The 71,305-nt window shown below is 47.3% G+C and overlaps 3 long non-coding RNA genes across 3 annotated transcripts; all 3 read left to right on the plus strand.

The window, feature by feature from the left end:
* The first annotated feature begins 12,136 nt into the window (after window positions 1–12,136).
* Window positions 12,137–24,403, plus strand: LOC146435820 (uncharacterized). Its single transcript, XR_014852853.1, has 4 exons — window positions 12,137–12,808; window positions 13,017–13,052; window positions 13,147–14,098; window positions 23,903–24,403. It is a non-coding gene; the product is annotated as an uncharacterized LOC146435820 (long non-coding RNA).
* Window positions 24,404–35,472: 11,069 nt separating this feature from the next.
* LOC146435821 (uncharacterized) lies at window positions 35,473–39,121 on the plus strand. Its single transcript, XR_014852393.1, has 2 exons — window positions 35,473–35,632; window positions 38,663–39,121. It is a non-coding gene; the product is annotated as an uncharacterized LOC146435821 (long non-coding RNA).
* Window positions 39,122–45,649: 6,528 nt separating this feature from the next.
* LOC146435822 (uncharacterized) lies at window positions 45,650–50,903 on the plus strand. Its single transcript, XR_014852854.1, has 3 exons — window positions 45,650–46,595; window positions 48,220–48,336; window positions 50,140–50,903. It is a non-coding gene; the product is annotated as an uncharacterized LOC146435822 (long non-coding RNA).
* Window positions 50,904–71,305: the final 20,402 nt, after the last annotated feature.

Here is a 71,305-nt window from a genome sequence, read left to right on the forward strand (position 1 = left end):
AGATCCCAGATGAGTGTCTCATTTGCATGTCTAACAAAGCCTTGGGTAATCACCAGGAGGACGCTGGACTCAGTTGAAAGGCTTGGACGATAGCAGCAGGTATTTGGAAAGAGGCATCTGTGCAGGGTGATTCCTTGATCTGCCTCAGATCTGAGCTGGTGCGCTTGCCTTGCAAAAGGATGTTGCAGCAGTGTCACAACGCATCTGGAAATTCCAGATTTTTGCGGAAGGCATGGGATTGGGAGCTGGGAGGTCTGGGACACCCTACAGCTTGTTTTCTCAAGCAGTCTTCTGTAGCAAAAGCAGTGTCAGGAGTGCAGGGTCTCCCCCGGGGAGCTGCAGAGAAGAGGAATAACCAGGGGCTGCTCACACAGAGGAGATCACCAAGGGGGATCCCCAGTCTGGGTCTGGCTGGTTGCTGTAACTTGCCTATGACACTAAGCAAAGTCCTTTGAAGATTTCCTCTCAGCAGAGCCTGCCACGTCCTCACAGAGGTAAAGTAGGGAATGATCTAAATCTGCTTAGGGACTGTAAAGCAGTCACAACACTGGCTGCAGGATTACCCTGTGGGTGTAGCAGCAGAGGACTTGAACAGGCTGACTCTGACCTTGAGATGCAAATGAAAATCAGCAAAGAAAATGGGTTAAGGCTTCTGAAATATGAGGAGATGAGCAGAGTGCAGCCCTCATACAGAAAGACCCCTTTTTCTGAAGCTCCACAAACACCATAATTTCTATTTCCTCCCAACCTTTTTTTTTTTTTTTTTTTTTTTTAGTCTCACAAGTCACAGGTATGGTTTTGCCTTTACCTGCCAATGTGTATCACTGGTAACTCATTACTTTGTCCCAAGGTGACTGCTCACATCTGGGTCAGGTCATTCTCCGAGTGTGGAGGTGACAGTGGTGTGGCCAGGAAACTCTCTGGACTTAATTTCCTGCCATTTCCCCTCACTTGGAAGTGTTACATCCTCCAGGCTGATCAGTGGACCCCAGCACAGATGTCCTTAGCTTCACAGACACATTTTTCACACCTCAGACCATCTAATTCCCAACCATATGCTGCTTGTGCTTACTTTTCCTGATAAAATATCTCCCCAATTTCTCTGCCTGTATTTCCCTCTCTTGGGTATTGAACTCTGAGGAAAGTGAAAGGGTGAAATCCCATGGGTTCCTGAAAATATTTCTTCACTCTCCTTTTTAATTTTGATTTCCACCTCTGCAGGACAGGCGACATTCCTTAAAAAACAGCAACATGCCTTCTGCAACATCCCAGCCCTTTTAAAATAAAACCGAAAGACTGCAAAAATCTGGGCAACTCTTCATTTGTAAACACTGCCATTTCCTTACACTAAAATATGAACATTTTTTGTAATTGGACCTTCCTTTGCAAGATTTTCAGGCAATGTCATGATGTGCTGGGAGTGAGTATGGAATCACAAAATCACAGAATGTTTTGGGTCAGAAGGGTCATCTAGTTCCAACCCCCCTGATCCTTGTATTGCTGTTTGTGCTGAACTATTCCTCTCCTTGCAGACTAAAAAGTCTTCCATGGAGCAGAGAGATGATGACTGTGCTGGGAATCCCCACCTTTCCTCAGAAATACTCCTGCTCTTTCATCACCTCGCAGGCTGATTTCAGGAGGGATTACTCTAACTTGAGCTATGCCCTCCTGACAGTGGGAATCCTCTATTTCCACTATGAGCAAAAATGAACATTTCTAGGGGAACTGATTTGAAGCAGGCATTGAATCCTCCTCCTTCCTGAGCCAGCTTTAATAAATAACAGGGTAAGAGCACAAATTGCTGAGTGCTTGTTGAAGGACAGCTGAAGAATTGCCTTTAAAAACACCAAGCCTCCACCACGGGTTTCGCTGGTGGTCCCATGGTGTGGGACTGTGAGTTAAGCTGAGAGCAAGTGTGGTTTCATTACGAGGTAGTTTGCCTGGGAGACACTTCAGAATCCTCCAAGCTGACAATTTCCCCAGCTGACTGTGCTCACTGAGCTGCTGCCCTGTGTGTGCTCAGTGTCACCAGACCAAGGGAACGGCAGCTGTAGAGCACAGCACAGGCTCCTCTCTCTCTCCAGCTCTCCCCAAACAGGAGAGAAGTTCATTTTTTGTGATACAGTCCATATTTTCTCTCTTCCTAAAGCACCTCGCTCAGCGGGAAGTTGCCATAGCCCTGGAAACTCAGGACCATTATAATCATCGTCGCGCGACTGCGTGACATAATGCTCTTTTACTAATCAAACCTTAGGCTGCTTTGGGTACTGCAGCCTGAGAATAATCACAGGTCGGTTTTTAAGTGGCATGAGCTTGGTTCTGGGCTGGTGCCTCATCCTGAGTTATTGCTGATTCCGTGGATTTGCTGCACAGGCTCTGCAGGGTGTAATCGCCGGCGCTTTGTGACAGGCTGGCAGCGCTCTGCTGTGCCAGGTGCCTGTTTCTAACAAGAGTGGGGGTTTTTCTTGCTTTTTTTTTCCCCCTCTTTTTTTCTTTTTTTTCAGAATGTCTAAATAACCTGTAATCAGTATTAATTCCTTTGAATGCTCCAGAGCGAGTTATTGCTGATTGCTGTTGTCTGACCGTAGTTAAGTCCATTTCTAGAAAACGCTTTGTGTGACTCTGTGTGTACAGCTGAAAGGAATGCAGCTTTCCCCTAATTACATACTGGTAATGCAAGAGGAGACATTTCTAGTTCTGCTTCTGAAAGTATTTCCTTTAAGCACTGATGAGCCAGTGATAGCAGTAGCCTCTGAAACCGTTTTGAAAAGGAGAGACAAGGCAGGAATTAATAGAGTTTCATCACTCGAAGCCTTTGCATAGATTGTAGCAGCAATTGAGCCATCAGTAAGCCACTGGGGATAATATCTTTAAAATGCTCTGTATTTTAATAAGATTAAATTGATTCAGGTCTTTGCCAGCCTTTTCAAAGCCAGTGCTGCATGTTGGTCAGTATTTCAGGCAGCTCTGCATTGGGAAGCAAAGAACTGAAGATTTATGTGTTTAAACTGAAGAATATCAACCCTCCTTTTTTATGTGCAGTATACTGCCTTAGATATATACAAAAATCCCCCCTAAAAGCAAGTCACATTTCCTTATCAGCTATGCCTTTCTGATTTTTCTACAGCCTTTGTTCTTAGCTCTTTAATTTTATTTAGATCTCCTGTCAGAAGCGTGAAGGCATTTCTTACTGTGGGTGCTGCAAATACAATGGGTTTCTTACAGAAGTGAGTTTAATTGTCAATACCATTTGTTACAGTATTAGTTAAGGAGCTGTGCATAAATCAAAAGGATTAACATGATCTCTTGGGTAGAATAGAGGAATAGAACATTATATTGCTCATGTATCATTGATGAAGAATATTTTCCCGACCTTTTCTTTATAGAAATGAAAATGTATTTCCCTAAAGTGAGTTCTTTTCTGTGTTTTCAAACCAGTAACACAATTTTTACCATTTAATCATTAAAAATTGTGTTTAAATCAGCACTGTGTTTTCTTATGGGTAAATATTACTTTATTTAAATGTACATGGGATGCTGTCTCAATGCATTTAACACTTCTCAAGTTGGGCATTTCATTCATGAATTATTCTCCCCAAAGCAATTAGACGAAAGGAAAAGAATACAAATGAGTTTATCTCCGTTCCTGAGCTGTGTTACAGAGATAATCCTGTGTTAGCTCTGGGCGAAGGGCATTTGTGTGGACACTTCCTGAACCTCAGCTGACCTGTGGTAACTGCTACTCATTACCGAGCAGAAACATCCTTGCATGTCCCAACCTACAGTGCAGCCAGGTGTGAATATATGATTATGGAGAAACCCCCTGGTTCAGCTGATCCAAGAGGTTAGGACACGACTTGATGGTGATCTCAGACTACCTGTGTATGGAAGAAATTCCTAATGGGAGGTGATGCTTCATGTTAGCAGGAAAGGTTATAATGGGAATGAGAGTCAGCTCAATTAGAGCTGGAGGACTTGGAGCAAGGCAGGCAGCTAACCTTGGTGCAGCAATTCAAGGACAAGTCGGATTTTCCATCTTCTAAGTCTTTTTGTTGAGTGTGCATATTTCCCTGGGGATGGGTCATAGCTCAGTCAGGATTCATGGACTTGAGGCAGGAGCTGTGATACATCTTGTGCAGAAGGTCAGGCAAGTTGTTAAGATCTTCCTGGGCCCTTGGAGTCTATAGATTTCAGTGAGAATTACTGCAGGTTCACCACAGCTGGGCTTGAACTTGTTGCAAACATTAATTGCCAAATACTGCTTGTCTAAAATACCTTATAAATGGAAAAGTACACAGTAGAGTTGCCCTACAGCTCATTTATAACATGACATTTGATGCTGAGGTCTTACTCTCTGGTTTATACAAGGTTATAGGATGGTTTTGGGGTAAAGCCATGGTGGGACTCACAAGATCCTGGTCCTGTCAGGGTTTCTGTTTGATCTGGGCTAAGCTTTTCACTTTGGCTTCACCTGGGTATTTATTTTCCCAGTATCCAGTGTGAAGGACTATTGCACTTCCAACAGATAACCAACAGCATACAGACCATGGCTCAAGTAATTTCCAACTTTTACATCTCCAGACCTTCTGCAAGGCAGTAAAAATTCCCAGAAATGTATTTTCAGTCCTTCTGATTTTGAGCTGCGCAAAAACTGGGCACTTTTTCACCGAATCTGCCTTTAATTTGCATAATCCCTATGGTACAATTCAGTGATATTTCAGACCCTAAAAGTGACATGAATGGCATGCAAAATGTGCCTATATTTTAAAAGCGCCATTTAAAAATAACTCATCATTAGGACTGTGTCCAAAAAACACAGGATTTAAAAATAACTCTCTGTTAATGAGAGCAGATTGGCAGTAGCAGTGTTATAGGTTAGATTTATGCCTGCATGTCTCTTTGTGTTGCCCTCCACGATAACCAGCCTTGGCTTTCTGTGACAACAGCAGGGACATGGTGCCCTCAGTCCTGTGGTGTTTTTATCTCTGCCTTGGAAACCCAAAGGTCTCTGGAGACACCTTTGAAAGTTGCCTCAATAACAGCCTTGAAAACCTGCACCACAGCAAGGTCCCCCAAGCAGGGGTTCTACCCACCACATGTCACATCCATGGAGAAGTTTCCTCTCTTGCTGAATGGGTCCTGCTGTGCGTGGAAATATGAAAGATGCCCTCAAAAATCAACCTTTCAGGTTACAGTACAGATGGAGCGAGGATGGAAATTAATTTCAGCTTTCAAGTGACTTCATTCAGTCTCCTTGATTGACTTGCTGGTTTTAATATTGTAAATTGGGGGATTGCGTGTAATGCATTCATGCCGTCCTTGTCTGGAATGAAGCAGGAACATAATTTATGGGGATATTCTCATCTCAGGCTTTGAGGAATTAGCTTCAATTAACTCTGTTGGGAATTGCATGTGTCGGGTGTCAGAAAGCCATCAAGTTTTCTTTAGAAATGCCGGCTGCTGAACGCTCCTCATTCTTCGGCTGTCTGAGCGGCTTTAGCAATGGATAAGGATTCAAAGCTTGGGAAATGCAGATCTGGGTGACCAAGTTTCAGAGGGTTAATGCCATGCACAGATGATGGACAGGGCTGTAGCTGAATGTATTGCAGGCTGTTATAATTTATAGCCCTCCAGCAGGGGTGAGAGAGGGTTTGGGGAGGATGCAGCAGCTTCTGAACCCAGAGCGACGAAAGAGCAAACACACCAGAAGTCATAGGCTGTAAAATAAGATCCCTCTGGATAAATCTTTCTGACATCCATGAGAATTAGAAAGGACATTGATTTCAGGCTGAGTGTGGCCTGTGCTTCTGGAACTGAGGTCTTTAGGCTGTGGTCTGTGTGTCTGTGTCTACACTGCTGCCAAATTTGAGGCAAGCCCTAGAGAAAGTGGGGTGATAAATATGTGGGAGAGGAGTCCCAGCAGTTCCTGGTGCTTGGGTGCTGTGGTAGAGTCCATTGTGGTGTTGTGTCACTCCTGAGTCCTGCTCAGCCTCAGGAGGCTTTGCCATTTTGTGATGGACAGCCAGAGGGAGGTGACTAACTTAGACATTATTAGGGGAAAGATTTTAAGGGGAAAAAGAATGGCTTTGGAGAAAGAAGCTTTCTGGAAGAATTCCTGACTTTCTTGCTGTTTGCAAGAGAAGAGTGTGATGGAGAGCAATGCTCCTTCTCAGACGCTGGAGATTCAGAGGGGGAGAAGCTCACCTTTGGATTAAACCTGACCCTGGTGTCACCCTGTCAGCCTCACCAGGTTGGGAAGGATACACATCCTGCCAGGCTTCACCAGGCAGCTGTGTCAAAATACAGCACTGGAGATCCACGAGGCTCAAACAGTGCCCAAGAAATGCCCCCTGTGCCTCCCTTGCCAGCCATGACTCCGTAATTCCCCTATCAGGTGTCATTTCAAATCTGAGATGAGTGGAGGGTGCTTATTTTCACTCTTAGCACACATTCCTCAGCACTCTTCTAATTTCCGTGCTAGTGGAGACAGAATCAGGCAAAGATGTCTGGTGCTTCTTGAAAGCCAAAAATCCCCCTCTGCCCCCACACCTCAGGTTATCACTTTATTATCAAGCAGCACTTGCCAGATCTGACTCTGAAGTCATTTTGCGACGGGTGCTGGCAAAAGACTTCCCAGCGATGCATTTATATCTAAATGGCTAATTCTCTATCCACGGCTTATCCCAAAGATTAAAAGCCCAACCAGGCTAGATCTGAGCAAATCCAAAGCAGGAATCCTAATCAGTTCTGTCGCTAGAAGTGCATTAGCACGGCACAAGAGAGAGCGTGGCTTTCTTCCAGAAGATACAACAATCACGGCTCATTTGGGCGGGGAATTTTCTACCGCTGTGTATTGACACAAAGGAGCACTTAGCTTGATAATGCCTCCTGGCTGCTGCCACGATCTGAATATTAAGAACAAATTAAGGTGTGAGATTGAACTCAGGAAGTTGCTACCTGCTCACAGCGAGGAAGCAGTTGCATCTTCAGCTTTTCCACACCACGATGTCGGCTGTCAGCATTTGAGAGTTTAAAAATGAAAATTAAGCTCCTGCCTTATGCAGGAAACAATTAGGGTCTCGAGTCTCCTGTAATACTTCTGCTGTGGAATTTTTAATCTGCAATTAAATCTGTCATGGACCGCAGTCCCCATGAACTCTGGCTTGTCAGGGTGGTTTACTCATGAAGGAGGTTCAAAGTGGCACAAATACAGCAGTTTCCATAAACTGAAAGCCAGCTCAAAGCTTGTTGCAGCCAAAAAATCCCCACAGGGTGAGATGTAGGAGACCCAAAAGTCTCCACGCTGTGCAGAGACTGAGTTAGTAGTGAGTAAACTCTGTTTGCCTACTCATACAATTAACATCAGCAATGACAACCACAGTGACAGGGGGACGTGTGGCTAGGATGCAGGAGGTGTCTCTTGGGTCACAAATGGTAAATCTGGAAAAAAGTGGCACCTCCATACTTGGTCTCAGTGCTAAATGCAGTGTGGTCAGAGCTGCAGTCACAGTGGAACTGGGAGGAACCAGGAGAAAGGAGAAGCAGAGAACATCAAGGCTTGCTTTGGAAATATATAAGCTAAACACATGGCTAAAAATAACCTTTTTATCGATGAGATGGTTGGAAAAAGTGCACAGAAATTTGGGTGGAAGACCACCTATCAAGGATGAACAGCAAGGACAGAGCTGCAGGGCGATGGGGCTGGGCTGTGTGTGCCAGGCTGCAAGTGCCTCTCTGCTGAGCCCGTCTGATCCCAGCCAGCAGGTCCCTGTCCCCTCCCTGGCACTGGGACAGGGTGACGAGCGTCAGGAATTCAGAGAGCAGCACCGGCAGCGGCTGGGGAGGCTGATCGAGGCGGCGATGCTGACACGGAGCTCTGCGCATAGCTTAGCTAAGCACCCTGAGTCTCGACATCGGATGAGGAGTAGGGGAAGGATTAGGCAACAGCCCGCAGTCATTTGAAAGCCCGACGTGCTGGTGAGGAGGAAGGGATGTTTTAGTTGGTGAGAGACATAGCGAATAAAACAATGGTGTGGTTAAAAAAAATAAATAATGCGATGAGGGCACCTATTAAGGCATTAATTAGCTTTCTAAGGGGAAGGGGTGGAGTCGGGATAAGTAGTGAAATCGGGATAATACAGTACAACTGTACTGTTGGAATTGTCCCTTGATGAGGGTGGAAAGAAATTAGGGCACTTCTTTCCCCCTGCCTTGAAGGAGTGCCTTGCACCATCCTATCCTACCCAGCAGTGCCAGAGGACTGCTTGTTCTTAGCAGGTCTCTGATAACTCCAAGTGAAAAATTTTCCTCCCAAAAATGCTGAGGTGACTTGGAAAGACCTTTTATTTTGATGAGCAACACATGGATAATTCTTCAGTTATGCGTTTCCAGCCTGAGCTGGAGCACTTCTGAATTCACCCTCCTCAGGGACAGTGTATTTAGATGTAATGAACTTTCTTCCCAAATTCCTCTTGGGAACTTGAACATTTTGCTCAATCATGGACATGAATCGCTACAAATGTGACCAGCTACAGTTAGCTCAGCGTTTCTCCCAGCGATACAGACTTGCTGAGGCTACTGGAAATGTGCAGCTGGATTGGGAAATGCAGGAAGTAGTGTGTGGCTAGGCAGCAGCTTAGCAAATCTTGCCAAAATCTCTCTGGCTGCCTGGGCTTTTCCTCTGTATTTTCTTTCCTTTCATCTTCATTAACCTTTTATAACTCTGTCTGATCACTGCAGCATTCCCACCATTTCCTACCGAAATGCCACTCTAATAGCTTTGTTATGGGCAGCCAATATCGACGCTGGCCATCGCAGGGTTGTTAACTTCTAAGAGAGTGATTGAGATGGGATGGAGCTGTCTGGAGCGATGCTGACTGTCAAACCACCGCCGGGATCGTGAGGAATGCATGTTGGAGGGCAATGGGAGGAAGAATGCATGTTGGAGGGGAGTGGGAGGAGGAATGCATGTCAGAGGGGAGCGGAGCACGTTAGCAGCAATCTCTGTATGAAATTCACCTCCGTGGGTCTCCCAAGATCGCTGATAACGCCGTGAGAAATTCAACAGCCTCTGGAACTCATCGAACCAACTGCGCAAGTTTGAGGCTTTGTTCTTTTGCAGCTGATATTTGGGGCCAAGTTTAAAACAACAACAAAACTGAAAGAGCTCTCTCTCAAAAAAAAAAAAAAAAAGTTCCTGCTGAAGAGTTTGGAGAAGATGCTTGTCAGCTGCTGGAGTCTTTGTGAGCCTGGGTGTGGCTTTTTTTTGGGTATAACTCAGAAATTTCCATTGTCTAACAGCAGCTAGCTAGGGCATTAAATTGTCATGGATCACATCTTTTTCATCACACATGCATAAACCTGGAAGATTAATTATACTCCCCTTTGTAAAACTCAGTATCCCAAGTGATTAGGGAAGAAATGAATCAAGAATATGAATTTAAGTACCTAAAAGCGACACAGCCATAGCTTGACTTGAAAGAAAACAGCTGCCAAGAAAAACAGTAAAGCAAAAATGTGGAGCAGCGTCTCCAAGGCTGGGGGAGGGAAGAGGATTCAGGATGCTCCCAGAAGAGTGTTCAGACTGACCTGAGCCCCTCACACTTTCAGATGGGATTTAATCATCTGCCTTTTACTGAGTTGGGAGAAGCTCAGGGGGAATTTCTGTAAGGACCAGGCTGGCTAACCTGTGCAGGAGGTGGTGTTTTCCCTCTCAGAACTCAAAAATTTCTTGCCTGTTGGTGATTGTGGTTTTACAGCTAGGGCTCAGTGGGTCTTTGCTAGTGTTAAAAGGAAAAGAGAGCATCCATGTCCAGGAATTTATCAGCACATTTTATCTTCTGTTATCCCTGCCACACAACATCTTGCAAGGTTTTGTTCTGTTGTGCCTGCTAAGGGCTCTCTGAGGGGAGATGCACTGAGGAGATGTGAGAGGAGCAGGAATTCTCCCGTCAAGGCTCCCATGGAAGGTGTTGGTGCAAACTGCCTGCAGAGCACAGTGGGTGCTGCATCAGAGGGATGGACATGTGTCCTGTCCCCAGCCACGGCAGGGAACTTCAGAGGAGGAGCTGCAGCTGTGTGGGTGGAAAATGTGCTGTCCTGGGTGGAGGTGATTCATGCTGCAAGGTGCTGCTGTATGCAGAGGCTACACTCCATGCTGGAGGGGGAACACTGAGGGAGGACTGTGGCTAGCACAGTTTTTCCCATGAGAAGTTTTCTTGTGTTTTGTAAATAAAGATAAAGTTTGGATGTTATTGGAACAGTGTCCCAGAACTTGGGCAGTGCAGGCCTGGCCAATCAGGCCTGGGGGAAGGCTTCTGACTGACCAATCTGGGTGACTTTTGAGAACTCTATAAATGTGATGAAATCAAAACAATAAAGGTCATTTCTTCTTGCCACTGAGAACCGATGCATTCATTACTGTGCTAGCTGCTCACAGCGACAGGAGGACCACAATAAATGATGAGATAAGGACACATCCAGAGCATCATGGGGTCATGGAATCATGGAATGGTTTGAGATGGAAGAGACCTTCACCACCAGCTTGTTCCAGCTCCCTGTCATGGTAGGGACGGTTTCCACCATCCCAGGTTGCTCCCAGCCCTGTCTGGCCTGGAAAACTTCCAGAGACAGAGCAGGCACAGCTTCTCTGGACAACCTCTGCCAGGGCCTCACCACCCTCATAGGCAAGAATTTCTTCCACATATCATATCTAACCCTGCCCTCTGTCACACTGATGCTGGAGCAGGCAGGTTTGGTCCAGTCTGTGCTCATTCTGGTTTTATAACTATTTGAAAACTATGTGTCACTTTCTGACTTCTTGCAAGGAGAACCTTTAGAAGAGCATTAAAAATGGATAAAATGCTGCAAAACACAGCCTTGCATGTGTTTGCCAGGCCAGAGGTGGGACATAGGATGCTGGCACAAGTTGTGCAAAACATCTCTGAGGTCTCATAGTTCCTGGCACTGCTGGGACCAGTTTTTATGCTACCACAGCTCACCAAAAAATGAGCCACATCACCCTCTCCTTCCAGCACTGTCACCAGCTCTGCTTTGTGCATTATGAGCAACCACTGACTCTTTGTTTCCTCCTGAACAAAATGCCACTGCTTGTCTAGAGGAGAGATGCAAATGTAGTGGGAGATGTAACCAACTCCAGATGTGTGCTGTGAGCAGGATGGGAATGAACCACTCCCTGGGTCTGCCAGGGACAGGAAAGTGTCTGGGCTTAAACTGCAGTGAGGAACATCCAATTCCAGAAAAAGCTTTGAAGGGTGAAAAGGAGAGAGGCAAGGGAAGCAATTGCTCAGGAAGACTGGAATTTCAGCCAATGGATATTTTTAGCACTGGGTTGGGCAATAAACTGTAATTTCACCCTGCCTTTGGGGGATGAACTGGGAGACCACTCGAGGTCCCTCATGGCCCCATTTGATGTATTGTGTTGTATTTATCTGTGTTTATGTAGCATTTAAAGGCTCTCTTTTGGGGACTTGTGGGTATCTGTGCCTGTGCACATGGACTTGAGCAAGGGGCAGGGAGTTCACAGTGTGACCGGACACATATATCAGAGTGCTTATCAGCAACGAGATGCAGATAAGGGAGTTCTGAAGCTCTCATTTTAGAGAAGAGAAAGGTTTTGAATGTGTTTCCACGAAAAGCAACAAGTGGGGAGAAGGACTGGCGGAAGTCCCACACTCCCTTCCCTCCCCTCTCCCACCCTCATGTTCCCAGGGCTTATCTCTCCTCGGCTCCAGGGCTGGTGGGATCCCTCCAAGAGCTGATATAACACACAGAGACAGGAGAACACTGACCCAACATGGGCTGAGGTGGCTTGGGAGAGTCTGGTGAGCATCAAACCGGGTGAAGGGAGGAGTGTGGTGAGCAGCTGGAAACTGGGGGAGATGTGGGAGGTTTGCTAAAGCTTTCCTTGGCAAAACTCTATGGGAAAGATGATTTGTCCAAGACCACAGAGACCTGTGATGTGACAGAGACTTTACCTATGCAATTTCCTCTCCGAGCTGCATTTTAGGAGGAAGTAATGTCAGCAAACAGTGTTTTCTGTCATCTTGGGTTGTTTCTACAGCAGAAGGTCTCTGCTGTGCAGTTATTTGGACAGGTTTTGTGAGCGGCTGGGGTGGGCTGTGCTCCTCTGGGAAGCTGCACAGCTCATCCCAGCAGTGCCTGCTGCCAGCTCCACACAGAGGTGCCAGCCGAGCTCTTGCGAAGCACTTTGGGATGGAAATCACAATCTATATTTGTAGCACATCAGCCTCCCTAAACACAAAGAACAAAAAAAAGAAAAGAGAAGAAAGAAACCTTTTTTCTTCCTCCTGGGAGGAGCTCTTATCTGATTCCCGAAGATCGTTTTAGTGTCTGCGCTATTTTTGTAGCTGGAAGTGCAGTCTGCTAAAGAGCAGGCAGTGCTGAGAACCTCCCAGAAATTCATTATGAGAGTAGGAGGCCAAAAGCTGAGCAGGGATGTGGAAAGCAAACAACCGCCTGCTTCGCTGTCTCCGAATTTGATCTCCCTCTCTGAGGTCCCACCAGCCGTATGGCTCCGCAGCTCGGAGACAGCTGGGCTGGAGCAAACAGCCTCCACACAGAGGTCTGGCAAGATAAAGTTACTTGAGCATCTTCACCCCATCGCTGTCTAATGTGTCACATTTGGTGTCTGCTATCGACTTTCAGGGCTTGGGATCCTTATGACCGTCAACCTACGGATCTGAATTAACTCCTGACCTTTTGGGAAGCGATGGTGTTGAGCTGCAGGGTTCAAACTTTTCACCAATTCGCTGCTCCTGCTCTCCAGGTTGGCCATCTGTATGCAGCTGCCCTCCTCTCCCACGAAATGGTTATTTCCAGAGGGAAATAACTCAGGGAAGTGGATCCATCTTTGCATTTCCAAAAGGGTGAGGGGTGCTGAGATAAATGTGGGATACCAGGCTGCTTTGCTCCTGTTCACTCGTGAATAAAAGGGAAGAGCTGACAATATTTTTATTTTTCATTTTTCCACATAGCCTCTGAGGACCACGTGATTAAAAATCCTACAGAAGGTGGGATTTTTTTCCCATTTTCTTTCTTTTTATTTTTTTGTGTGGTTAATTCACAATCCAAAGCACTGATCTCCTGACATATGGCTGCTGACAGGTGCCCATCTGCTCCCCGTGGAAGCCCATCTTTCCTGCCTCTCCTGCTCCCGTGCGTGTGAGATGGGGTGAAGCAGCAGCGTCAGGCTGGCGCGTGTGCTCCTGGCACAGCAGAGCCGGATGGGCGGCGGGATGCAGGATTGCATCTCCCCACAGATGGTCCTCACGCAAACCGGCTCTGCTCGTCCTCCCCGGTGTCAGAAACATTGCTGTCTGCGTCGCCTGAGCGCACAGGGAAGGGGGAGAAGAGAAATCACACTGCTGCGAAGGGCTCTGCGTGTTCAGCACGCATGGGAATCTGTTGGGAATGGGAGATCTGCGAGCTGCTGGCAGGGAAGTGGTTAAAATTTTGATAGCGTTTCTATTAAGCCAGGAAAAGTTTGACCTCTGCCTGTTCTTTACTTCTGACTGAATTCGGGAGATTATGACAACGGCTGTGTAGGCGTGTTCCCAGTGTTTAGTTTCCAAAAGATGGAAATATCATCTTCCTCAGCCTTTAGTGGGTTTAGCAGAAGAGCTGGAGTGCTGCATCCTTGGAGCAGGGAGCACAGTGCAGCCTGGAAGCCCCCAGCTCCTGTACCCCAAATTATTCTCTGCAACCCCCTTACTCCACTCCTGATGGCAGGGCATGGTTTGCCAAATTATTGGCACTGTGGAAGATGGGGCAGGAGGCAAAACTTGCTGCACCGTGCTCTCCGTCTGAAAGTGATTTATGGCGTTTTGGGGGTCATGGAGAAGCCAAAGGGTGTGCATGCACTTTCCCGCCCTCTTTCTCTCTGTGTATGTATAAATATCTGTGAGTGCTGCTACTGCTGGTTTCTGAACGTATTAATATTTGTTTAGCCCAGGATTCCTCCCACCCTAAATTTGCCTGAGGTGCCTGACAGGAGCACAGACATCCTCGGGCTCCCTCTGTTGTCGATGGAGCGAAGCACCTGCAGAAGGTGACCCAGGTGAGAGTTCAGTTAATTTATTTCTGGCTTATTCTGCACCAGCAAGGCACCTGCAGGCAGCTGGGAAGGATCTGGACCCACACATCATCCTGTGCATGGGACACCCTCAGCCAGGCTCTGTTGAACCTGGTGCTACACGGACGTGGGGCAGGAGGCTGACTCTGCCCAGGGGGGTTGTGATCTGGTGCTACATCTGCCTAGAGAGGTGCAAACTCGGGAGCATCAGGCACAGAATCTCAGAATGGTTTGGAAGGGACCTTCAAGCCCATCTCATTCCAACCTCCTGCCAAAGACAGGGACACCTTCCAGTACCCCAGGTTGCTCCAAGTCCCATCCAACCTGGCCTGGAACACTTCCAGGGATGGAGCAGCCACAGCTTCTCTGGGAAACCTGTGCCAGGGCCTCACCACCTTCACAGAGAATTTCTTCCCTATATCTAATCTAAACCTGTCTTTTGTAGGTCTGAAACCATTCCCCTTTGTCCAATGGCTACATGCCCTCACAAAAAGTCACTCTCCAGCTCCAGCTCTCTAGTAGACCCTTTAGGTACTGGAAGGTTCTAGAAGGTCCCCTCAGAGTCTTCTCTTCCTGAGACTGAACACCCCCAGCTCTCTCAGCTTGTCTTCACAGCCAGAGCATCTCCTCTGAACTTGCTCCAACAGTTTCACATCTTTTTTATGTCGGAGTTCCCAGAGCTGAGTTCAGCACTGCAGGTGAGCTCTCAGCAGAGCAGAGCACAGGGGGACAATTCACCTCCCTCGCCCTGCTGTCCATGCTGTGGGGATGCAGCCCAGGACACAGGTGACTTTCTGGGCTCCCAGCACACCTTGCCACATCATGTCCATCCTCTCATCCACCAACATCTCCAAATCCTTCTCCTCAGGGCTGCTCTCAGTCCATTCTCATCCCCTGTTTTACCTGTCCTTGGGCTCACCCTGACTGAAGTGCAGGATCTTGCACTTGACCTTGCTGAGCATCATGAGGGCCAAGCCTGTCAAGGTCCCTCTGGATGGCCAGCTTAGGGTAGAAGAAGATGAACTCATGCTTGTCTGGACCAGCTGGTCAAGACTAAGGTCCTGAAAGCAGCTGCCCCACAATCCCAACCCTTTGACTCCTCCCTGTCATAACTTAGGGAAGTTGGAAGGAGGGCAGTGAGGTGACATTGCAGGACTCTCTGGGTGACACCTCTGCAGTGGAAGCTGTCAGCCCCAGGAACTGCTGGTGAGCCCATCCTGCAGCTGGGCAGGGAGGGGAGCTGGCATCTCCAGAGTGAGGAGGAATGAAACAGCCAGGAGAGATGAGAGATAGGGCAGGGCACACCTTGAGATGAAAGACATGTGGTTTGTGTTTGAGGAGTGGTGACGTTCAGTGGAGAGGAGTATTTATTTCTTCATTAACTCAGTGCCTGAACAAGTTTATCTTGAAGCACTGAACAAGTGTCATTAATGTTTCCTTTGAGCAAACAAGGCCCTTTGATAATGCTTACCCTCTTCTGACCTTTATTTTAATTTTGAATGATACTAATTAACACCTATCATTCATTCAAGCACTAAACTGGTTGTTCCTGCTAAATGCAAAGCAAATGCTTTGTGGTCAGGAGCAAAATGTGGGCAGGCTTCTGTAGGGAAACTCCAGGGCTGTGGGACACTGGCACTGGTGTGTTTAAACAAGGGAATTTCCTCTCTGGTCCTGGGGGAGTAGCTGGGAATAACACACCCCTTAGGAGAGGAGAGGGAGCTCTCAGCAGATGGGTTGTGAGGGCAGTGCTGGGTCTCAGAACCATGTACACACTGTTCTTTAAGTTTTTCCTGAAGTATCTGGTTTTCAGCTCCCTTGGTGAGTGCATTTGGTGATGGCTCAACAGTTTTGCTCTGATACCAACACTGTCCCCACCATTGCCCGGAGTGCTGACCAAGGATGTGCTGCCTCTGGTCACAGGGGATGATCCTCCATGCTCAGAGGAATATTCACTCACCCTGTGCACTGACCTCAGCCTGCTCTCCAGAGCAAACCTGCTCACCAGCCCAGCCAAAGCTCCTCACAGCTGTGCTTGGGGTTTTCTTCACCCAGTTTCTCCAAAATACAGTGGGGGGGTGTGTGTGTGTGTGTGTGTTCAGTTTGGGGCAGAGGTCTCTGTGGCCAGAAGATCTGGGTTATTTCGCATGAGGAGGAAGGAGTTTTACTGCAGTGAGACCATGGGCCAGAGTTTTCTTTCTCTGCACAAGCCATACCTGGGCATTTTACTTGGATAACTCATGGAGAGTGAGACATCTTACTGTGCAAAGAGCTCCCTGGTGCACCCACCATGGGGCTACTGGTTGTGTGAAGGAAAAATTAGACATTTCCTCACATTTCCTACACAAGCTTAAGGGACAAAACAGTTTTTTGAGCTCCAATGTGAAACCTTTGCTGTGTCATATGAGTATGAGTAACCACTGTGGTGAGACAGACTGGCCAGGACATAGAGACTGGGGATTTGGAGGTCAAATCTGACTGGAGGCAACTCTACCAGAGCTTAGTTTCCTCTCAGAGGAATGGGGCTAAAAGATTTCCCTGCAGAGAGTCCTGGATCTCCACACCAAAGTGCTTTTTTTCTTATTTAGATTAGATATTGAGCAAGACAGCAGCGCTGCTGAAAGACAGGACCCATCTATTTTGGTCTAATATTTTGCACTGTCTAGCACTCTGCCATCATTGTGGGCCCACAATATTTCTAGCACAAGCAAGGGAAGATAAAATATCCACTGGCAATGAATATCAAGCAGGTAACAACTTCCAGAGCAGGCCAGTAGATAAAATGATGACTTTCTATGACCAACAGCTTGGCACAGCTGACCAAAACCTCTTCCTAGACCCCATGACAGTTTTTAGCACCCACAGAACAATCTGTTTGGCACAACTCCCTGTCTGTTAGGAGCTCAGCCTGCCTTTTGCCATGCCTCCTCAGCCTGGAAGTCCTGTGAGTCTGATTTTAAGCAGGAGAGTTTAAACTTCCCATTCAAGAGCCCCACCACATCAGAGGGCAGCAAATGAATCACGAACATGCCTTTATCTGATGGTGTGTTTTTGTAAAATGAGCCACATGCAGTGAGGAACTTGCTGTTGCAGGGAATTTGTGTTTACATAAATCTCCAGCCCACAGATTTATTTTCCTCTGCCATTCCCTGTATGTAAAATCCTCATTGGGAGCTATTTAAAAACCATCAGCATACAAATAGTTTACAAACTGAAGCTGGGAAGGGGGAGGAAAAGCATGATTATGAAGGGATGTAGTGTTTAGGGAGCTGGTCTTGTGGCTCTGGGGGGAACTTAGAGCACCTTCCAGTACCTAAAGAAACTCCAACAGAGCTGGAGAAGGACTTTGGACAAAGGTATGGAGTGACAGGACAAGGGGGAATGGCTTTAAGCTGAAGGAGGGTAGATTTAGATTAGATTTAAGCAAGAGATTTTCCCTAAGTGGTTTGTTTTTCAGTGCAGAAAGGAAGGGTTGTGTTAAATGTTCATGAAGATACCCACACCTAAGGACATCAATAGCACATTATCTCTACTCCTGGCAAGAATGAATCAATTTATTACATCAAGAAAATGCTTGCAGGCCTTGAATGTTGAAAGGGCTCTAAAGCACAGTGTCTCAGATCTGCAGTGATACTTAATTATCCTCAAAAGCCTTGAGATCAGGCCCTGAAATCCCACAGATTTATGTGATTTGGCTGACTCCTGATCCTCACCCTGCTGTCTTGATCCAAACATCCCCCAGCAAAACAGCTCCTGTACCCTCCCTTTTGGAGGCTCTTGCACACAAGGCCACATGCTTGCCAAGCCACGCACTGCAAACTTGGACAATACCAGAAGTGATTTTCTCAGGCGGCCCTAATTCTCTCTCCCTGTCCATATTTTTCCCCTAAATCTGTTTGGGGCTACCTGCCTCCCACTTGTGGTTTCCTTGTCTGGTCCTGCCACTGAATCCTCCCCAAATCCAGGTTTCCCTTTCCTCCATATGTTTATGCATTCCTGAGCAGAGTTTAAAAGTTCTTCCTAATGAACACAACAGCAGCCTCGAGTCCTGAGGACTGGGTCCTTTGCAGATGAGGCTGACAGTGTGGCCACAACAGATGGTCTGGAAAATCTCCTTTGGTCATAGAATCACAGAATGGTTCGGGCTGGAAGGGATCTTCAAGATCATCTGGGTCCAAATCCCTGCCATGGGCAGGGACACCTTCCACTATCCCAGATTGCTCCAAGCCCCATGGACTTGGACATTTCCAGGGATCCAGGGGCAGCCACAGCTCCTGTGGGCAACCTGTGCCAGGGCCTCCCCACCCTCACAGGGAAGAATTGTTTCCTAACATCTAATCTAACCCCACTCTTTGTCAGTTTGAAGCCATTCCCCCTTGTCCTAACACTACATGTCCTTCAAGGAACAACCTAACCTCCCCCTCCAGAACCTGCTTGGGTGTTTCTGCAGCAGGGAGCCTCTGTTCCTGCGCCACCAAAGGAGGACCATGCTGGTTGCCTGCCCCTTTCCTGGTGGTGTCTCTTGGAGGATAGTCCTGCCCCATGAAGCACTTCCCTTCCCAAGCCTTATGCCAGGCTCAGCCTAGTTCTGGGAAAACCCTTTGGCTCCCACATCACTGCGAGCTGGCCTGGTGCCTTTGTTTGCAGGATGCAGAGCACATCTGGTGCTGTGCGTGGGCTTCGGTTATGGTGGTGAGAGTTTATCATCACCCACTTAACCCTGCCTTAGACAAGCTCGTTGTACTGCCCCAGGTTACTGTGTTTGCTGGGGTTGCTGCAGGGAACAACAGCTTGTGCACACAGACATCATTAAAGGCAGGCTCGTGTGTGAGGCACATGCAATAACTGGGTTGCACTAATGGGTTGTGCCTGTTATTAACATTACAGAGGTGCCTGGGGCTCCGGCTGGGATCAGCACTCTTGGTGCCATGCAGGTACTTGGGGAAGGAATTCTGATGTGATATAAGCAGCAGGTAGTTTGCAATGGGGTTTTGTGAGGGGTTGATCACTGCCATGTTTGGGGTTTTTCTGTGCCAGGAAGGACATTATTCAAAAGCCAGCAAATGCTGGAGTTGGCAGCACAATGGAGTCTCTGTCTGCTCCTGTTGCAGGAGTCCTGACTCTCCTTGATGGGTTGGAAAGGAGGGAGAAAGCAGAGATGCAAGGCGGGTTTGCTCAGCTGGGAAAATATCTGTTTGGTGGTGGGGCAGTGTGGTGACTTGTTGGGCAGAACAGCTCAGTCAGTGCATCTCCAGCTTCACCCCCTTGAGGCTGGGTTGGACATTTGAAAGGAAACAGAGAACCTGTGGGTTCTGTCTCATTCCTGTCTCATTCCTGAAAGTGTTCAGGGTCAGGCTGCATGGGGCTTGGACCAACCTGGACTGGTGGAAGGTGTCCCTGCCCATGGCAGAGGGGTTGGAACTGGGTGGGATTGAAGCTCCCTTCCAACACAAACCATTCTGTAATTCCATGGTTCTATGAAACCAGATGTAAGGAGGCAGCAGGGAGAACTCCCAGCAGCAGTGCAAAGGAAGCAGGGACAAGAGCCAGAGCAGAGAGGATAAACGAGGGATGCAGTGAAAACTTGAGCTCAGTCATTCCTGTGGATGGTGTTGGGGCACTTGTTTGCATGAGGATCCAGCAGGGATGTGTCCCAGCAAATGTTCTACCCTGTGCTCTCCAGCCTCTCTGCTGCCTGCAATAACCCCAGCAAGCTGGAGAGAAGGGAATCCATTTCACCCCAGGAACAGGTGATTCATCTCTCCAGCAGCCTCCTTGAGTGTGTCCCAGACAGCCCACGGGGAGTGTGGATTCAGCAAGAACAGGGGTCAGCCCAGCCTCCTCCAGTGCCAAGCCAACCCTTTGGTCACCACGTCCAGATGGGAACATGTGAAGTGTTGCAACAGCCTGGGGGCAATTAAGGGTGAGGATGCCAAGGAATGTGCTCAGCACTGGATTGATCTATGCTAGGGAAAGGGAGGCATTTATATATAAAAAAAGGCAGCTTGGCCAAGAGGCCTTTGCTTGCGACAGGATGAGAGGGAAGCTTTGAAATATCCTTGAAGGATATCACAGATCTTCTATTTGCCTTGCAAAACAAAAACCATCCCTCTTCACTGTTTTTCCACAGCTACGCAGACATAAACACACAAAATCCAAGGTTATTTCTGATGGGTTTCTTTAGTGTTCAGAGCAAGCTCTTTCCGGAGAGGAAGCATTGCTAGGGAAGGCTCATTCCAGCAGGAGTGCCCTCAACAGTGCTATTTATTGAAGCAAAGCCTTTTATTTTGTGATTTTTGTGATGAGCTGTACTGAGCTGGAAAATGTGGGGGCTTGTGATCTCAGGGACTAATCTGCTTGTTCACTGTGTGGTGAGGGAAGCAGTTATTCAGGGCAATTTTAATGGCTGGAGCAGCTGGGTTGTAAATAACCCATGTAGAACTGAGTCTGATTTTTCCCTTAATGGGATGCTCCCACAGATGTGACAATTTATCACAGTCATCAGCATTTCTGTACCAGTATTTCTGGATAAACTGAACGAGAGGTTCTTGCTCTTTCAAGGGATTGAACCAAAAATTAAGTCTGGAGGCTTAACACTTAGTCAATACTTCCCCACTAACAGGGGATATTGGAAGAGAGAAATTACAATGTGGGAAATGTCTCCTGGACTTGCAGTCTGAAGGCTGCAGCTGGGATTTATTGGAAATATCTTGGTAGTTGCCATGGCATTTCTTTTGCCTTTAAAAGGTCTTCCAGGTGATGCTCCTTGATGTTAGAAACACTAAGTGCAGAAGGAAGCAGGTTAATTGGATTTCTTTGGAAGACAAAACACAAGAGGCTGATAAGCAGCTGGAGTATTTCCACACAAGGTTGCCAGCTGAGCCTCTGGATGCTCTTGTGTGCCTCTGCCTGAGCAAAGAGCTCCCAGTCCATTCACTGTTGGCAGATGGACAGAGAGGAGGAAAATACTGCAGAAGTGGCTCTTTTCTCTCCACATCTCCATGAAAACTATCTCAGAGGGGCTGGCTGACCCTCACAAGAACAACTGCACAGCAGACATGAGGCTAAACACGAGCATGGAATCATAGAGTCCTGGAATGGTTTGGGCTGGAAGGGACCCTAGGTGTCCTCTTGTTCCAAACCCCCTGCCACAGGCAGGGACAACTTCCCCTATCCCAGGTTGCTCTACACCCCATCCAACCTGTCCTTGAACAATTCCAGGGTTGGGGAATCCTGAGCAGCCTGTTCCAGGTTCCAACCTGAACCACTGCCCTCACACTGAGGAATTTAATCCAAACATCAAAATCTCTCATCTTTTAGTTTAAAACCAGGGGATTTTAAAATCAGGGAGGGATGCCACATGCTGTGTGTGAAGGGTTGGCTGTAGGGACAGATTTGGGATCAATCCTGAAGTCTCCTCCCAAATGGAGAAGAGGCTGCTTTGCTTTGGGTGAGTCATTCCACCCTTTTCTTCAGCCTCCTCCTTTGTCCAATGCTGGCCTGCTCAGGGAGCACCTCTGCTCATGAAAGGGCTGGAGGAAGGCTTGGAACATCCCTTGGGAGTTCCCTCATCCTGCCCAGCCAGTGTGACCCATCGTGTCAGGCAGGAATTGCCTCCCTCTGGGACTGATTGTATCACACAGCCATGTGTCACCCAGGCACTTCAGGATTTATTGGGGTGCTGCTCTCTCCAAGAGGACATATTTTTGCAAGCCTGAGTCAAGGGGAAGGGGAGGAGACATTTTTCTTTCCCCTAGTTGTGATCTCACCCACAGCAGCCCACAGTAAGGCAGGGGAGGGAGCCTGGATCCCATGAAGGCACCTCATAAGTTGGGAATCTGAGAAGAGGGAATTGTGCCTGAAGTGCCTACACTGTGCTCCTGAAGGGATTAGGTGTTCAGTCCTTGTGAGCACCTACTGGGATGGCAGATGAGATATTTTGGCTTGGTTGTCACCTTTGGAGAGGAAGAAGAATTGTGGTTTATGGCAAAAGAAATAGGGAGCTCTAAATTACTATTTGCCCTGTGCTGTTTCCCTGCTGCTCTGGGATGCAGCAGATGAGGTGATGTGTGCCTGGATAATCATGGGTATAAATTAGACCAGTGTGGGTGAATTGTAAGCAAAGAGAACAGTAAATAATCCCTATAAAAGACATGTTGTTTATTTTTTTTTTGTCTTGACACTCGAATGTTTTCCTTTAAAAGCCAAATAATCATGTCCATGCCTGGGTTTTTCCATCCTGCTGAGAACCGTCGGGTTTGATTAGCACATTAAGTGCCTGTTGAAATTGAAATTATCAGCAGTTAAAAGATGACCTGAATGGTAAGACAAGATACAAACCTTCCAAGCAAAAGCTTTTTTTGTGAATGAAATGAGATGGAGAGAGGTCCTGTTTTTCTCCCAGGAGCACATGCAGGACACTGCTCGTATTTCTTGCTTCTTCCCTCTGTTGCTGCTTGTCTTCCCACGTGACCCTCACATCACTTGGCTGCCACCAGCCTCCTGATGGACATTTTCACAGCCTTTAATTGAATTATTGACAAGTGAAAAATGCTCCACTGTGAAACCAACCTGACTTGGCCCTCCACCTGCCTTAAAGGAGAGAAGTGAAACACATGGAATATCTCACTACCAGGGTGGAGGTAATCCTCAGCTGAGAGGAGCCTTGTGAGCTATCTGCTGGGCTCCCATGTCAGGGCCAGGTCCTCTGCCACTGACAGAGACGTGGGAGAGGCTCTGATACTGGAAACTTCTTCTTCTTGCAATATTTATGGGCCTCAGAGTCGGCATCTTTGAACTCCCTCTTGCATTAGCAGAGCAGATTGACTTTCTAACCTCTCACTCAAAACCAGCTTTCCCCCTTTATTAGAGCTTTTCTCTGAACCATTTAGAGCTTTTCAACTTTCTTTTTGAAGTGAGAACCCCAGGCATGGATATGTTTTTCCAGCAGCAAATGGTGAATGTGCTGCTCTCCCTCTTGGCAACCCCCAATATCCACATCCCAGGAACCTGTTTATTCTCAGGGCTTCAGCAAGAGGAGCTCAGGGGACACCACCAGCCAGGCCCTTGCCTGGTGGTTCAGTGAAAATTAAACACTATTGTGTTAGGTCTGGAGGGGATGGAGTTAAGTCAACCCACCACAGCTATTTAATTTTGATGGGTCTGGGGCTTGGCTTTTTTCTGGCAATGACGTTCAAACAAACAGTTGTCCAATCTGTAGATATTACCTCCATTCCTGACTTTGAATTGAGCCAGATTAAAATAAAAACCTTCTGACTTCAGAAGAGCCCAGCTGAGACCTTTATGTCAGACAATACCAGGGTGGGTTTGGTGCTGCTGTGTTACTTTACCGACCCCAAAGTGTCTCTCTTGGCTTATGGACAATGATATAGACTGAGACGAGTCTGAAACTTGATTAATGAGCACATACACTACAGGAAAATGGCTTCAGCATTTGCAAGAAGACAGACAGCCTCAGGCATTTTGTGGCTTTTGACAGCTGGGAGCCATGAATGTCTGTTGTCTTTTTTTTTTTTCCTAAAAAAAAAAAAAAGCCCTCCATAGAATGAACACATTCAGCAAATGGAAAAAAAAAAAAAAGGAAAGAAAACATTACTCCCAGCTGGGGTGAGAAAAATCTAGTCTATCAGCGAGATTGTCTGGTGGCTAAAAGGCAGCTTCCTGGGTTTTGATGTTGGTGGGTTCATTCTCTGCATTCCTCCTTTCTCTCTTCGGATGGCTGGCTGAATTCTTCTAAATTCCCTTTTTTTTTTTTGGGTCTTCATTCAGGAAAGACATTTGAGCTATGCAGAGAACTTGGAGCCAAATTCCCCTAGAAGCAGAGTGCATGGACTTGGGTGCTCCAAGTGAGCAGGACACTCTCTGGGCAGCCTGGAGAGCTTGGTAGGAGTGAGATTGCACTTGGAGATCCAGAGGAACCATGGGGGTACAAAGCAGGAATTGGGAGTACTGACCCAGATTCACTGTGTGGGATGGGAGGGTTCACTCCTGACTTCCATCTGAAGGAAGGGATCCTTGATATTTGCCCCTCAGCATCACTGTTTGCTGCTCACACAGCCAGACAGACCCTGCTGCTCTGGTTGTACCAGGCTGCTGCTCCTTGCGAGTCAGGAATGCAGGAAAAATAATTTATGGAATGAAAATACAGTTCTGGAGAATATGATGTATAGTGAATGTGTCGTGCAGGTTGGAGCTGGCCAACAGATTGTGTGCTTGGCATGTCTGCTTTAAAATTATTCATTTGTTTAAGTGATATCCTGATGTGGGGTGCTTTCCCGAGTTTGGGACCTAAAATGCAACTTCAGGGAACATTTCCTTAATCCAAAAAATAAATCTGTTGCAGACATAAGAGTGTTTTCTGTTGTTTTTCATGGAGTTCTTTATAGCTTTCAGATGGGACACTCCCAGCTTCCTCCAGAAACTGCACTTGCATCAAGTTCAAATTCTGGTCAGCACCGAAAATCCATGGAGAATATCAAGTTATTTTCGGTCCCAGATACAGATACAGAAGCCAAGAAGGACCAGCAATACTTAGTATTACATTTGTTTCCTTTTGATAGGAAAGGATTGATTTCTCTGTTAAAAGGAGCATGTTTTACAGAGCAGGCAGCATGATGGATAACTGTATTAGTAATACAGAATTTCTTCCCTAAGATGTGGCAAAGAGCTACAGACTCACCTCCTCCTCCCTTCCCTTACAAAAGGGGGAAATAGAGACTAATTTATAGAGATAAACTGTGGTGTGTGATGGCTGGCAGACCACATGACTGATTGCTCCATGCTGGAATATTATGCTAAAGGTCTCAATCATGTCCCCCCCAAGGTCCCCTCTGTCCCAGCCTGGGGACAGATCCCTCCAGTGCTCTGATTTTCTGTGCCTCCCACAGCCACTGGTTCTGCTGTCAGCAGGACAACCCCCCTGAAGGTCTTTTCAGTGCCTGTCATTGGCTTTCAAGACCCAATGCCTTTTTCTCCAGGGTCTGTGGGACGTGTGGGTGGGTTTTGGGGGAGTGAGCCCTTGACCCAGGGAGCACTTGTGGCACTGAAACCTTTGCTGACTGCTCAGGTGCAGTGCAGCAACAGTGGGGTCAGAGGTTTGCACGGCATGAGGGAGGCAGAGGAGAGCTGGCAGGGATGGGAGTGGGAGGCTGAGGCTGTAATTTTCTCCCTCTGATCTGCCTGGCTTGTAAATAGGCCATTCCAGCACTCGGGAGTGGCTGCACGTGGGATACATCCGCTGTACTCCAGTTCCCCCAGGAGTGGGTTCAGAGCAAAGGCAATGCTCCATCAGAGAGCTAATTGAGGAACTGAGCCTGCAGTCTGGCTGCAGAACAACCTGTTTCCTCCATGCTATTTGATTTCAATTCGACTTGCCTGGAAAACTCAGATCTGTGCATCCGCATGCCAGCTCTGTTCGCTTCCCTGTGGCACCACACATCTTGCTGGAAATTATCAAAACCATGCTCATGCATTTCCTTCTTATCCTTTGGTTGCCTGTATTTAATATTTGCAATAACCTGTGTTGTGTTTCCTGCAGTTGTAGCTGTGTGTTTCGCTGGCAAAGGCCAGTGTTGCTTAAAGGCCATTTTTTTTTCCATTCTGGGAGGGAGATTTTGCTGCTTATATATCAATATGATGGCTTGCAGTGTTCTGGCAAGCTGGAGAAAGAAGATAAGAATGAAAAAAATGCTACATTTCATGACCCAGTGGCTTATGCTCTGTGTGCTTCACTGTGGACGTTTAACAATCACGAGAGAAGCTCTTCTATGCCCCTTAAAATATCCACATCTTTAATGTAAATGAATCAGAACCATTTTTTCATGGTTGGGTCATGGGACTCTGCAGTCAGAGGGGATAACAGTGGGTATATTGTATATATGGATGAAAAGAGAGAGCCCTGACACTGGAGCAGACACTTGGTAAGGAGAGTTGTAATAAGGAGATGGCTAAATTGTCTCATGTGCTTAATTTCTATATTGCATTTGGCTTCTCTTCTGAATGCCCCTGAAATGAGAGGTGATGTGTGCAGGTCAGTGGGGTGCTGAGCTCAGGGTTGGGAGCTGCATCCATTCTTGGCACTGCCACTACCTTGCTGGGTGATTTTAAGTACATCTTTTCCCTCTTTGTTTCCATTGTAGTTTTCTCTCTCACCCAGACATACCACAAGTGCTTTGGGGCAGGGATCATCTGTCTCTCTCTGATTACTCAGTATCTGGGGCTGTGGGGATTTGCTCTTCTCTCTGCTATTCCTTTAGTGTAATTTTTATGAGAGGCCTGACTCATTCAAGCACATGAATAAGGGGAGTGGATGGGGTTCAGGCTGGTGCATTTTCTTAAGGAGAAATAGGATGGGACTTGCAATTGTCCTTCCTTACAGCCCCAGGCCAGGTTCACTGCTTCTGGTCAGGACTGGGCAGGTTGGGTTGGGGTTTGACAGCTTCTCCATGTGGTCAGGACCCACCCCTCTGGCAGGAGTTTGGCCCTTTTGTCTGGCCAGGGAGATGCCATAAGGAAAGGAAATACAGCAATAAACCTACAAAATTCACACAAATGCCATTCTTGGAGGAGCAAGCAGTGGACCCCAGTGGTTCAGACCAGGTGGCTGCTGCCTTGCTTTGTATCCCATCCCACACCCCAGAGGGCTGCTGATCCTGCAGTTCCCTGCAGGGCTGTCTGTGCTTTCAGGAGCTTGTTGGGTCCCTTAAGGAGAGCAAAGCATTTTTGCTCAAGGTCATGCTTTCAGTGTGACAGCGGGAGAAGCTGTGTGTAAATGAAAGGTTTGCATAAAAAATGAGAAAGGTACAGCCAGACAAGAAAAGACTTTTTTTTTTCCTGGGCATGTCACTGGCATTTCACAAACGTGACTTCATGTCTGTGGCAATGAGTGTGGCAGAGCCAAATTCATGGGACATCTGGGGCCAGCTCTTTTTGCCAGCAATAGGTAAGAGGCTCTGAAGTGTCCTGGTGGTGTTATGGAGCTGTGTGTGAATTTTCACTGTGCCCTCTATGGATTTCATGCTCTCAGTGTGTGTGGCTGAGATGCACAGGCAGCCTCCTGCATACTGATGAGCCCCTGACATTAGTATTCAGTGCCAAAAGCCAGAGCTGTTAGACGAGGAGTGATGGTGTGAAGGGGAGAACTGATAATTGATTAGACTGTATTACAATATTGACAGTCCTGACCCAACTCCCTCACAAAGGACATTTACCAAGTACCAATTTAGAGCCTCAGCACCACAAATAAGTCACTGTGGAGGACATGTGTGGTTTGGGTGCTGGGTTTGTCCCTGGGGAATTTGCAGAGAGGGAAACACATGATTGACAAGAGGCTAGAAAAGTCAAGTCACAGGCTCCTCTGTCAGCCTGCACACACATGGTTTCTATTAGCAGGGCACCCACCCCTTCTTGGCACAGCATTTGGCACGAAGTTAACTTCAAATTAGGCTCAGGCTAAGGTGCTTTTGTTGAGCAGAGCCCTAAGTGCATGATCACATGCAGCACTTTGGGCTAAGAGTGCAAGGGGACCACTGGCAGCTTGATGCATTCCAGATGTTTCAGCTGAAGGTGAAATTTCCCCTTTGCCCTCTGGATTTGGGTTAAATTTTTGGGGTTGGGGTTGCCCAAGGTGTTTGATATAGGGGCAGGTGCAGCATGCAGACTGAAGGTTTCTGTGCAGGAGTGCCCTGCAGCTGTGGGAGCCACAAACAGATTTCATGGGTAAATTAATTCAAACAGGTGAATGACTTTGCTCTGGTTTGTTGTGTTTAACCTTCACTGCAGTCGATGGTTTATCTAGACCTCTGGATAAACAACAGAAAAACCCAGAGGCTAAACCAATGTGATGTTTTTTTGTCTAGTTTTCAAACAGAGCTGATTTATAGTGGGCACAAAAATATGAGCAAGTGGTTATGCTTTTTAAAAATAAATTAAAGACAACATTAGCAATGAATGAAGCACATGACCGAGCCAACTATTTTCCTGAGCACTTTTTTAAAAGAGAACAATAGTGAGGAACAGCCTGATTTTATGATTAGCTGAGAATGGCTGCGAACATTTCCTTGACACCAAAGGCAAACGCGAAGCATCATGAATTAATATTTGCAAGGCGGCATTTTGAGGTCTCTGAGCTCAGCAGACCTGTAATAAAACAAGGAGCAGTGATCATTACTTTTGTTTGCAAAGCTCAGGGTAGGCAGTGGCTGGAGACCAATCTCTAAAATTATCTGCTTGCGGTGGATGTAATTGGGGGCCAGGCAGGGGGTTTCCAGCGGGGTGGATTCACTCCCTGTTGGGGAAGCAGGAGATGGGGAGAGCTGGGCTGGAGATATCCATCACGTGCAGCAGACACCTCTGACAGTGATCTGCACTGTGGCAATTTCCTCCTGGCCAGGCGATTATTACTTGTCAGTCCCAGCTGTTACCTGGAGGACCCCAGTTAACAATTACTCAAGGGTGTTATCCCCAGCATCGATTATTTGATTAGCTCCCTGATGAATCATTTGTGTCAGCCATCTGAGCCTTATAGACCGACCTCTGGTGCATGTCAGGGAGCCCTGGCCAACACCAAGTTTGTGACTGCAGCTTCCCAAAAGGCAGGAGGATCCTGTGGGTCACCTTTTCCCTTATTCTGGAAGGAGCCCTGGTCCCTCTGCCCACCACAGGGTGCTTGTGACTGCCTTGTCTGGCTCCATTTTTGGAGCCACCATGCAAGTGCCAGGAGGGAGGAGGAGAATGAGGCTGTCCTGCCACCCTAAACAGATGGCATGGCAGACCTGTGCCCTAGCCTCTGACAGCAAACACCAGGGCCCATTGTTCTCAGGGCTCCGAGAAAATAGATGGGTGATACACAGGCAGCTGCAGAAAAATGTTCTCCAGACTGTGCTTGTGCAATGGATTAAAAAAAAACCAAAAAGAAATAAAAACTCCACAAAAAAACAAGAATAAAAAAGACGACTAGTTATTCATTTCTGTTTAATGATGAGCAGTTCCTGTGGGGAGTGATGACACAGCAGAGGAGATGGTCTGGAAGCAGTCAATGTACATTGCAGCTCTTAGTTTGCCTTATTTTTAACCCAGGATCTGCAGGAACTTAGGGCCTCCCTGTTCAGCTCTGCCTGCTCCTAATCAGTGTCCTCAGCCATGAAGGAAAAATGAAGGAGAAATGCCAACAGGTGAAATCATTCCTACTTGGTCTCAGAAGAATAAAACTTGTTGATCTGCAAGTGGAGAGCCTCCAAAAGAGCTGAAGGGGGACTTTTGACAAAGGCAGGGGGTGACAGGACAAGGGGAATGGCTTCAGACTGACAGAGGGCAGGGTTGGATGGGAAGTTAGGAAGAAATTCTCCCCTGTGAGGGTGGTGAGACCCTGGCACAGGTTGCCCAGGGAAGCTGTGGCTGCCCCATCCCTGGCAGTGTTCCAGGCCAGTTTGGATGGGGCTTGGAGCAACCTGGGATAGTGGAAGGTGTCCCTGCCCATGGGAGGGGGTGGAATAAGATCTTTGAAGTCTCTTCCAACCCAAACCATTCTATAATTCTATGAGGTGTGAAACAATGACTTCTTGAGCAGTGCCACCACCCACAGCTCTTGTTCAGCTTCAGCTGAAGCAATTGGAGGAGACACAAAGCTCTTGCTGAGCACATCCTTTTGGTACCTACCTCCTCTGAGGCCATCAGTGCCAGCACCAGATATTCATATGATTTAAACCACCCTGCTGTGGCCTCTGTGGGTTTCAGAATGATGGTACAAACTGCTCTGGCCCTCTGTGATGCAGAATAAACCAGTGCCTGGCACCAGGTCTGAGGAGCAGACACCTGAAGGCAGCACCTAGATGGGAGGATTTCCAGTTTGATTCAGACACCTCAGTTGGTTTGTCTGCATTTGGCTCTGTCTCACTGAAGTGCAGCTCTTCAGAGCAGAGAGAAAAGATCCAGCAGAGTGAAAATCTTTGAAACAGGGGAAAAAGAGCAAAAACATAGCCTAGGGAGCCTGTCTAAAGAAAACAAACAAAAGGCAGAGAGGAAATGGGAAGCAGTGGATGGTATGTTACACAGTGTACAAGCCAACAAGTAATATCTCCAGGTCATCCATTCCTCCAAGCCTTGGAGAGGACAGAGGTCCCTGGGTTAAATTACAGCCATCCCTCTCCCCCCAGCCTCTATTATTTTGTCTCCAAATGCCCAGCAACGGCAGTGACAAAAATAGTTTGCAAAGTCTGACAAAAATCTTGATTTCCCAAAGTTTTGCCAAGCCTTGTTTCATGTCTGAAGTGCTCTGGCTGTTCCTCCTCAACCCAGTGCTGACCTTTTGGCTGCTCTGTCTCTGCCTGATCTGATGTAGAGGTAGAAACACTGCATTAACCAGCACCCTGCCAGCCCTTCAAAACCCTCTTCCTAGCTGTGCCCCTCGATTTTCAGTTTTGTTTCTTTTCCTGACTGCCTTGCCTTTCAAGTGAGATTTTCTTTGGTTTGTAATACTTCACACTTCATATTTCCTTCATGGCTGGAGGGCTGTGGAAAGGGAGCAGCGGGGGAGTGTTGAAAGCAGCCTCTGAAGGGACGTCCTCAGCCTTTTTTTGGGCAGCCCCACAGCAGGGAGGGCTCACTCCTGGCATTCAGTGAGAGCCTCAGCCTCCCACCCTGGCACAGGGGTGTGGCACGGAGCAGATTCAGCTCCTTCAGTCATTCTTCATGTTACAGACAACAGATTAAATTGTCTACAGCAAATCAATTATCTTAATAAAGGCAATTTCAGCTTTGCTGGGGTTACTGAGAAGAGCCCACAGTCAAAAAGAACATTTGGCAGTGACTAATTCTTGCAGTTCGTTTCTGGGAGTATTTATTTACTCGCCGAGCACTGGGATGGGACTTGCAAAGCGGAAAGCTCCGAGATGCAGTGGGTAAATCAGGGGATAAACAGATACCCTCCCTGCTTTCAACTGCAGCTGATTATCCAGCTTGTTGCTACGCTTGGTCCCCTGCACCTTTTTTTCTTCTTTTCTTATTCTTTTTTTCTTCCTTTGGATTTTGCTGACAGAGGAAACCACTGTCAGGCCACTTCGGATTCCACGCAGCCGCGCTGGCTTGTGCAGCACAGATGGAGAGAGGACACTTTGCTGCTGCACCAGGCAGGCTGGGTTTGTCTGCCAGCACTGGAGAGCTAAGGAGACACTCTCAGCATCGTCCCAGAGCTAAGGAAAGGCAGAGGAGCTGCCTCAGAGCATGTGGTCTCTGGTGCTAACGAGGACAGGTATTAGGAGCTGTTGCCTGGTTTGCTGCCTTCACTGCATTTTTGGCTCTTTTCTGCCAAGGACACCCCTGTTCATCCTGTGGAGGGTGAGGAACTTCATGAAAGCTTCTTGTCAGCTTTCCCCATGATTTGCTTGGATTTAGCTCAGATTCTTCTTCTTAGAGGGACACAAAGTGGAGAGAGGTGTATATCCTGCAGCAGATGTGAAGAAGAGAAGACAGATCAAGGGACAGGCCAAGCCTGAAGTTCCTCAGATGTCTACAGAGAAGGGAAGGTGTGATTTAAAAGACAATAATGGAACCATTAAGATTGGAAAAGACTTTTAAGATCATTGAGTCCAACCATTAACCCAACACTGCCAGGTCCACGACTAAACCATGTCCCAAAGAGCCCCACCTATACATTTTTGGAACATTTTCAGGAACAGTTATTCCACCATTCCCTGGACAGCCTGTTCCAGTGCTTCAGCAGCCTTTCAGTGAAGAGATTTTTCCTGACATCCAGTTGAGGCCTTCATTGGCATCTGCTGGGCTTGTTCTTTCTCTCCTGTTCTTGGTACCATGGTAGTTTTCAGAGTCCAGAAATGGGGGATGATGTGTCCCGAGTTGCTCAGAGAAGTCAGACCAACAGCTCTGCCTTAGGAGCTGTGTGCAGGCTGTGTGCAAGGCTTTTTGGACAATGGGGGAAGAAACTTCTTTGAAAGCAAGCAGGCAGTTATGTGACTAATGAGCCCAAAGTCTGCTGAACTGCCTGGCATCCCTTACTGTAACAGCCTGGCATCTCCTACTGTAACAGCCTGCAAATCCTTATTGGTATTTTTAGGTCCCTGACAGCTCTAACAACCTGGCTAGGGCTGTCTAAGTCACTACTGAGAATGGGGATAAGGTCTTTTAGTCACACCAACACGATTCATCCTACCTGATTTACCCAGACACAGCCAAGCCTTCAGCTGTAGCAACTGCTCACAGCTGACTGTGTGGCTGGGGCAGAAGAATATATGGCTAGAAGGTGATTTTTCCCTTCCCAGGATGTGTATCCAGGTTAGGATTGTCCCATGACGTGCTGGAGAGGCTGTCCTCTGTCCTTTGTGAAGCAGCCTTGAAAACTTCATCTGTCTCTAATTTGGATGTTGGTTTAAGGAACGCAGCTTGTAGGTGGATAAAATTAGATAAAGTGAATCTTCCGTGTAGACACTCTTGCAAGTTTTACATTGTGTTTTTAAATAGTTCTGTATAAATAATGCTGGGGAATGACACAACCCAGGTCTGCAAGGCATTAGCACTCTCCAGCACACTGCACATTTCACACGGAATGCTGTTAGCAGCAGGGAAAAGGCCAAGCCAGACCTTCAGATCTAAGCATGATCAAGGTGCAGAAAAATCTGGATCTGGAGGAGGATCTGAAGTTTCCCTCTGACCTCTCTCTTCACAAGGAGCCAAACCACCCTGTCCAGCATTGCTGAGACCATAGCTCCCTAACTATTTCAATCTGCCTGCTTCAATCTTGGTGTCACCTTAGCTCCAGACAAGCTCCAGGTGAGTAATTCTGATGTGTCGTTACTCTGTGAAAATGCAACTCACAGTGCTGGTGCAGGGCTTTCCTAGACCTCACCTTTTGAATCTTGATTCAAGAGAGAACAGTGTGGCCTCTGGTATACCCTGGATTATGTTTATAAAACAGATGTGGCGCAAAATGTCCATACAAAGATATTATCTGTCAGAATGGCCCCAGCAATGTTAGCATCTGCTGGGGAGATGCTGCAAGGAGGGAATGGGCACCTGGTCAGATGCTGCTGGTATTGCTGTGCCATCCTCAGCCACCAGCCTCCCTCTGAGAGATGGTAATGGTATGTTTCACTCAACACAAGTAAATCACATGTGTTAATAATAATTAATGATAAATTCCAGCTGCTGTCATGAATTTGTTTCACTTTGCAGGCAGGGTGTGTGATCACTACAAGCACTTGGACACAGAGCACATCTCCTAGCCATGCCCTTGGAGGATCCTAGTGCTGCCCAATTTATTCCCAGCTGTTCATATGCATCAAAGATTCCAGGGACAGCACATGGAGGTTTTCACCTGTAAACCCACACACCAGACATGGTAAGCAGTACCTCTCACCCAGCTTGTTCTTGTAGGTGCCTCCTCTCGGATTTCCATGGTCTCAGTTTTGCATCACCCTGAAAATCTCTCTTCCCCATTTTTCCTGGTGTTTCAAGAACATTCAGGTTTTTTAGGCTTGCTCTGTGAGGGGTCTGGCCCCACAGATCATGAGAGATTGCACTGCTTGTGGCTGAGCCATCCCATGTGGCAAGGCGCTGATGCAGAACCACACATGGGCTTGCATTTTGTATTGGTATTAGTAAATCCTCACTGAGAATCTCATATTTTTCCCAACTGCTGTAGGCTGACAGGAGGTGGGAAAGGCCTGGAGCAGAGGGAAAAAATATGTGTCCCTCCTTGTGAAAGGTCTTCAAGGATTGAGGGGGAATACCTGGGGAGGACAAGAGGCTGTGGTGCAGCTGCAGTCTGCCCAGGTGAGGGGACAGGACAGGTTTGCTGATTTATTGGGGTCTGAGCACAAAGTTTGCAGCACTGGTGCTGTGCCATAGGCAACAAACCTCCCAGCAGTGGCAGGTGTGTCAGGTAACACCTACACCCCCCTTCATCAAACCTCATCTGAGCTCTGGGGTAGGACCACAGAGGTTTTCCCTTTTTTAGAGTCATGGGGTAAAGGACTTTATGGCATAACATGACTGTCCTGAGATGCAGAGGAGGTAACAAAACAGTGAGTTTGCCATCTGTCCCCAGAGTTATTTAACACAACAGAAAGTCTGTAAATTCAGAGAGCACAAATATGAAATTACAATGTGCTCCCCATGCTGTAAATCCAGGGCTGGTCCTGTGTTCCTCTGCATATAACAAGGGTCGAATCCTTCTCCTTGCTGCTTTTCTTTAATTTAATATTCCTTGCAATGGACTGTTCCCCTTAATGTGCCTAATGCAAAACACACTCATTTGCTGACTGTGGCAGGAGTCTCTGGCTCAGGCTACCCTGCACGTCGCCGTGGAGTCTGACACTGGGGAGGGTAATGACTCCGGGAAGTTTGACACTGAAATGACATATTGGGAGTATTTACTGGGGTGAGTGAGGGAGATGAATTATTTTGTTGTCAATTAGATCTGGGCTGGCTCAAAATGCAGCGTAAGACTTGCTATTAGACTGGAGGATGCTAATTTTTAGGAAACAAAAGTGGATCCTTTCCTAGATGGCTACATTTACAGACATATTTGTGCTCCCTTGTAATAAAAGCAAAGGAAATATGTCTGCCCCGTGCTGAAAGCCAGGTCTTTTCCCCAAACACAGGCTCACAACCCCAAGCAGGGCTTGTAGAACATACAAGGGAGCAAAACAGGAATCCACTGGCAGGACCAGGGCTCCCCCTGGAAGTTCCAAACTGGAGTCCTGATCCCCAGGGCAGAGGTTGGCCTGGAAAGGGCAAGCAGTGTTTCGAGACGCAGGAGAATGAACTCATCTGTCATTGTCATTTTTAATTGTTTTGCGAGGTTTAGTGCTGATCTTTTAATAGGACAGAATCCAAACCATGCTGCTCTGCTGTGGGTGGCATGTGTCCCATGTCCCCACTGTCTGCACAGACTGGTGTGGGGACTGCCTGGGGACAGGCTGTCTCACAAGGACATGTCAGAAATCTGCACTCCTGACTAGCGCTGAGGGAGAAATGTCCCTGTTCCTGATGGGCAATGAATGGCCATGGAGGGACACTGTCCCCTCAGGCTGTACTTTCACAACTACATTAACACTCTCTCAAAGACAGTCTTTCGTCTTTCCCACTTCTCACTTCTGCTTTTATTTTGGTCATTCTAGTGTATTGCGGAGATCCTCCAGGTGATAAAACCTCTCTTTTTTCTTTTCTTTTTTTCACTTCTAAACGAGGATTTTTCCCTAAACCACATCCATTCCTAGGCACCCTGCAGCGGGCAGAGGATGGGGGCTCAGCTGAAGCATCCCTGCATGAGAGACCACAGCTTTAATGCCCTTCTCTCTTTCCTACCTATAGCAGGACTGGGGGGATCCTCAGCCATCCCTGTAAAGAGTTCATACGCCTCCACGACTTGAATTTGCAATCAGTGGAGCTGGATGAGCCACACTGGGGATAACGAGAGGCTGCACACACCTGCAGTGCCAGTCCTGAGGTGGGATGGCAGCCCTGCAGCATCCCAGAAAAGCAAAGGTGAGCTTAAGAGTTGCATTAAGACTTCTGGTTAATATGGGACCCTTTTACTCCCCTTTGGTTTTAGACTTCTGAGATAGATTTTGTTCAGGTTTTCTCATTTTCTTTCCGACAATGTGCTTCTCTTAACAATTCCTATAACTCTAAGATTCGGAGATTTAAGCTATGCACTGAACCCCCCTCCCTGCCGGAGCTGGGTCTGATGAGAGAAGACAGCGCCTGGCAAGGACACGAGCAGAAATCCCCATTCTCAGAGACACAGTCCAGCCTGATTCCCTTTGCAGCCAGGTCAGGGAACGCTAAGCCCGCATTTACCCAGCGGGTCCCCTCCTTTACACTCTATCCGAGCGGCTGCCATCCGCCAAAACACACGCAGGGGTTTGCAGGGACTAATGACAACTGCCGGTAATCCCCGGCTGAGCAGCCAGCGCGGTGGGTGCCTTTGTGTGTGTCCAGCGCCGGCAGGAGCGACTTCAAAGAGCCCTGGGAGCTTATGCAGGTCAGCGAGGAGCCAGCGTGCTGCTAGCCCAGCACGCTCTTATTAGGGGAACTGATACCCTGTTAATTACATCCTCGCCTTGCCAGCCTGTCCCTGCTCCAGCACCATTCCCCTGCTGCCTGCCAGGCATTTCCGAGCGGCGCGGAGGATGAGTCTTTGGCGCTTTGTTCGTCAGGTCTTCACCTCCTTGCGAACTGCCTGACGGCTTGTCTCTGCTCTGCAGCTCCTTGTCCCTTTCCTGTCTGTCTGTCTCTGGTGGCCTCGGAGCTCTCCTCTCCTCTCCTCTCCTCTCCTCTCCTCTCCTCTCCTCTCCTCTCCTCTCCTCTCCTCTCCTCTCCTCTCCTCTCCTCTCCTCTCCTCTCCTCTCCGACAGGGCACTGCTGCCCCCCAGAAGCCAGTGGCCTCTCTCCTCATCTTAATCCCTCTTTGCTCCTATTCCTGAAGGTTGTGATAGAAGACAGATTTGCCAGAGAAGCCTTTTTTTCCCCCTAAGATCATGTAACATGGTAGGGGAGTGGGAGGGAATTTTCTGAGCGTGTGATTCTTTCCTTAGGTCTGAAACACAAACACTTCATGTCCAAGCAGGATGGGGATTTCACTTTACATGATGGGAAAAGATTGGGGCTGTGTGGGGAGCAGCTCCTTTCTTCACTGACAGGGTGATCAGACATTGCAACAGACTGCCCAGGGAAATGGTGGAACCATCATATCTGGAAGTTTTTTTTTTAAAAAGTGTGGATGTGGCACTTGGGAGCATGGTTTAGTGGTGATGTTGGATGATGATGGACTCAATGATCTTAGGGGTCTTTTCCAGCCTTAATGACTCCATGGTTCTATGATTCCTGGATCGATCACACCTCAACAGGATCTCTACCTTCAGCTGGGAATGGTGGAATGTATTTCCCCATGACCCTTTTTTTCTAGCAGTATCTGCAAGCCTGAAAACACCCAGCTCCTGCTGAGTGATCAGCAGAATTACCAACACAGGATCCACCAGGATCAGTGTGCTCTGGTGGGAAGACCCTCCTGACTTGAGGCGTTTGAGGCTTGTCCTAGAGCCCTGCAAGCAGTGCTGTTGGCTTTGGTGGCCTGATGGATGATCCTCCAGCCCCAGGGGGCTCAATGTCCCCAAAATGTGCCCTTATCTGGTGCAGCAGGAGTTAAGAGAAAGCAAGCTGCTATCTCACTGATCCCTGCTGGGACGGCTCCCCTCATTTTTAGCTTTGATATTCTTGTGCTGGAACAGCCCTGGTTTCTCTGGGCCCAAATTTCTCAAAGCCTGGCAGGGATTTTAACCAGAAAAGGTTGGGGAATCTTATCAATCTACTATTATTATTTTCTTTTCCCTTCCCCTTTGAATTCCAGTCAGCTGCTGACTGTGAAAACACAACAAGAGGCTGGAATCAGTCAGGCCTCAGCGTATTCAAATTGGCACCGGTTTGTTTGTTTTGGGGCTAAAGCCAGAGTGAGAAAGCCGGGGCTTTGAGATGCTATTGGAATCACCTGGGAAAATACACACTCCTTTCATCTTGCCTCCATTCCCTGTGGTCAGAAGGGCTCTCTGCCCCTAGCTGGGCTCCCAGCCCCCTCCTCCTTTTTATCAGCAGCAGGACCCTCGCTGTGCCTGGGGACAGCCACTTAGTGGTGGCCATATGACATGGAGTGAAAGTCCCAGGGGAACAGATGTTGATGTTTCTCTTTCAAGGAGCGTGGGGGCCAGGGGGAGAGCTTTGGACAAGGTATCAAATACCTTCCAGCCTTTCAAAAATCGATGCTGGGATCTGCTTCTCTTGATCCTGGCAGGGAGCTGCTGGTAACACCTAAGCCCGGGCACTGCTCCAAAAGAGGGACCTGAATACAGCAGTGAAGGGCCTTTCTTTTTTTTTTTATTTTTTACCTTGCAGAAATGACATGTCCAGAGACATGGACAAAACTCCTTGAACAATTCCTTTTTAGGCTTTTGAAAATCTTTATGCATCTTTCTGTGCCCATAAAAACAGTGATTCTTTCCCCCTTGTAAGAACCAAGGGCCACACTCCCTGCAGTGGAAAGAGCCCTGCTGTCCCTGCACACCAGCACTGGTGTCCCCACTGTTTGATTTTCTTCCTCAGCTCCAGATCCCTCACTAGAAGATGATGGAAACTGTTGCTTACATGAAGCTTTGGGGAAGGCATCAGCCATTTCTTTGCACAATGCTCTCTATTAGGAAGAAATTATTGGCTCTGAGGGTGCTGAGGTCCTGGCACAGGTTGTCCAGAGAAGCTGTGGCTGCCCCTGGATTCCTGGTAGTGTTCCAAGCCAGGCTGGATAGGGCTTGGAGCAACCTGGGATAGTGGAAGGTGTCCCTGTCCATGGCAGCAGGCTTGGAACAAGATGATTTTTAAAGACCAACCCAAACCATTCTATAATCTGATGATTTTCTGCTTGCAGAGAGAAATATTTCTCTCCTGCTTTCCTCAAGCCCTCAGCTTTTTCAGATTCCTTCATCTTTCACCAAACCTTTTTTTCTGCTTTTTCTTTTCTTTATTCAGGACTGTATCAATTTTCAGGACACAGATCTGCTGCAGACCAGGAATTTGCCCTTTCTGGATCCATGTAGCCTGCTCACACCACTGTTAGAGGGTGATTGATACGAGTTCAGCCCAGCAGCCCTGGATTTGAAAAAGGTTTCATTTGGAGAGTAACATCCCACATTGATCAAACAGAAGGATGACACAGCCCCTCTGCAGAGGGCATTGAATGTTTATACAAACTTTGCTGTCCAGCTGTAATCTCAGCTCTTCCATCTGCAGCCTGGAAGGTGTGATCCTGCAGGGTCACACCTTCAAACCCACCATCACCTGAGCTGTCAAACTAGGAGCAGGGTCTCTCTGTGGGTTTGGAACATCTTGGAAATGAAGGGGTTTGTCAGAATGTCCTGGTCTGCTTTTCCAGGAAGAAAATGTGACCCAGGTTCTGTTTCTCCCTCTTTATAGGTCATTTGTTTTCTTGCCACTTTTTCCATACTTTGTGTCACTGTTCCCTACAGCCATTAAATAAGAATTTGACACTGACCAGTCGAGTTGCCTGGTCCCAGTGTATCATAAGTTACACGTATGACTGAGACCAAAATGTGTTTAATATATTTTTGCCAGCAACTGGATTTGAGATTTCTTTGCTTTGCTTATTATCTTCCTTCTCTGTTAGCTGCAGTGGATGTGCAGCATTGCACAAACACCAGGTTTTGCTGTGTGAGTCACTCCCAGATTATGGATTGGTATCTATCTCACAGTCTTGATTTTCCTCACCATGCTCAGAGGTGCTGCTCCTTTCCTCACTGCCTTTAGCCCAAACTAATGCTTGAAGTGCTTGCTTTGGAAAAGCACAGGGCATGAAGGTTTAGATTGGATATCAGGAAAAATTTCTTCACCAGTTGGGCTGTCGAGCACTGGAATAGGCTGTCCAGGGCAGTGGTGGAGTCACCATCCCTTGGGGGGATTTAAAAGATGTGTGGATGTGGCACTTGGCATATTTTAGTGGTGGGCTTGGCAGTGCTGGGGGCACAGGTGGGCTCGATGATCTTCAAGGACTTTTCCAACCTAAACAATTTTATAGAGCACAGAAACAACTCTGCACCTGTAGGGAAGGTAATGAGTGCTGATGTGATCATTCTGTGTGTGTGAAAGGTCATGGATGGAGCCCCAATTAGCTCATAAATTGCTATAAAAGTTCAGGATTTGAAAAATACTGAGCTATGCATTTTATGTTCCATTATTTTTCCTTCTTCGAGTTTTCAGTCTTTGGTTCCCAAATTCACAGGTACAGGGCAAGCAGAGGCACAATGCAGAATCATTTTAAGTAAAAGGCCCAGCCAGTAGATAATTTTTGACACAGTTTCATTGGTCTGTGATGTGATAAACCCATTGTTTTATGCAATGTTTGCTTCCAATTGCCACAATAAAAACCTGGCTTGGGGTGAAGACCAGTTTGGAGATGACCTGAGATCTTCACATCTTATGCACTATCATCCCCAACCTTGCAACAGGGATGAAATGCCTCCCAAGGACTCACAGGGCATGGCAAGGCTGCTGTCCCCAGGAAAAGCTGACTTGTGGACTTGCCCCAGAGGACTAAATAAATGCAAGAACAAATCTGGCAGAGGTTTTCACTTGGGGAGCAGAAACCCCACATTAGCAACATAACACAGTGACACCCAGTTGGGAGAACAGCCTGTCGAGAAAAAGTGGCCCAAAATGCCATCTTACACCCAGATTTTGGTGGTGGATTATTTTTCTGTGCCTGAGAGAAGATTGATTGTGACCTTTTTGTGAGCAAGGAGCTGTCAGGAGCTTCAGATTCCAAGGTGGGAGTGCAACATGTGCTCTGTGGTCAAAGCTTAAAAATGCCTTTTCAGCATCACCTGCAGATTTTTCTTTTCTCAGGTTTGTCTCCTGGTCTGTGAGACAGACTCTGGACTACACCAAGGCACTGTGATGATGTACAGCAGTAAATACGTGGTTGTGTTAAATCTGTGGGATTTATAAAGGTGTTTTTCCCTCCAGCAGCTCATCCCTGAAGTCAAACCAGGCGAGGCTTTCTCTGCATAATAACTGCACATCTGCTCCTGGTGGGGCAATGGAGCTTGTGCCTGGTACAAGAAGTCCTGCCTTTGGCCACTACACTGGTGTAGAGCTGTAGGAAAGGTTTTACAGCAAAATCCCTGCTTTGCAGTCAGCTGGCTGCACGTTTTTGCTTTCCCTGGTAATTACCAGCTCCCTGTGTCATCATATCTGTGTCAGTGGCTTTCAAAGCCACCACGCTGCCTTCTTCAGTTAATGGCAGAGGAGTGCTCTCTTAGACACAGACACTTCTGGAGGAAAAGCTCTTTTTTTTTTTCTCAAGGAGCTGTGTTTCCATGTACACATCCCAAAGGCACTCAGTGTCTCCGCAGCCCAGACAATGGTACACAGACATCACCATCTTTTGTGCCCCTGCAGGGCTTTCAGGGGGCTTATCCCAGCCACACTGCCTGGGGTGCAACTGACCCCGCTAATGCAGGGCAAGCTTAAGGGTTTCAAAGCCTGCCTCAAGTCCTTGGAGAGCTCTCCATATTCCCATCCTGTCTGCAGGACACTGCTGGCTCCCTGTGCAATGCCCAGCCCTGAGCAGACCTTTGTTGTCCCCCAGTCCCACAGACAGTACCCTGACCATGCTCTGTGCAAATGAGTTTGCTGCTGGTGAGCTTGCTTGGAGGGTAAAAACCCTTCAGGATAAGACTTATGCTTCCCACCAGACTCTTCCGGAAATCAGTCCGAAGCAGAAAAAGACAGCAGGATGATCCAGCCAGTCTTTCATCCCTAATGAGAGCCTCCTCCTCCTGCCGTGGAGCTGTGCCATTGTCTCTCTCTATATTGTTGTAGTAGAGCAAAGGAGGAGCAGGGAAAGGATCATTTAGCACGTGAAAAGCACCTCTTGTATGGGGCTACATGCATGGCACAGTTCAGCCGGGGTGAGCGACCAGCTCCTGCCAAGCTGTGATGTATGAGGCAGAAAGGTCAAAAGTTCTCCTTTACAATTGGCAAGAAAAGAGAAGGCAGGCAATGGTCACTTAATTTGTGGGTTTTTCCCTCTACTTGTCAAGAGGAGTTTGGGCAGCGGTGATGGATGAGCCATCAATTAAAGTCAGACATTTCATCTTTTGTCCTGGTTCCCAAAGGGCCCAATTCAAGCCCCAGCTAAATCGATGGGAGTCCAGCCACTGATGCCAGTGGGTCCTGGATTGGGATGATGGGGGCTGTGGAGACACTGGGTTGAACAGCCTGCCCTTCTCCATGCTCAGTGCTGTGTCTCTTGGCTCCCCAGTTATCAGGCAGGACTTTTCCAGAGCTGAATCTTCTAACTTTTGGTACCAATTCCTTAGATTTCTTTCCCTGGTTGCTCTCCATGTAGGTTCTTTGATGTGCAGCTGGAGCAAGTGGGCTGTACAGCTCCTACTCTCGCCTTCCTGCTTATCTGACCACACATACTGTTAATATTTCCTCTAAGGCACTCAGCTCCCATGATAACACTGCTTTATCAACAAAAAACCTTTAAACGTTTTCCTGGCAAGACGAACATTTCCACAGTTTTATTGCAGCATATATGGCCCTCAATGGTTTGATCCTGTAGGACCTGCTCTGCAATCAGCTCACACAGTCCTACACAAGCACAGGCCATCTGGGAACCCCTTCTCTGGGAAGTATTGTTCCATGTTATTGCACACAATGGCCTAGGAAAACGAAGCCAGATTTACAGCCATGAAAACTCAGTTTGAAGGTGAAGTCAGTACTGACTGTGAGGGATGGCTCAGCCTCCCTGTTCATGCCTGGCAGGGAGTCCTTGATCTTAGATGTTTATGAAAGTTTCCTTCCCTGTTGGAAAGAGTCAATGTGTGCACCAGAGACTTCTTCCCCCCATGCCCTGGTTCCCAGGTTTGCAAGTCAGAGATGCTCCATTGTGCTCTTCCCTCTGACAAGATCAGTGCAATGTGGGATTTGGAACTGCAAACACATGGACGTCACCAGCTCAGTGGATTTACCTTCACTGGAGGCGTGGAGGTGGCACAGACTTCCTGAGTTTAGTGCAGGAAAGAAGAGGTACCATGAACTTTCTCCTTTGTTCACTCCTGTGTCAACCCTAGCTGGGGTGAAGGAGCTTCCAGCCCCATAATGGCCAAGTGGTTGCCTCCACAAAGGGGTATAATTAGGAAAATGGACTAATTTTCCTCCATCACTGGTCCTGGCTGGCCTGAGCAATAACCTGTCCCTTTAAAACAGATGCACAGGCTGTTTTCTTTGTGTCACACAGGCTGTGTGAGGATTGCTTCTCCTCAGTATGGATGGAGAGGCTGGGGACTCTGGGATTTTATGACAGCACTGGCTGGAAAACCTTCATTGTCTGGTCAGAGCCCACAGACACTGTCACATGCCTGAGTTCTCCCAGACTGGATGGTTTGTATTGGCCTGGGATGAACAGACACTAATCTTGTCTCTGCTACATGTCTCCTTGGAGAGTTATCCCACTCTCTCTTTGCTGGCCCTCATCACAGGACCTGGCATAAAACACCATGAAAAACTGTTTCTTATGGGAGTGGAACACAAGCCGATTTAGTGTTTTTCAATCAGCTGCTTTTCTTACAAAGACACTCATGGGAAGGACACAGTTGTGATGTCCATTGAATGGATGGCTTGGCACTTCCATTTGGAGTGGATGAAAGCACTTTGGAACTCTCCAATTAAAATGGTTTAGATAGTAAGAAAACACATATCATAAATGCACAAAAAAATTGCGGAGCCCATGGAGACGTGCTGCTCCTAAAGTTAAGCTGGCATTTGTAGTCCTGATGTCTGTGCCATGGTTGTTTCTGGAATCCTGCAGCTCCATGAGAATGTTCTAACACCAGTAAATGCATATTCATGCATATTTTATGTAAGGGACTGGATGGAATCCCAGAGCCATATTGTCCAAAGTCCTGTTTCTTAACGCCTGGGATCACGTTCAGGAGGTCAGAGGAGCCCAAATCTCCTGATCAGAACATGGCCAGAAGAATCCTGGAAGACTCTCTAGCCTTGGGGACTGTTCAAGTTGTGAGTGTTGTTTTTGGATGATGGCAAAGGTTTAATAAATGCTGCAGCTGTAGAGAGCACCCTCACTGGAGAGTTTAACTCCCCGTGTCAATATGGGATTTACATTTCCAGGCTCTGTGATTCCAGCCTGCAGGACTCCTCCATCAATGGGGTGGGCAGATCCAGCGCTTACTTTGGCAGAAGAGTTCCTCAAGTCTTGTTTAATTAGAACTCAGACCAGCTTCCTGGAGACTGTGGGAACCTCATTAGCAGCACAAATAGAAACTTGAAGAGGCCAGCTCAGTGGGAAAAGATTGCTTGCTAAGAACTTTACTTACCAAGAACTTAACCTCTTCAAGAGTCGTGTCTCCTAGGTACAGCAGAAGAATTTATGGCTGGAATACAAGGCCTCACAATCTTCCAAATGTTGGAGGTTTTGTTTTTCAATGTGAATTAAAACCTCTCAAAGGAGCAGGCAAAATCTTTTTGGCTTAACAGTCTCCAGTTGCTCTTATGTGTCCTCTCTTAAATTGGTTTTAATTATGGAATCATAGAATGGTTTGGATTGGAAGAGACCTTAAAGGCCCTCTAGTTCCAACCCTGTTGCCATGGACAAGACACAATTCTTGGTGTCTCTCAATGTTCTTCCACCATTTGGAGATCCTGACTGCTGATTTGTTGTCCTCATCCTTGCCTCACTTGGCAATCTTACCTTATATTTTAATAATTGTCAGCCAATAAAAGAATATCCCATTACTTTACTATTTAAGATGTAATAACAAGATTTTAGACACCAAAATTCAGATTCACTTAATCTCAGTTGACATCCTACCTCTTGAGCCTTCAAAAGGTTTTAGAGATGTCATCTTAGGCTAAGCATTTCTGCCTGTCTGCTTCAGGACCAGCATGGAAAAGAGCTATAAAATACAATTAGAACACTTGAATTGTAGCTCAGTAAACACATACATACTTGCCTGTGTCTGTGAGAACTGGAGGGAGTCTCAGGGCTATGATTTGCAGTTGTTCTGTTCTCTTTAATTCTGGAGCTATGCCAAACAGGCTAAAGGGACCCAGATCTCTTCATCAGAAGGACAGAAGACTCCTGGAAGAGCAGCTAATTGTTCATTTCCTATCCCCATCCCAGCCCCATGCTGGCAACATTGCCATATATTTCAGAGGAGAAATATGTGTTGGTCTATAAAACAAATCCATATATTTTTCCTGCCCTAAAGACATGATTATCCTCCTGCTTCTTTGGCCTCAACAGACACAGAGAGGGAAAAACAGGATGCCTGTATCTACCTACCACTACAGCATTGTTTACAAAATCGTGAGGATGAATGATGGTGAGGTTGTGTTTTCTTTTTTTTAATTAAATGCATCCCACCCAATCAGGAAAGAAATCAACCCTCCAGCTGAAATCAAGGAAGATCAAATAAACACATGTATGTTTTGAAAAGCTATATTGTCAGTGGGAAGGGGACAGATCAGGGAAGAAAAACTAAGCAGTCTTTCTAGAGGAAAGACCTTTTCACGGGTATTTCTTGCGAGACATGAAAAAGGATTTCTGCTGCAATTTTCACTTCTGGAATTATCCCAGGCTGAAAGACCTCTGGTCTCATGTTGATGAAAGATAAAGCACAGGGGTAAGATTTCTCAAATCCCTATTATTATTGTGCTGGAGAAATAATCCTGTTTTGCTGAGTTTTGAATCTTTCCTACTGCTGCCCATAAAAGTAACTTATTGCCATGATTACAAAAAAGTTTCCCCAGACCAGATATCCACTACAAAGAAAGTGGTTTGCAAAATATAAAAGAGAGAGTGACCTACTGCCTCAATTACAGCAACCCACGAGATATTTAGAGTAAAGATGGATCACACTGTACTTCTCAGTGCTTCCCACAGCTGTTGCTTCCTTCAGGTGGGGACAGATTTTGGCTTCTCTGCAGAAACACCAAATAAGCTACACCTGTTTCTCTGTGCTTCTGCTATAGGGTTCTCCCCCCCAAAATCTACAGAATGCCTTTTGGGGTCTGCAGCAATGGCAATGGATCATTTGTAGAGCGGTTGTAGATGCTCTGTCCTTGGAAATGCTCCACTCAAGGCTGGATAGATCCCTTAGCAACCTTCCCTAGTGGGAGATGTCCCTGCCCATGGCAGGGGGGTTGAACCAAGTGGTCTTTAAGGTTTTTTCCAGCCCAAACCATTCCATGATTCTGTATCCAATGCATGTTCCAGTTTGCCCATGAACTGGTGTCACTGTCCCTTGTTTGCTGCTCTGCAACTGCTGTGGTCTTGCTCCAGCTCCTTCTGTCCCAAATTTGTCTGAAGCTTGGTCTGCAAAATGGAATCAGTGGTGCAGCTTCACCCACTGGAGAAGTTCCTACATCTCAGTGGTGCCAAGGCCTTGCCAGGGGTGTGGTTATCAATTCTCCTTACCTTGAGGATCCTGTGGGGTCTCATTCCTGTCAGGGTGCATTTGCAGTTGTGACACACTTGTTCTCCGCCCTGCCAGTCTCTTCTTGGTAAGACAGCATTGCCTCCTCCCAGCTCCTTCAAAACCTTGTTTCATGTCTTCTGTGGACACAGACTAGTCCAAGCTTCAGCACTCTACCTAGAGGGCAGTTTTTAGGAATGACACCCAGAAATGGAGCTTCTCCTCAGGTGTAAGCACCACCTTAAGGTTCACCCTGTGCCTTGGGAACCAAAACAGCAGGGAAAAGCCAGAAACATTTGAGAGAAGTAGCTCTGCTGCCCTACTGCTGCACATGGGATGCTGTGCAGATGTGAGCTGTGTGAGGTCACAGGTGAACAGGGAGAAGTGCTGCCTGTGGAGATGTCACACTGGCTGAAAACACCATGGGAACTCGATTTGAGAAGGTCAGAAGAAGCTGGGGAGTTATAGTTGGCTTTTCAGATGTTTTGAGTGCGGGTGCTGATGTTCACTTCTAAGACCAGGACCTTTTTTTTTGCATTATTAAACACTAAAAAACATCAGCATGCATTTGTGAGTTTGTGTACACACACCTCTATGTATAACTAGCCAGAGCTCCAGAGCTGAGTTTTCACACTTCTTCATTTGATTTTTATCACTATCTTGAGCATAGAAATTTCTCCACAGTTAATTGAAGTGACATATGCTTGCCAGCAGCCAAGTCTTAATCCCATCCTTCCCTTTCACCATGTTTCTGATTATGCTGATGGCAAATCTTCCTCCTTTGACTCAGCCTTGCACTTACAGTGGATGCAGCCAGAGCCAAATCTTCTCTTAGAAGCACAGAGATATTTGCTGGATGTCCCACAAGGTCTGAAGTTTTTTGCAGTAATAAACAAGTGCTTTGTTGGCTTCTGAGACTGATGGGAGCAGTTATCAGAAACTGCAAGCAGTAACCAGCTCCTAAATCACATGCCTGGTAATCCAGAGCCATTATTAGTGATAAGCGTACTTTGGTAGGGTCTAGAATTCTTGAATGCAGCCCTCATTTTGCTACATGCTTCAGACATTTGATAAAAGATGACATCTTGCCTGACACAACTGGTGGTTTTTTTGGCCAGGGGCAATCCCCCCACAACACTCACACCTATTCTGAGCTACAAGTTGTGCAGGATTGTGCATTTGCCCTATTAATCTTGTGCATTGCAAACAATGACAAGATTAATAGGGCAAATCCAAATCCAGAACCCGCCCTGCATTGCTGCAGAGAGCACAGGAATGTGAATTTCAAATCCCTGGGATGGGACTGAATGCAAAGCTGTCGATGCCTAGGATGTACAGGCAGGTGCAGCCTGCTGGGAGCATCCTTTGTGAGTCACGGCAGAAAGTCATTTATGCTAAGCACAAAACACTTTGCTGATGTTTCCAACCAAAGTCCCCAGAGCTCTAATCATTGTACTGATGGTGGAGGTGAAAAGACAAGCAATTTTTACTGTGTGAGAAGCTTTGATTTCCTGTTAATCACTTCCTACTATAAATCAGCTATAGGCAGCTGCATCCACTTTCTCCTTGGGGTAGAAAAATATGCCCTGCTGCTAGACAGCAACACAGGCGCCAAAAACATCACAGGATCAAAGGGCACCGTGATTTATCCCAAGCAGAATCTAAACAAGCCTGTCAGCTTGCCTGGACCATTTGTTTACTTTAGCTGTGGACACCCATGTCTGTCCAGCATCAGGGGATGGATTTATCATCAGCATCATTTGTCCCATTTGAGCTCGCTCTGAATGTCCCTTTCATTCATCATCCTGATGTCTGGTACCAAATCCACATAGGGAACATTTTCCAAGGGCTCAGCACTGCAAGAGGAAATGCAGCTCTTGTCTGTGCTGAGGGTTCTCTGTCCAGCTTCTTAGAGAGGGAAGTGTTAATGTTTCAGCTGCTCTTCCTTCTTTTCCTGACAAAACTTAAGCGAGGGCAATGCCAAAAAAACTTACTGTGCAGAAACACCCACAGCTAGGTTTAATCTTAGTGTGGAAAAAGTGCTTTGTTTCTTTTCTCCCCATCCAGGCTTCTCTGGAGTGAACTGGTTGGCAGACTGTCCCCCTATTTCCTGGTTGGGAGAGCTCAGTGCCTGCTCTGAATCCCTCCCTGAATTTCCCAGAACTGCAGCAGCTTTCTCTGGAAGTGCAGGGTGACGGCTGTGCTTGTCTGGAGAAGGTCAAACATCCCTCAGGATTCCCAGGAACAGACCTGCCAAGTCAAGTGATGTTTTGGGTTTCTTCTCCCCTCACCCCTATGTAAACTGTACAGAGGGCACAGGAGGTTTGGCCTTTTCTGTGAGTTGCTTTTTTGATGCTATCTCTCCGGCACTCAGAGCAAGGATGTTTCGAAGGACGGAGGAATGGGGTTGGGCTGTGAGGAAAAAAATAGGTTTAACATCACAGTGTCTCCTTGTGTCCTGCAGACAGCACTGCCCTCATGCACAGTGTTGCTCTTTCTTCACCATGACTGTGAGAAGAAAACAGCCTGGAGCTTCTGGGCATGGATAATACAGCAACCACCAGATTAGGCAACCTTAATTACAGCAACCCTTCTTTCTTGCGGGGTGGTGGTGTATGCAGAGTAGAGGTAAATGAGTGTTTGTCAAAACCCAGGGCTGGTTGGTGTTCAGTGCTGCTGTGTGGGTCCAGGTGATCACAGAGCCCAGCTCTGTGATTGCAGGCAGCGTTTCAAAGCCCTCCAGTATCTGGGGGTTTCTGAAATACCACCGAAGGTGCCTGAGTTAATTGACCTCGGTATGAATGGGAAGCCTGTTTAAAAATGCCCGTGGCAGCCTTGCAGAAAAACATCCCTGCACTTTGAAGCCGAAGGGCTGAAAGGACACACTCTCTCCACCCCCAACAGAGCATGCCTGTGAGCACAGAGGAGTGTGGCAGGACAGGAGGTGCAGGGAGAGCTGGCCATGGTCACATCAGCCCAGCAGCCCCTGGAGCATGGGCTGAGTGTGACTGTGTTGTGTCCCCTGTCTTCCTGTGCTGCTGCTGCATGGAAATGTCCTCCTCCTTCATGGACACCTGCCATGGATGGCTGGAGGGAGGAATGGCATGGAAATGTCCTCCTCCTTCATGGACACCTGCCATGGATGGCTGGAGGGAGGAATGGACATCCATGATGGATGGATGAGAGGAGGACTCACACTGTGGAGGGATGGATACCCACAAGAGCTGATTCCAAAGGCTTTACTGACCAGCCATCACCTGCTTCTTATCTTGCTACACAGACCCAAAGGAATTAGGGGCTCCGGAGGCACCTATTGCTTTAAAAATGTTATGTCCTGTAGCAGCAGCAGTATCTGGGCGTCAGGAGATCTGCCACACAGGTGGATGATGTGTACCCATCTGTCCTTCAATCCTCTTTTATTCTCTTCTTGCAAGAAACATCTGAGTCTGTGATGGAAAGAGACCTGGTGAATGGCAAGGATGGGTAGAGGGAAGGAATTAATAGCATGGGAATCTCTTCTGTACATGATATTAAAGTTGTATCCACAATGCCTTAATCCATCTGGTTTGTGACATTCAAAGCAACATTTTTATCTTGAGAAAGGAATGTGGGACTAGACAAGAAGCAGTTAAGATAATAACAGTGCCCTGGGTTGCCTGTCAAGTCAGGCCTGCTCACACAGTGAACACTGGAACACCTCATTCCAGATTCAGGGAGAAGCAGAGGTCACTCATGCCAAATGGGTCATCACCTCCTGGAGATGCTGTGGTCTTGCCTGGGGACATGGGGATGGTGACAGACATCTCCCTGCAGTACAAAAGGGCTGGACCTGGCTGTAGGGTAAAAACCACAGATCCTTTTTCACTCCCTTGCAGAGCCAGCTTGGGCCATTGGTCCCTGGAGGAAAAAAGGACAGGAGTGTCTTAAAGACTGGAGAAGGTGCTTTGAACAATGAGGCTCAGAGAGTTTTCTTTTCTTCATAGAAAGGAAATGGTGAGGTGACCTTATTGTCCCTGCAGCATCTCCCTGGAGAGAAATCTCTGAATGCCTCACAGGAAGGACACTGCAAGAACCTGTAGCTGACAACAGACAGACACAAGGCAGAATTAAACTGCACATTTATCACGGTTAGTGTGATCAGCCACTGGAACAATTAAAGAAGGAAATGGTCGATTATTTTTGCCTTGAAGCCTGGCAAACACCAGGGACTGGACTCACATTGAGAGCAGGAGAAAATCCAAGGGTCAGATGCTGCCAGGTGATCCAATGGCATTCTGGCCTTAGCCTCTTGGAATGGGTGGAGTGAGTAGGATTTCATCACCTTTGTATGCTTGGATGAACAGTGTCTATGTTTTTAACCTGATGTGCTCAAAATCTTAAAAAACGGTGCAGTAATTGTGTCACACTGGCACTTCTCCATGTAACATTCACTTTGTTAAACCACCTCTTTGAACATTCAGTAAATGCACTCATTTCTAATAGGCATATGATGTATAACATTTGCAAATGTTCTCACAGCTGGGCCATCAAAGAAAGCTCTCTGTCGTGCGTGAAGAATATTTTATCTATAGATTCTATCTGAGCTACTGGTGTGGGTGTGAAATAACCATTATGGCCAATGGTAAACAATTTCCAGTTCCTAGAGCACAGGCTTGGCAAAGCTCTGCTTGCAGCCACTGCAGGCTGCAAAGGTGCATGATGCAGAATGGAAAAGGCTCTCTGAGCATGAGGGACGTTTGGAGAAACGGAGGTGCAGAAATTTAATCTCACGCTTTTGAGGCAGAACAATAACATTAAAAATCCTTGCTGTGCGGTGGGCTCAGAGTCAGCCACCTCACACAAATAAAACCCTGTGTGCTGAGGCAGAGAGCCTGTGTTTTTCAGGGAGATGGTATTGAAGAGTGGTTATATCCAACAGCACTTTGCTGATCCACACCTGGAGTCCCAGGAGCTCTGATCTTTGCATTGAGCACAACAGAGAAGGAAACAGCAATGCTGGGATGCTACTGGGATCAGGAATTAGGGTACTTTCACATCTGGGCACTGCATTTTCTCTCATCTGCCACACTGACCCAGCACTTCCCTGCACATGGAGTCTGCTCTTTAGGTGTTTGCAGGGCAGAGGGGTGGAAACTGTGCAGTGGAGAATATGTGAGCTGAGATATGTGTGCTTATGGCATGGCATAATGCCAGCAGAAAGCACTTGAGGGGCCCTGAGAGGTTCCTGGGGCTGGAAAGGACAGCAATTATCATTCTGTGGAAACCTCCATGTCTGTCAAGGTGAGGACCTCTGAAGGAACCTTACCCACATCACTTGCTGGTTTCCTAAGCTATCTGTTTCAGATCCCACAGAAGGGGTTCACAGATTCCTCCCCAAGCCTCAAAACTTTTTTATCCAGAGCCTGTTTCTTGCTCTTGCACATGTCTCCAGCACCTGATAAGTAGCATGCTCCTGAGGCACCACTTAAAGCTGTGTAACTGGGGCTCCCTTCTCCTTCATTTTGTCCTGGAGAATGTGATTTTAAAACTGGGGGAAAATCCATTAAAAACAAAACTGGAAAGAGACTAACAAGGAGGCAGAACAAACTTTTCCTGAAATTTTACTGGAGTTTATGCACATTGACTACCTCCAATTTAGTTTTTTTCAGATGGACTCTCAGGTCTTAGCTCTTTGTTTATATGTAGAACATAAAAACAAACCAAGCCCAATTCCTACATGGGGAGACTGGTGTGAGCAGGGACCTCTCCCCCATTTCTGGGAAAAGGAATGAGGTCCCGTGGGGTAGGCGTGGGGCTGTAATTAGTTCTACAGCTGCTGGCAGGATGTACTTGAGGGTTCATCAAGCGATGGGAGGCTGACCCCTCTCCCTACAATAAAATGTTAAATATTTTTCAATGTGCAATAATTTGGGCTTGCACTGATGCTGACTCTGATAAGCCTTGTGCATGGTGGTTTAGGCAGCTGTTTTAGGCAAGAGGGTCTATTCTGCCTCCTCTTGGAGAAGGCTACAAGGCAGGGAAAACAAATGGGTTATCACTGGGGAGAGGAACAATTGATGCATCTTGATCTTTTTCTTTATATCTGATTCTTTGAACCAAATTTCATTGTTCTACATCCATAAAAACTACTGCTGAATCCAAATTTTCCTTTGTAATAGCAACCTAGGGCTTCATACCAGGCTGATGGATATTTGAAGGGCCAAGGACAGCACTGCTGGAAACAGCCTGAGAAAGCAAATCCCACCAGTCATGTCTCTGGTGCTGAGATAACACAGAATAACACATTTTTTTGAAATGCTTGTGATATTCACAGTCTGAATGCACCTTTATGTACCATGGGCTTGTTCATTAATTGTGTCCCTGCAGTGATCACAGGGTGAGGTGCATTGTGAGCTATTTATACACAATTCTCCTCAAGCTGAAGAGGCCCCGTCACGGGCTGCTCCAAATGAAAGGATGTTTGTGTGCCAGAAAGCAGCCCCATCACAGCTCAAGACAAGAGCCCTCAGATGGTGACAGACAGAGTGAGGAGTGCAGTGAAATAATGAGGTCTTAGCACATGACTAGCCTTATTCATGCCTTTTCGTGGGCATCTTGGTGAGGGGCAGTCTCAGAAGGGAGCTGGCACTGCTCACAGCACAGTCCTGGGGAGCACGGGGAGGGACTGAGAAGTTGTGGGGGGGAAAAAAGGAGAGATCCAAGTCATCAGGCCAAAGGGGGAAAAGTGTGGAAATGACGAGCACAGCTGGCTGTTTCAAAGTGGTGGGGAGGATGTAGATGAAAAACTTGTCTGGGAGCTGGACTGGAGCAGATCTAGGGTGGAAGTTGGAGGATGGGGCTCTGGTAGTAATTGTGGCTGAAGATCATGAGAGATGAGATAGAGATGATAGGTGAAGAAGTGAGAAGAGATACAGGATGGAGAACAAAGAATGGAGATGAAGACCTTAATGCCCACAGGGTGTGGTCCATCCCTGAGGCAGAAGTGGCAGTGTCAGAGCTCTGGGATCCAGGGGTGGGAGAGAGCAAGATGGGGAGAAATCTTAACCAGATGCAGAGGACTTGCTGTACTTGACCTTCTGTGTCCTTAAAGCCACAGTCCCTAGCACAGGAGGATGCTTGGAAAAGTGGGAGCTGCAGGAGTACAGGGCTCCTGTGGGTCACCACCAGCCCTCAGAAACTTGCTGAGCAGCAAGGCCCCCTCTGTCTCTTTTGCCTCTGATAATCCAGGTGGCAAAGAAGATGGCACAGCTTTTTAGATGCCAGTGAGAGATGATGTTGTGACTGGCTCTAGCTGTCCCTCTTTCTGCCGTGCAGAAATCAGCTACATCTCTGTTCCCACTTTTACACCTCTACCAACAGAGAGGGGACAGAAAATTGTCCTGGGCAGTCCCTCCACTGCACAAGGCACTGCAGAGCAGAGAGTGCTTGGCCCCATCAGCAGGACCTACCACAAAGAGTCCCCTGGCCTAAAACTGCACAGATCCTGCAGCTGTGTGTCTGTGGGTGTCCCTGTGTCAATGTGCAAACATTTTTGGCACAGGAGATCTTTCCTGTCCTCTCTCCTCTTTGCTCAAGTTTCCCACCCAGTGCAGCAGTGAGGAAGAGGAGCAAACACTGAACCAGATCTGGGAAGGGAAGAAGAAACCTGGGGGTTTAGCTGTTGGCCTCAGAGCCGTGGGGAGGATTCATACAGTTCAGATGACCCCTGCATCCATCCTCTTCCTTTTCCAAGTTCCGAATGCTGCAGCTGGCAGGGGCTGGCGTGCAAACTCAGCACTACGTGTCCCCATGTCCCTCAGGGCCATCTGTGGTCCATTCCTTGTGCCAGCAGCTTGACCACGGCATGCAGGGGATGGGCAGGGGCTGCAGAGGGCACGGGTAAGGCAGAGACATGCAATGTCTCCTCCCTGCTCACTGCCTCCATCTCCCACATGCCGTGGTGATGCTGCTGAATTCCGATCAGGCAATATCTGTCCTCTCTCGAATCTGTCACATTTTGGAGGAAGGTTTGCTGAGCAGAGACATGGCAGCAGGGAGAAGAGAATTATTTCTTTCTGTCTAGAGGACCAATGGGCATTTTTGTTTTCCTGAGAAGTCTGGGCCTGACATGCCCCTGCTTCTCCTGTCACAAGATGAGTTCCTTTTCCCCCATGTCTGTTGTCCTTTGCTCCCACTCTGTCTGTCTGACTATGGGGGGGATGAGGGGAGATTTATCTCACCAAAATCAAAGAAAAATAAATTCTAGGGGGGAGAAAAGCCCTAAAAAAACCAAACCACAAAACTTTCTTTCTCTTTTTTAATCCTCCACAAATTCCCATCTTCCCAGCCAATACAAAGCAAACACCCTCTAAGCTTTCTCTTGGCGAGCAGAGAAATACACCCCAATTAAACAAACAAGCACTGGATGGCTCTGCAGCCTGGTGGGTCTGTGGGGTTATTTCTCCAAGGCCACCTTCTGAAATGCTTGGACAGTCTCACTTTGGCCCCTGCTCTGAGAATTTCTGTCACATGCCTGAACTTGGCTGTGGTTGCTGCCACTGCCTTGCTCTATCCATCACACTGACAGGCAGCTGCTGCTGCTGCTGGGAGCACCCTGCCTGCCCCTGTGTGTGCTCCTGGGCCACCAGCCCTGTGCTGGAGGGACTTGCAAGAGGGAGTGAAGAGCATAAGGTCAGGAAGGGGGTCTGGAGCAGGCTGTGCTGATATAAACATGAGTCAATACCCCGAAATTCTCTGTCTTCACTCTTCCTATTTCTTGTACGAGTTCTTTTGGCATCGCCCTGCACTTTGTCCCTGTTTTCACATTGCCTAGAGTCAGGCTTCCAATGCAGAAATGCACCCAGGCTTTTGCCTGGTATCTTAAAGTCTCATCCAGATGGTAGTGAAATTTATTGGACAAATAGTGGTACGGAAATGGTGGAAGCTGAGCTTGTCTCAAAAACAATTCCCAGTCCAGCCAGAAAACCCAGTTCCTGGACCTCCTTCCACTTCCAGAAACCCCTTTGTAGCAGGAGGGGCATCAGATATTCCCTTCCTCAGTTATCCAGAGAATACATCAAAATGTGGTTCCTAAAAATGCAAGTTGAGACCCTTACAGGGTCTGGCAGAGTGGCTGTCACGTAGCTCTGTCCCCCAGCTGTGTGCAAAGCCAAAGGACCCAGCTGCCACCCAGAACCAAAGTGGGGAGCCTGGGTGACCACCACCTTCTCAAGGCCACGGTGCCTTTCCCAGACTCTCATTACAGTTTTGTATTTGTCTGATCCACCTTCTCATCCTTCCAAAATTCTGGCACGGACAGCAGTAGTGGAAAGGTAAGACCTGATTGTAACACCCTTTCCTGGCATTTCTTCAAGCAACAGGAACATCTTCTGCTTTCCCCCTCATTTTTCATCAATCAGGTCCCATCTCTTGAGATACATATACTAGTAATGCTCTGCCTCTTCTGAGCAGCCTCCCTTGCACAGCAATGATGGGAATTTCCTTGACTCTTTTATGGACATGTTCCTGTTACTCAGCTCTTTAGCTCGAGAGATCTTGCAGCAACACACCAAGTGGTTGGGAGGGAAATGGCTGATTTCATCACTTTTTCCTTTATAAATACCTTTCCATCTTTCCTCTACCCTTCCCTTCTTCCCCAAGGATCACTCCAAGTTGATATGTAGTTGCAATGGGCTATTCAGAAGCCTTATCTCATCCCCGTTTGAGAGAAACCTGGCAGGTTATTTTTAAACATTTACACACACCTAAAAAATGTGAATGTGGTCTGCTGTGCTGTGAGCCATGATCACCCCAGAGACCCTGGGCTGAAAAGAGAAACAGCTTCTAAATATTAGAGTGGGAGGCACTTGACTGACCTCTTCTAGATAGGTATGTGCTCACTACATCATGTCTTCAGCTGGGACCAGGGCCAGGCTGGGGCCTCTGCCTCCTCCAGCATTGTTGGCTCTGGTCCTCACTGACCCCAGAGGAAGGAGAGATGAGAATGTGCTCTGCCTCCAGGACACCCTCAGCACCTTCCCTGGCATGCCCTGGTCCAGTTTGAAGTGCCAGAGGTGGTGATGGAGGGGCTGCTGGCTGGGAAACAGCTCTGGAGTGAAGCAGTGCTGGGAGATTTGCAAGGCTGAGGGGAGCAGTAGTTAAAGCAGATGTTGGTGACTGGGGTAACCACTTGTGTGCATATTTCCAGAGGGGACCCTAGGATTTCCAGAAGCAAACAAGCAATTATTTGTTTGCTTTTTCTGATTAGACTGGCCTGTGATTGCAAGCCAAAATGAATAACCCATTGGAGGCACACACAAAAGACTTGGATCTAGCAGGACTGAGTGGATTACCCTGTTCTTCCCTCTTCTCCCCTTGATGTAAACCCTAACCTGGAGCTCTGGGACACAATGTCTGGTACATCCCTGTGGCTTATTAGTAGTGCTGCCCCATTCCTTACCCACAGCAATGGAGGCTCCTTTCCCCTCCTGCCAGCAGCACAAGATACCTTGAGGAAAAGCCTCTGGAGCAGCCTAGGTCTGCTGATCTGGATGTCCAAAGCCTCTTCTTCCTGCACTTTGACTTCCAGAATCCCACCAAGCTGGTGTCAAAAGCTCAGGTGAGCCCAAAGCCACTGTGGCAGCATTAGGACCATGCTGAGATGTTTTTGGCTGTGCCACTGCCAAAAACTCCTGGCAAGCCAGGGAGCTGATGAATAGCTTACATCATTGGCCATCCAGGCTCTTCTGGTGTTTTGTTATGTGGACTAGAAAGGTACTGTCAAAAACCAAGGTTCTGCTCTCATCCCATCAGAGCCCTTTGCATGAGCCTTTAGTATCTGAGGTAGTGGTTTATACAGCCAGAAAGTGATTGACTAATCCAACGTCATTTCTCTCATCTTGTGTGACATGTGATGTTGGTTTAAATAATACCACTGATGGAAAATCCCCTGCAGCCCTAGGGAGGCAGTCTCACCATTTAAAACAAAACCATGCCTCATGCCTAATTGTAAACTGTTGTCAGCTGAACATGGCCTTGGCTGAAATCCAGCCCTGATTGTATTTACAGCTATTCACTTGGAGGACTGTGGCATGAATTTACCTTATCTCTCTGCAAGATGCTCATTACAGCCTGGGTCCCTCTTTGCCCTGATTGCAGTCAGTGTGGGTCTGTGTGCTGGGGAAGGCTCAGAGGAGGACTCCTGCCTACATCCTCTCCTACTGCCAGAGGAAGAAAAGTTCACTATTTCCCAGTTTTGTGTGCCACCTCCTATTTGGTGAGAAAACCCCTTTTGAGGGAAGGCTCAACACCCCTGAATGAGGAGAAGCTCTTCTCCCAGGATGATGGTTGCTGCTCCCATCACAGGCAGATGGCTTGGAGGAGTGAGGGGGTTTCTCTGGCGTGGGATCAGCAGACTTTGTGCTGGTCCTGGTGCTTGTTAGTGCACAGGACTGTATGCACAGGACTGCACTGGAGGGCTGCAGTCTGCAGCAAAGAAAAGACCCCCAGGTGTCACTTGAGCTTGGAAAGATCATTTCAGTGTCACAGATCTGGCACTGTGAGTGGTCATAAATGCTGATGGAGAAAGTCACAATTGGTAATGCCATGGAAATGCCTGCCGTCTTGCTGGAGACTGAGGATTTCTTGCTCCTAAATGTGGGAGAGAGCTGTGGTGAGGTCAGGAAATGACTGGAGAGTGAAATTAGGGAGGAAGGACGAAGATTGTTCACAGTGACATTTGTCTGCTGTGTGGTGTGCACCTCTCCTGGTCTCACACAGAGCTCTGTCCTTGCCTCAGTGAGTTTGGTATCACTGCAGGTGTGAGAGAATATCTGTCCATAGTGCCAGGCACTATCATGGAGGCCAATGCTGAGAGGGGTTAAAATAAAAACAATGAAATGTGAGAGAAAGGACTTATTTGACTTAGTGGTACACAAGCTATAAATCACCAAGCTTTTTGGAGGTCAGATAACAGCTGCTAAGTGAAGAATAATCTTCTTTATTGGGTGAGCTATTTATTAATCATACATTATCCAGCTAATCTTAAATTTCTAAGCTGTCCTCTGCACCAGCTGGTTCAGTAGGACACTGGTGACAGCACCTGCTGGAGCATGGCTGCTTCCTTTGACTTTTACAGCAAAGTGAGTGCATTTGAAAACAGTGCCTGTAAATGGTCCATGAGGAAAAACTGGAGTTTCCTGAGCCACAGATGAGCTATGGCACTTGCCCATGCACATTCCCCTGGTGTGCTGTGAGGATCTGAGATTTAGGTCAATGTAAAGGGATGCATCGTTTCTGTTATTGCTTCCAACTCAAGGGATGCTTCTGGGCTCTGCTCCACTGCTGTGCAGTGATTTGTGAAGCTGAGGCTTAAGGCTGGGGATGAATAGATCTGCGAAATGAAAATGTCCATCTTTCACTTGTTGCCTGCCTGGAGGAAATCTTCTGCGCATAAAATGGGTCTGCTGCTATTGATTTGGGATGTCTGTGTTTCTGGGGACTTCACCTTTCCTTGATGTGAGTGTCAGGGTTTCATTTTCCCGCTGCATCGTTTGGCAGTGCAGTCAGGCTGTAAGCTGCAGGTACAAGGGCAGAGCTGGCTTTTGAAAGGCTGGAATGCCTTAATGGGCTTTCTGATATGAAAGCAAATTCCTGCAGAGGTCAGGTCTCCCGTGCGGATAATTTAGGGGAATTTGAAATGGAGAAACACCCCTCTAAAACCTTCAAACTAGGGAAATGTCATGGGTTTCTCATGCCTTTATAGGGGTGTAGAACACTGTGGTGGGACAAGTCTCTGGTATCCAGTGCTATCACAGAATCATAGAATGGTTTGGGGTGCAAAGGACCTCAGAGATCATCCAGTTCCAACCCCCTTGCCATGGGCAGGGACACCTCCCACTAGACCAAGCTACTCCAAGCCTCATCCTGGCCTTGAATGCTTCCACCCACAGCTCCCCTGGGCAACTTTTCACAGCTATGACATGGGGCACATGCAGACAGTGCAATAGCAACTACAGCCTGCACCCAGGACAAAATACCACCTTACATATTCTGGTTTGGAAATGGCTTTTATTGGAGCTTCCTCCTCTTTGGAAAGCCTGTGTTAGTTCCAACAATTGCACCTTTACACAGCAAATGCTCCAGTTTCCAAGAAGGGATCACATTAAGGTGTGATCACTTGGAGGTGTTTTGTCACTGCCAGTCCCACAGTCACATCAGGCTCTGAGCAAGGTCCCCTCAACACATGAAGCCTCCCTTAAGTGGTGAGATGAAAGGGAATTGACTGACAGGCTTGAAATATTTATAATGAATGCCTATGTCAGTGTATAACATCCTTTCCCTCTCTACTGAAGGATGCTACACACCAAAATAGAACATATGGTAAAGACACTGGAAGAATTACCATTTGTCCTTCTGACTGCTAAAGATCTGTGCTATTTTGGGGGCTCGACTTGCACTCAACCTGCCACAGACATGGGGGACATCTGTTATGGTCTGGCAAAAGCCAGTGGAGTTATGCTAACGTAAACCCCAAGCTTCTGCATGTGTGGCCTGATGTAGCTGAAGCTGCAAGCAAAGCAAATTACTTCTCTCCTCATACAGTAATGAAAAGCCCTTGTTCCCATCACAGGAAGTCCTTATGATCAAGCTCTGCTTGACACATCTGGAAGTCTGGGCTGGATGCATCTGTGGGGAAGAGGAGCCAGGTGGGAGGGATGTCTGTGCCCTCATGCTGCTCCCAGGGAAGGACCTGGGTTCCAGCAGACTTTGATTTCAGCAAATAGGAAATTTCCTCATTGGCAGGAGCTGGGTTGGCAGAGCTGGGATAGTTCTGATGTGTGCCTGGCTTGTTTAGGATGCAATCACCCTCTTCAAAGTTAGTGCTGTTCCCTTCACTTGTCTCTTGGCTGTATTCAAGGCTGTCTTGTCTTCAGCATTCACCAGCAGCTCTCAGAAATCTGCCTTTTCTGAAGGCTGGTACTGAGCTAGTGAAGCAGCTGTGTGCACATCTGTCTGGTTTGGGGAGGGAATGCTGAAAGGACCCCCCTGGTACTCATTCCAAGAAAATATTTACTCACTCTGAAGATTGCATGTTTTGTCAATCCAGCTTTGGGACACAACACAGCTTCAGAATAAAGACCCCTTGTGTCCCAGCTGATTTCCAAAGCAATGCAGGATCAGGGCTATTAGAGTGGGTAGGGAGCCTTTGTGGAACCAAGTGCAGTTAAAAATAAATAAAATATTTTTAATCTCACTTCAAGTAGTATGTCAACGGGACTGAACCCAGCTTGCACATCCTTGTAGCAAATACAAAAGCACAAAGGCAGATGAAATTAAAAATAATTTCCCCTTCCCTCCCACTCCTCCACACATCTGCCGGTGGTTTCTGACATGCTCTGGTGAGGACAGACTTTGGAAAATCCAGGCCAGATCCCCAAAGAGCAGGGTGTTAGCACATGTCTGTGTATGTTATTGATGAAAATGGAAAGTACAAGTGGGGAGGGCAAGAGGAGCCAGGCTGATGCCTTAACTCCTCATTTCATGGTGGAGGGGGCTGGCTGGTGAAGGATATCTGCCAGAGGATTGTGATTAAAACTGAAATTCCCAAAAAGAACATCTAAAAGAAGTCTGCCAGGGCTGCCCTTCCTCTGCCCAGCCCTGGAGCACACCCAGTGCTTTGCAAACCCTCTCACTGCCACTGTCACCTCATTAATGCCCACAGCCTGTGTGGCCAACCACAGCACACTGCCTGCCAGCCAGCCAGCAGCCACCCCACAACTTCAAAACATTGCAACGTAATTCTGTGAAATGTTCTCTTTTAGGCAGTTTTTCTTCTTCTCAGGGTGAAGCTGGGAGCTGTACCAAGGCAAAAAGAGAAACAGCAAATGTCCTCCAGGAGGTCTGGCCACAGGACAGTGGCCAGCGCGTTTCAGTGGCTCCGCGCAGTCCTGCGGACACTGCACAGGGAATATTTTAAATCCACGTGGAAGCTCAAGTTCCTTGCTCACTGGCTAGTTAATTTGAAATCTGGTATATATTTGGATTAATGCTTAACTCTTCAGTCTCTGTCCCTGGCTGAACAGCACTGGAGACATGCAGCTGCCTTACAAAAAGTAAAAGTTAATGCCCACGGTAGCTAGTGCTGTGTGCAGGAATGCTCTTCCCATCCCTCTGTTGGAGTTATCCAAAGGATGGAGCATCTCAGCTGCTGGGAAGTGTTGAGCTGAAGGGGAGTAAGCGCTCTCACTTCTTTGACAGTGTCCAGATTATTGGCTTGGCACAAAAGTAAGCAGCTGAACTTGGGCTTCCCCAGTGCATGAGATCAAATCCACAGCTCTGAAAGCTCAGTCTCTGCCCTGTGTCTTCACTCACACCAAGTGGTTTGGCTAACATCTCCTGAACCATTTTGCATGCTCAGCAGGAAAAGTGAGGGGGTGAACAAGGAGAATTTCAGCTCAAAATGAGAGTTTGTTGCTGCCTCTTGGCTTCTGTTGACTTCAGCTCCCACCATTTCCCTGTCTCCTCCTCAATTATAACTTGTCATGACATTGCACGGAGCTAACTCAGTTGCTCATGCTGGTTTTTCCATGATGTTAAAGCCAGGATTGTATTCACCAAGTCTCACTTTTTCTGTAAAAGCCATGAGCTGGAGGGTTATAGAATGGGGTCCAGGATTCATCTGTGTGGGACAGGTAATGTGTGTCTCCTGGAAGGGCCACTCAACTCCTGCACAACTTGTCTTAAATTCTGCATGCAGGCAGCACAATGGGAAAAGTAACTTCTTGAACTCTGTGCAGACCTTGCTGCTCACACATGATGTCTACCAGCTGTTGTTTTCCCAGTCTTACTGGTCTTTGTTCTTTGATTTCAAAGCTCAAAAAGGTGCTTCTCAGACTTTACCATATCTGTAACAGCATATGTCAATATTGAGCCTACAGAGGATGGAGATTTATTTTCTTTTGTAACAAAATACTCCTTTAACACTGAGCATTGTCTTCCTGAACACCAGTTCAAACCATGTATGAATGGTGTCCCAATTTAGACACAATTCTGCATCTCCAAAGCCTTCTGGGATGATGTTGCTGGAAAAATATTCCTGCGGCCACTGTTGTGCCAATGTTTTAATCCATCTTTTAATAAACTGTAACTGAAGAACAGCGTGTGGAATTCATCAAATGGTGTGTTGTACCTCACTGGGGAGCAGGGTGTTGGAGCCAAAACTGAAGGCAGCTGTTGTAACTGCTGCCTGTAATTCAGCCTCACCAAAATATTGACTATTGTTACTTGTGCCCCAACATGGAAAGCATTTAGTTCAGTGTCGGTATTGGCAGCAGTGCCATTGTTGGAGTCAGGGCTCTGGAGTCAGTGGAGCGAGCTCAGCCCCCAGAGATCTGGGGGGAGCTGGGGGAAGGTGGCTGGAAAGAGCTCCCTCGACGTACACAGCAGCCTTTGAAACGCCATGCAATCCGTGTTGATCATCTGTTCTTCATAGAGAAAGGGGAAGAGTTATTACGAGAGAATAATTAAACCAGCTGAAAAGAGCAAAGTGTTGGCAGACTGCAACCTCCCTGCACAGACCACACAACAGCTTGCTGGGATCAGCAGAAAGGGCTGGGGAGCCTCGAGGGAGGCGCGGGAGGGAAGCTGATGTGGTCCTGCTAGACCCTTCTCTCACCCCACACTGGAGCTCAGACCCAACCATGCTGATGCTCCTCAGCTGATCTCCAGGAGCAGCAATGAGCAACTCAGGCTTCCAGGTTGTTTCCTCTGGACACAAGGTTCAACAAAAAAAGAGTCTGATTTGGTCTTTGGGGATTTTTTTGCACTGTGAGAGTGATCAAACAGCGATACAGGCATGAATTTCAGTCCTTGGAAATGTTAAAAATTCTGCTAGAAAAATGCCTTTAGCAGACTGGTCTAAGCTGGCTTTGTCCTGAGCAAGGACTGACCTCCAGAAGGCCCCTACAAACTCAACTATTCTGTCATTCTGTGCTTCCACCAGCTGGTCAGGGCACAAACTGGCCTTCCTAGACAGGTGTCACCTCTTAATTTTTTGGAAGAGACAAAGGGACGCTTTTGATTGAATTTTGGCCCGGTGGGGATGGTGAAAGCTAGCCACTGGTCACTGAGGTCACACTGGGAAGCAGTGTTTGACCATTGCTCACCACCAGAAAAAAGCCCCACTTGAAGACTCTCAAGAGATTCACATCTTTTCTTGATGGCTGAGTCAAATGGTTAATTGCCTTCATTCTTTGAAACACATCTTTTTCTTTCAATCAGAATTGTGCTTGAATTCCAGCCCCTGTTTCAGGTTTGTCGCTTTACCTGACAATTTATTCTAGGAGAGGCTGCTGAAAACCCTCTTCTCCTCAAGAAGGTGAACTCCAGTAAGTCTCAGTGTGATATCTTTAGCTTGTGATAGAAGAGTAATTCTCTTCACTTCTATCAGTGGGGGACCAAGGCAAACTGCTGTTGCGTGGTAACGTCTCACACAGCAACCCCTTGATTTGCTCTTAGCTCTTAATCTCTGCAATGAAATTGTGTCTGAAATCCATTTCTCTGTTTAGCTGGAGTTTGCTTCTTTCTCTTTCCCAAGACCATGATGGCAGTGTTTCTGCCTGCACCTGTGCTCAAGGCACCAGCAGGTGAAGGGCTGAGATGGAAAAGAAAGAGGAGCTCCAAGATCCTTGCTCCAGGGAGTGAAACCAGCCTTGTGGTGCCTTCCATGGTGCTGTGTCCTGGGGTGAAGTTCTGCCACGTGTTCTCTGGGCAGGGCTTGTCTCACCTGGCTCTTCCCTAGCCAGTTTGGGGCCCAGCAGCTTGGCCATGGTAGGGTTCACTGCTCATCTCACTGCAGAGCCAAGGCTCAGCACACCCTGGGCTGTGGTGTAAATGCACTCTGGATAAATCCCAGCTTACTGCAAGGAGTGCAGCAAAAAATGAGATGTCTTCCTGCCCCACAAACGAGGATCCCAGGAGTCTTGTTGGGAGCTGGTGGTCAAAGAACAGCTTGATGTAGGGTTGCAAGCCAATCTGTGAGCCAGTTGTAAGGCAAATGGCTCTCTTCTGGCTAAAATGCACTCGGAGGCATCACCATCCCCATTTTGCAGCTAGAGAAACAGGCTCAGCTTTTAGTCAGTTGTCTTATCAGCGTGACCAAGGAGGATTTTAGCTCTTCTTTCCACACCCTGTGGTCTGTATGGTCTGGGATGAAAGCTCTGGTTGTTAGGGTGAAAAACCATAGTTGTTAGCTCACAGCTGTCCCAGTGTCCCTTACCCTGGTGGAAATCCCTGGTGTCAGGGCAGGTCTCACTGCCATGCAGCACTGTGTGACCTCAGAGGACAGATTTGACTTGCAGTGTGTGTCCCTGGAGATAACTGAAGATGCAAGTGATGACTGAGGAAGGTGAGGCTTGCAGGGGATGCAATCCCCCTCCTTCCTGAGATAAAAGGAAGTACTGAGCCTCTGACTTTCACTGATATATTGAGTGTTTTGTAAGTGCCAGGGCACAGCTGGAATTTGTTCCCACAGTGGTATTTCCTGTCCTGTACCCTCCTTGGTAACAGAAATGTTCATCCCAGCATTCATGGTGCTGGTGTAACTGGGAGAAGGACCAGGCTGCAGCCACTGACCCCAGTGCTGTCTTTCCCTCCCTTCTGACAGGTCCTTGGCCTAATGCAGCAGAGCTCAGAGACCAAATTCTATTCCCATCACAGGTGGTAAAACAGGACACCAGGATGTATTTAGGTCCTTTAAGAAGATTATTCAGCTTTTGAAGTGTTTATATCCACTAAAAGATCTGTCTTCCATTCCTCTTTTTCCCCCAAATAATGTTTTAATAGCATAGGAGGTTCTTATCCTCGTTTTGTAGTGAACTGTACACTGAGGACAGATTGAGTTAGAACTGTGAAATCAAAAGTAAATGTTCCCTGGAAAGCTGGCAAGGCAAAAATGGACTCTAAAGTTTAGTTCTTATTGGCTTCCAGCTGTGTTTCCAGGCTCTATACAGTCAATATGAGACAAAACCCCCAAAACATACTATTGTCATGCCCTAAATATTGCAACATGACTCTTGTGTCTGCCTTGGCCTGAGCTTCAGATCTTGGGTTCACCTTTTAAAATTCAGCCTGCTTGGAAGTGACAGTGATATCCTGCTTTGGTGGCCTTCCATGCTGCTCTAATTCCAGCCTACAAAGACTGTTACCAAGAGAAGGAGCAGAGCAGTCTCTGCAGGAAAACAAATAACCTATCACTTTCTCTTGATCATCCCACACTCAGCTATTCCCAGTCATTAGTTTAAGGACTCTAATTAAATTCTTCATGAAACTCCTGATTATATACCCCATGTGCAAATAGCTGTTTGTGCTCTGTTGCCAGAGGACCTCAGAGCTGATGATGCCTCCAGCAAACTGCAGCTTCTGGGAATTCTGGGAGCATTGGCTCCAGTTCCCTTCCTCATTTTTGGTGATAAATAGCAAATTACCTATTTCATCTTCTTGGGCCTCCATGAAATTGTGAGCTTTGGAAGAAAATAACCTCACTGCTTAGAGCTCACAGAGAAGATGTGGGCAAAGGGATGATAGCCAAGAGCATCTCTCAGGATCTGCAGGCAAAGGAGAGCTTTGCCCAGAAAGCAAAAGGTAGACCAAGATATTACAGAGATTTTTATTTCAGGATGGATTTTCACGTAAATATGAAGGAAGCTTGGGTCCTAGACACTTCTGCTCGTGGATCAGGATGGTGAGCTCTGGGACACTGCCCTTAAGAACTTGGTGAGCAGTTCCAAAATGAGAGCAAGGGACTGCCATTGCTAGAGCTTGTGACTTGAAAGGCTGCCTGTGGTAGTAGAAAGTGGACTGAGCACTATTTGGTATGAGAAGGAAGACACAGCATTAGAAAATGGGTCTGAAGGAGACCAGTGGCAGAGCTGTGAAATTGGAGACGATTCTCTGCACTCACAAAGTGTATAAAATGAAGAGCTCTTTCACCTGGTGAAAAGTGTCTTTTGCACCCAAGATCTCCCAGCTTTGTAAAAGTTTGGTCTTCAATGCCCTCTGGCTGTCAAACTGGATGGAAGATATTTGAGTCAAATAGTCTTTCCAAAGTCCCTAAATCTTCTGGACTCAATCTTCTCTCGTGTGCCACATGGGATTGGCTGAAAGCACTTTCCAGCCTCCTAGAAAATGTCACCTCACCTGCAGACAATACTGTTAAACTAGAACTTTTTACTCAGCAACTTAAACCATCTTACTTTTTCTCATTTGAATGAGCTTTCAGTAAACATATTTAACTCTCCTGCTCCTAAATGTCACTTCCAAATCCTCTCTGCTGTCATGCTTAAGCAGCTTGGTGATAATTTTGTGACTTCCCATGGAGAAAGGGAAGGGTGTCTGAATGCTGTGCAATGAAAGCTCTAATTTTTTCTGGCAGGTACGAAACATGCTGCGGTTTTCATTTAACCTTGCAAGAGAATGACCTGTATGAATAATGGATTCAAGGGAAAGTTTAGAAAATGGAAAGAACAGGGGTTGCCATGCTCTGGCTTCACGTTGGGGCCATCTGGTTCCTGCAGTTAATATGAGATGCTATTGCTGGTGACAAAAGCCCAGAGTGTATGTGGGGGTGGAACTGCAAAGACTCACGAGTGCCTGGTGTCAGTGATTTGTTTGGCAACCAGTGTTGGGCAGGTGGCAAAAGTGAGGATTGTGTCTCACATAGGCAGGTAACCCAAACAAACTTCTTCCACCCCGTGCTGGCACCAGCCCAGCCAGCTGGGGAAGGTGCAGCTGCAATTCACCTCCTTTGGATGCTCTGGTGGTGTGAAAGAGCCATAAAACTCATGGATGTGACCATGGGACATACCCATGTTGTGGGCTTGTTTTTCCTGGTGCTGTGGAGCTTGTGCAGGGCAGACACCAAGAATAGCCTCTCCTTCTGATGCTGAAGGGGATTTGCTGGGCTGCCAGAGCTGACACTGCAGTACAGACCAGGAAACTTTGCTGGTTCTCGAGCCACGGCTGAGCTCAGGAGTTCACCCTTGTGCCAAAATATGCCCTTGTTTGTATCTGCTTGTCTCGTGCTGGTTCATGCAGTGGTGCTTGCTGCTCCTTGGATCAAATCCAGAACCTCTGGACTGCTGGACTTCCCTGTGTTCAGGTAGTAACTGCCCTGGGCATTGCTGGCTGTCCATTCCCCACTGCAGAATTTTCTTGATGCTGAAGGGAGAGAAGAACTTTGTCTCTTCTTATTGTTGCCTAGAGAAAGCTCACCACAAAAAAGAAAGAAATAAAATGAGAGTGAAAAAAAAAAGCCACTCTTGTGAGTGCCTTTTAGCTTCCTTTTTTTCCCCCCAAGATTTAGAAACAGGAGATTCTTTTAATGCATTTAGCTCTTAAGTGGTGCCTGCCAGTTACATCTCTCCTAAGCTGGCAGTCATTTTCCAAAACAAAAGCTTTTACCTTTTCTCTTATGGTTTTTCCCTGTTATGGTCAATAAGAAATGAAATTGTAGAAAAGCTTTCTCGCCTTCCACACTCTGTTTGTTTTACATTTCCATATAGGCTTATGCAAACACATGTACTCTGAACCCCCTAATGAAGCTCTTACCTGTATCTCTGGACTTTTAATCTTACAGTTACTATCCAATTTGTAGCTGAATGTTATTTTATAAACCCCAAATCCCAATGCATTCACTCTAATGCCATAAATATACCTATATTTTTGGTCATCAAGTGAAAAGCTACCAGCTTGTCACCCAACGACAACATTTTTGTTCTGCAGTGCTTCCCATCTGTTAATCTCTGCTGTGAACTGGCTGCTATGATAAACAAACTGTGCTTTTTCTTGGGCCTGGCTTTATCTGCACCTCCCAGGGGATTTGAAGGAAAGATCACATATAGGCACTCATGGGCAATGGAGAGAAGAGGTTCTTCCTGGGCTGGGATCCCCCAGGTGGCTAACTTTAAAACTCCTAAAGTTGCCAGCAATTTCCAGAGGGGTGGCTGTTGCCCAGAACTGACTACTAGAGCTTGAAAAAACTTCACCCAAAAGCCTTGCCAGAGTCTGCTTAATTTCGGAGCTCTGTTGGATGCAAGCATGTCTCTGATTTATGTCTGGTGAAAAACACTTGACTCCCAGTGCAATGCAAGGAGATGAGGCACATAGGACCCTATTTCTTGTGGGACAGGAGCACCAATTACCCATCCCAGCCCTCACCCAGTGCAGTTGTTGCTGCCCAAATGGTGCTCATTGCACAGGGCCAGGCAGACAGCACGGCTCCAGACTGCAAATCTCCTCCAGGAGTCAAACTCCCAGCCTCGTAAACATGGAATCCGTCAAGCCTGGAGGATGTGAGACCTCCAGGCCATTATTAGACAATGTGAAGCTTATAAAAGACTCTGTAAATCAACTCCTGATAAATAATTTCATGAGTAAGGCTGTGGTGGTGCAGTGCTTATTTGGGGTTTGAAAGCCCCTGTAATGCACTGCCAGGGGAATTAAATGCTATCACTGTGTTTCAGGTATTTTACAGTGTGCTGGGAGGGGTGTGAGTAGTTCTTGTTTGTTTGTTTGGTGAGGATTTACTGTGAGAAGTGGGAGAGCCAGGGAGGTCCCACACAGGCACACGGAAGCGGGAGGAGGCTCTGGTGGACAGGGGCTGATTGATGCTGCAGGACAAACCTGCAGAAAGTGAGCTGGGTGTGTTCTAACATCTATTTTGTGTATTTTCTTTTGTCCAAAGCTCATAGGCTTTGATCTTTGACACATGGATGCCTCACACCTGAAAGTGTCCAAGGTCAGGCTGGATGGGGCTTGGAGCAACCTGGGCTAGTGGGAGGTGTCCCTGCCCATGGCAGGGGGTTGGAGCAAGATGGTCTTGAAGGTTCCTTCCAATCCAAACAATTCTATGATTTTAAGCTGTACTCCTGCTCTGACACATCTCTCCTGACTTTCTGGCTATGCTGTTTTGCTGTTCTGCCTCCAAGGCAGAAATCATTGCCTTCCAGAAAAGTCTTCAAAACAGTGTGAATCATTTTCATAAGATGTATGTTTTGTTTCTATGGTTATTAGAGCCAGGTTCTCTTACATCCATCCTTCCTTGGCACAAAATGTTTCTGTTGTCTTTTCAACTTGTGTGTTTGTCTGGGCTCCTGCTACTGCTCCACAATAAGAAATGTTCTTAAAGGAAAATATAAACAAAAGGTATGAAGTTCCCAGTTTAGAAACTAAGAAGGGTGTAAAATCAACACGGTGTTCTTCAGAAAATGAGTTGGAAGATTTGAGTCAGGCATGGTCCAGCTCATGATCTAAAGCTGTTGTCCCTGGCAATGGATAAATCTCAGCCCCCATTGAAAATGCCACTTTGATTGGTTGGTTTGAAGCAAACACCCAACTCCTTGGGAAAAGACTGTCTCCAAAGCAGAAGTGGCAGATTCTGACCTACAGCTGGTGCAGAGGAGTAGGAGGGAATCAGGGAGAAGGCTATTTCTCTTGTTTAATAAAACCATTTCTGATTATACAGCTCTGCTTGGGCCTGCTCCAAGTCCATTAAAGTAAACGGAAAATCTTCCCTTGACACAAATGGGAGCTGGCCACAGCTCCAGGGATTAAATAGTGTACAGGTGGATCTTCACAGGGGAACAAATCATGATCCTGCTGAGCCAATTCCTCATGAGTTTATTTTACGTTCTTGTCATTTGCTGGCCTTATGTGTTTCATGTGCTGATTGTTCTGCTTGGCTTGTGGTCAGCTGCATTGGTCACAGTGGACCTTGTCCACCCCAGGTTAGTCCTGAGCTCTCGGGGCACCAGCTGCAGCATCCATGGGTGTGAGCCCTGCTCTAGAAATGGAGGGGATAACCCCACAGCTAAGCTTTAGAATAAGATGCCAACTTCTGGATGAAGTGATGCCTTTCTGTGTGTTACAGAAGGTCCTGGTTGGTAACAGCCACTTCTCTGTGAGCAGCTTTCTGTGAGACAGAGAGCTGGCACCAGAGAGGGATCTGTCATAGCTGGGCCTGGTGGCTCACCTGGTATAGCATCTGGGAGGCTCTGCATAAATAGTAAATATTGAAGGGAGATGACAGAGATATGGAAGAATATAGCTGGGAAATGGCTTCTGTGAATGGAGCTGTAAAAGCAGCAGATCAGATTAGAGGAAACAGCTTTAAGTGCTTCTTGCTTTTCCCAAGGGAAGACCTTTCTGCAGGTTCTTCATCCTTCCTGCTTCCCCTTATTTTCTTGCCCTTTACAGTGTTTCGGTTTACTCCTTCAGTTCAGAAGCCTTCCTTTCCCTTGACCCACTGCAGCCAGCAGAGCCAAGGTGAATTTTTCATTATTCATCTTTCAGGGATGAAGCTGGGAGCCAAACATACTCCTGAGATCTGGAGAGCCATCCTGAGGGCTCTGCTTCAGAGCACACGGTGACTTCAGCAACACAGGAGGCATTTCCCCAAATTTCCAGCCTCCTGGGAGGAGCCCAGAAATAGCCTCAGATCATCTGTCTATTCTCAGCAATCTGCATGACCTACTGTGCCACACACTGAGCAATCAACAGCTCTGCACATGCAAGGAGGAAGCTCCTTGGAGAGATGTAAACACTGGTGACATGGGTTGGGAAACATCTGTGTGGTGAGTAAGGGTGGTTATGGAGATACCTCATGAAGCAAACCTCACAGCAGCCATAGAACATCATCAGAAGGTGTGAAGGAGCTGCCTCAAGACAGGGGAATCTCTGGTGGTTGCTGCTCCAGAAGGAATTCCTGGAGCATCTGGTGGCATGGGGAAAGGCAAGCGTCCTTGCCTGGACAGCAAGGGGTCATGAGAAGAGAAAAATCCTCATCAGGATGTTATATTAAAAGCACATCTGTGCACAGTCTGGAATGGTAAATACATTTTCAGACTCCCCTCATAAAGCTGCAGTGTTTAAAAGTGCTGATAAAGTGCATTCCAATGTCCTTGAAGTATTGCAGTGAGCCACACACACTAGGCAGTGTTTATCCGGGAGACGGCCAGCGCCGCGCGGAATGGCCGGAGATGAATGGGCTGTATGTGTGCAGGGGGAGGATTCATAGATTGTCACCAGAAAATGGGGGTCAGGTGGCTTGTCCTGGCCCTAGAAACCCTGAGCCTCTCGATTGCAGGGAAGCTGGGAAGCTGCTGGCACAGCAGGGAGA

Source organism: Lichenostomus cassidix, chromosome 5 (genome assembly GCF_008360975.1).
Source record: "Lichenostomus cassidix isolate B80296 chromosome 5, HeHo_3.0, whole genome shotgun sequence".
Taxonomy (NCBI): Eukaryota; Metazoa; Chordata; class Aves; order Passeriformes; family Meliphagidae; genus Lichenostomus; species Lichenostomus cassidix.